The 71617-nt window shown below is 45.8% G+C and overlaps 3 protein-coding genes and 1 long non-coding RNA gene across 8 annotated transcripts; 1 reads left to right on the forward strand and 3 right to left on the reverse strand.

Moving 5' to 3' along the window:
- Positions 1-10609: 10609 nt before the first annotated feature.
- Positions 10610-12910, reverse strand: LOC311307524. The gene is made up of 4 exons (XR_014630371.1): positions 12449-12910; positions 11165-11333; positions 10907-11006; positions 10610-10748 (listed from the first exon to the last, which is right to left on the reverse strand). It is a non-coding gene; the product is annotated as an uncharacterized lncRNA (long non-coding RNA).
- Positions 12911-13580: 670 nt separating this feature from the next.
- LOC311307523 (nicotinamide/nicotinic acid mononucleotide adenylyltransferase 1-like) lies at positions 13581-25434 on the reverse strand. The gene is made up of 4 exons (XM_084436339.1): positions 25298-25434; positions 24924-25107; positions 15360-15484; positions 13581-14373 (listed from the first exon to the last, which is right to left on the reverse strand). The coding sequence occupies exons 1-4, from the start codon at positions 25410-25412 to the stop codon at positions 13970-13972; spliced, it is 828 nt and encodes a 275-aa protein (XP_084292465.1). The 5' UTR covers positions 25413-25434; the 3' UTR covers positions 13581-13969.
- An 899-nt stretch (positions 25435-26333) lies between these two features.
- On the forward strand, positions 26334-31958 carry lzic (leucine zipper and CTNNBIP1 domain containing). Of its 4 annotated transcripts, none has more exons than XM_084435875.1 (7): positions 26334-26364; positions 26803-26914; positions 29669-29804; positions 29943-30041; positions 30171-30266; positions 31110-31191; positions 31300-31958. In XM_084435875.1, the coding sequence occupies exons 2-7, from the start codon at positions 26814-26816 to the stop codon at positions 31353-31355; spliced, it is 570 nt and encodes a 189-aa protein (XP_084292001.1). In that variant the 5' UTR covers positions 26334-26364; positions 26803-26813; the 3' UTR covers positions 31356-31958. The 4 variants fall into 4 exon arrangements, with proteins under 4 accessions (XP_084292001.1, XP_084292003.1, XP_084292002.1 ...); XM_084435877.1 differs by lacking the exon at positions 26334-26364 and adding an exon at positions 26371-26499 and having other exon boundaries at positions 26807-26914; XM_084435876.1 differs by lacking the exon at positions 26334-26364 and adding an exon at positions 26386-26499.
- Positions 31959-35483: 3525 nt separating this feature from the next.
- On the reverse strand, positions 35484-64510 carry clstn1 (calsyntenin 1; the record flags this gene model as incomplete). 2 transcript variants are annotated; one of them, XM_084461602.1, is made up of 19 exons in its annotated part: positions 35484-35681; positions 36374-36558; positions 38712-38847; positions 38999-39144; positions 39468-39638; positions 41454-41698; positions 42004-42152; positions 42522-42679; positions 43780-43830; positions 44235-44397; positions 45096-45217; positions 45934-46182; positions 46428-46613; positions 46983-47132; positions 47474-47682; positions 48315-48510; positions 49985-50014; positions 52955-53077; positions 64429-64510. In XM_084461602.1, 19 exons carry the CDS (start codon positions 64508-64510, stop codon positions 35484-35486), a joined length of 2949 nt encoding a protein of 982 aa, XP_084317728.1. The 2 variants fall into 2 exon arrangements, with proteins under 2 accessions (XP_084317728.1, XP_084317729.1); XM_084461603.1 differs by lacking the exons at positions 43780-43830; positions 49985-50014.
- Between the last annotated feature and the right edge of the window lie 7107 nt (positions 64511-71617).

Here is a 71617-nt window from a genome sequence, read left to right on the forward strand (position 1 = left end):
AATGCCTGAGGAACAGCTTCGGCCGGTTTGGATTACCAGAGATGCTGGTCTCTGACAACGGGACTTGCTTTACTAGTAGAGACTTTCAGGAATTCATGGTGCGGAATGGTATCCAGCATGTCACCACCGCCCCCTGGCATCCAGCTTCCAACGGCCTGGCTGAGAGGGGGGTGCAGACACTGAAGGCCCTCTTGAAGAAGAGTGCAGGGGGGTCGGTTGAGACAAAGCTGTCACATGCCTTGTTCAGTTACAGGATTACGCCTCAGTCCACCACCGGCAAATCTCCTGCAGAGCTGCTGCTTGGCAGGAAACTGCGGTCAACTCTGGATCTTCTGCACCCAGATCTTCAGTCGCGGGTGCAACACAAACAGCTGAAGCAGAAGGAACAGCACGATCAGCACGCCAGAGCAAGGAGTCTCCAGGAGGGGGCTCCAGTCTACACCAAGAACTTCAGTTCTGGGCCCACCTGGATACCCGGCACTGTAGAGTGCGTGACTGGTCCGGTGTCATGCACAGTGCTGCTGGGTAGTGGTCAGCGGGTCAGACGACATGTGGACCACGTACGGCATCGTCCAGTTTCCCCATCACCTACCAACGGGGAAGGGGGCTCATGCCTAGACACTCCCAGGGAACTTCCCCGGGCTCGGTGTCTGTCTGCCGTCCCTGAAATGGACATAACAGAGCCCCTCCCAGTTCCCTCTGTAGTGGGGTACGGCCTACCTGAGCTGGGGGTCAACAGAGATGTGTCCCAGCCTTCCCTGCCGACCTCCCCTGTGACTTTGTCTACTCCACCAGCACTGAGGAGGTCTACCAGGGAGACCCGACCGCCAGATTACTTTAGACCGTAGGATATGTTGGACTTTGTTCTCAGGGTTCTGTTCAATGCTGTTTTCAGACTGTCTTTATCAGGGGGGGGAAGGGTGTAATATCCTGGCTGGTTTGACTTGTAATGTATTTACCTGTCCACTAGATGGAGACACTAGGGTTCATCTGTACACTATATATAGGTGCTTCCTGTTTCATAGGGGGCGCTCTGAGCAGCCATGTTGGTGGTGCCACAGTCAATTGTTTGGTGTGCTCTACTCCTGTGGAAGTAAACAGTCAACTCGCCTTATTGGTCTCTGCGTGTTCCTTGGATAACTCGGCTATTACACTCTGGATACCCTCAACAATAATATCCTGACAGAGAGAGAGGGGGGGGGGGGGGGGAGTGAGAGAGAGATGAGACATGATCAATGATCATTTTTAAATTATAAATGATTAAATGACAGATTCTGGAAAATATAAAAACATAGTTGCATGTATTGTATACTTACTTAGTGGAAAAGGCTGCATGGCCCTCTGAATACCCTCATCAACAATGGACAATGAACCACACAAGTTAGGGCCGGGCATCCTTTGAGAGACAGGGGAGGGGGGGTAATAATGAGTCACATGATCACACTATCTTCAGTCTAAAAAGCTGCTACATTATTATGAATGATTTTATAATAATAACAACAATTTCATATCAACTTACTATAAGTTTCCTCAGTAGCTCACTCTTCTCTGACACTTTGTCAATGACAGTGTCTGTGTCCAAAGCAACAAGGACGTCTTTTTCAGTGGCCATCAACATGAAGGCTTCCAATTTGCTGGCAGACAGGCTGCTCCTCTGCTTTTGATATATTTCAGTGTTGAGAATGACTTTTTTAACCTAGCCCCTTAGTAACAGTCCTGAAAGGAGCTAGGCTTACCAGTCAACTGGCTGGTAAATTATCCATTACCAATAGATTTTTAGCAGCTAGCCATTGGCTAGTAAATGGCTAGGGTTAATTTTGGACCATGGCCACACACAGCTCACGTTAGCCTGCTCCTCTTTTTCTTCGAAGATATAACGTTAAGTAGCCCAGCAGCAGCAACACTGCTAGGCTAGGCCAGAATAGATAACGTTAGTAATAGCGCTAGTGCTAATTGCCAAGCTAACGTGCTAATGTTAGCACTTCTAGTACTGACGTTATCTGGCTGGCCTAGACAAACAGTGTTAACGCTAGCTAGCTCAAACGTAGCTAGCTACAACCCGATTAGCTTGGCAGGGAGGTGGGTAGCTAGATAATGCTAGCTAGCTGTACCTAGCTAATGCTAGCTGGCGCTAGCCAGCAGATAGCCGTCACCCATATTCATATTTAGCTATAGCTTTTTTAGCTTTCAGCTATATTTCCTTACCGTTTCAACTACACACTCCTCCTGCTCACTCTGTCCTTCCTCGGCTTCCCTGTCCTGCTCTCGGCCACCATGGCCACCAGCCACCTCTCCTTCAAGTTCGTGTTCAACATGGTGTTGCTGCACAACGTCGGCTGTAGACGTTGAAGCAGCCCCTGGCGCAAACATATCAGTCATTTTTGCACATGTTGCAGCATCCGCCTCAATACTTCTTTCTCCATCCACTGACTTTTGGCTCTCTAACGGCCCACGCAAATGACACCTGAAACTAACAGAGGGAGGGGTGGGGCCTACATATGATTGGGCCAGCCCAGTGTCAGTATAGAAAATGGACCATTGGGCCGCTGTCCCTGCTCTATGGGCCGTTCGTTAGCCCCCAAAGAAAAAAATATATATATATTTTTTTAGATCGGCCCACAAGTAGGTCCGGCCCACCGGGCATTTGCCCGGTACGCCACATGGCCAGTCCAGCCCTGCCAGTCATGCATAGTCAGCACGAACGGTGCTTTTGTTTCAGACTCCCTGACTATAAAAAACACCTTCCTCATATTATCTTCACTGAGACTGAGACCATATCAGCGCATTCATCTCTAGCTGCAAATCCTTCAGTTAATTTTGTCAGTTTGTTTTGATTGTCTCGTTATGTTGAGTGTGTGCAGGTGTAGTACACCAGATGTAGCAGGCACAGTTTGGATGTAGCATGCTGCATCTGGCGTAGCCTACTGAAAAGAACCAGAACCACCCAACAGAGGGAGGAGCTGGTTTCTGGGTTCAATAGCGAATTGCGCTGCCACCACCTTTTTTTAACCGGTGGGGTCCGGCGTCAGAACACACACACACACACACACACACCACACAGGCGTTAGAAAAAGAACATGGCTATATTAATCATTTCATTTCAAATGCACACCAGCATGGCTCGGGACGCTCCCCAAACCCCCTATAGCTGCCCGCCCCCCCAGACGCTCCAGGCTTAAATTATAACACTGCACTCTCACTGCAAAATAATGTAAACTGCACTGCAAAAGAGTATAACTGCACTCTCACTGCAAACGAAACATGCACGTGTAAAACCAAAACTCCAAAACAACCGGCCTGCCACATCGTCTGAGATCGGGACACATGACTTTCCCTCTCCGAAAGCTTAGCTTCAGTTAATATAAGATGCATTCATTAACAATGGTTATGGTAAGCCATAGTTTGTGACAGGCTGTTGACATGCGACAGCCCTGAAAATGATGTTGAAGGGAATTCCAAACGAGCGTTATTTTGACACTCTACTCCCCATGCCCATTTTACAGCATTGCCACCCATTGGATATAATCGGAATTACACACTCTATTCAAGGAGGGGAATCAGGACAAAATGAGTTTGTTGCCTTAGTCATATTAATTTTGTTATTTTTATTAAATTTTTGCACAGGCCATAATAATAAACTTATTTAACCTAACTATATAAATAATTAATACTTCTTCCTTGACTTGAGTCAGTCATGGCAATTCTAGAATTAGAAGTTTGGCCATACTGTAACAGATTGTCTCACAATGATATGACATCATATTTGAACACAATGATGTCACAGTATGACTATGACAGCCACATTCTAGTTCATAGTTAAATTTTTCTCTGTCAGTGGTCAGTGACATTTTGAAGTGGTTGGTGTATGCAATGCAATCCAGTGCTCCTAACTTCTCCATGGCCTCCCTGCACATTGGGGATCTGCACCCCGACGTGACAGAGGCCATGCTGTATGATTTATTTAGCCCCATGGGGACACTCCATTCTATCCGGGTCTGTAGAGACAGGATCACCAGGCGCTCCTCAAGATACGCATATGTCAACTTCCAGCAGCCAGCTGACGCCAAACGCGCTCTTGACACCTTGAGCTATGAAACAGTCATGGGCCGACAGCTCCGGATCACGTGGTCTCAACGCGACCGCACCCTGAGGGACAACGGAATTGGGAACATCTTCCTGAAGGGTTTGGAGAAGTCCATCGACAGCCAGGCCCTGTATGACACCTTCTCCGCCTTCGGCACCATCCTCTCCTGTAAAGTGGAGAGTGACGAGAACGGCTCCAAGGGCTACGGCTTTGTGCACTTTGAGGCTCCGGAGGACGCTGAGAGGGCCATCAAGAGGATCAATGGCATGCTCCTCAACGGTAAAAAGGTGTTTGCTGGCCCTTTCAAATCCAGAAATGTACGAGAGGCCGAGCTGGGCGACCAAATCAAACAGTGTACCGGCATCAGTCTCTACATAAAGAACTTGAAGGAAGAGATTGATGAGATGCGACTGAGGAAGGAGTTCTCTCCCTTTGGTACCATCATTAGTGCCAAAGTCGTGATGGAGCGCGGCCGCAGCAAGGGCTTTGGGTTTGTGTGTCTGTCCTCCCCTGAGGAGGCCTCCCGGGCCATTGCAGCGCTGAACGGACGCATCCTGGCCACCAAGCCCCTGTATGTGGCCCTGGCCCGGCCCAAGAAACAGCCACGGGTGTATCTAACCAACAGATACAGGCAGCGAATGGCCGTCAGGCGTGCCATGCCCAGCATGGAGATCAAACTGCCTGCACAGCCCTCTGGATCCTCCATGGCTGCCATCCCTCACACGTCCATCCAGTGTGTCTCCGCCCAGACCATGGGCCCTCGTCCAACCTCGGCTCCTACAGCTCCTGCGCGTCCTGCTGTCTACCCGCTGGGCATTCGGGAGCGTGCGAGAGAATGGAGGTCTCGGACGACCTCCATTCTGGCTGCCACTCCACCACAGCAGCGGAAGCAGATGCTGGGTGAGTGTAGTGGTCTGGTTGACTGTTCACTGTTAATTGTCTGGTTCACTGCCAATTGCCTGACCCACACTTAAAGCCCTTGTAAAGCCTGTGCCCCCAGTTAATTTAAATTAACCGTCCAATTTTCCCCTCAAGAACACAACATGGAGCCTTGGTCCACGTCCATCCAGTGTGTCTCCGCCCAGACCATGGGCCCTCGTCCAACCTCGGCTCCTACAGCTCCTGCGCGTCCTGCTGTCTACCCGCTGGGCATTCGGGAGCGTGCGAGAGAATGGAGGTCTCGGACGACCTCCATTCTGGCTGCCACTCCACCACAGCAGCGGAAGCAGATGCTGGGTGAGTGTAGTGGTCTGGTTGACTGTTCACTGTTAATTGTCTGGTTCACTGCCAATTGCCTGACCCACACTTAAAGCCCTTGTAAAGCCTGTGCCCCCAGTTAATTTAAATTAACCGTCCAATTTTCCCCTCAAGAACACAACATGGAGCCTTGGTCCAGCCCACACGGGACCATGTCGGGTTACCAAAAGGTAAGTAACCCCCCTAAAGGTTTATATTTCATATACCATGTAAGCATGGTCAGTCAACTTTATCTGGTTTTGTACAGTCCTGGACCTAGACCCACTCTCTATTGAGACCAGACAACTCTTTAATGCCAGGCCACTATAAAGGTTCTCAGGATCTTGTCATTTCTCAATATCCATACTCAATTTCTATAGCTGAGCTTAAGAGGGAGAACCTCAAGCTCAGGATTTACTTACATACCATGAGCAATGAGCAAATAAATTATTGGATTAGCTTCAGTGACTTTCTTTTCATTGAAACAGAAAACTCCACCTCAGTTGATCTCTACAACAATTGAGGATGAGGTCAACGACCTAGCGCTGCAGCTGGAGGCCAAGCTGAGCCCCCCTCGCCCAAGGGAGAGTGGGAAGATGGGATTTTGGCCTTGTGTTGCCCCTGCACCAACTCCACCTACTGGCCTGGCACTAGAGGCAGAGGGCAGGCCTCTGAGGAAGGACAGAGAGACAGGGCACTCCTGCTCCTACATCCGTGCTCCTGTGAGTGCCTTTAAGCTTGCTCCCCCTGTGATGGCCTCTCCAACACTCGAGGAGGTGGTCAACGACTTGGCACTTCAGCTGGAGGCCAAGCTGAGCCCCCCTCGCCTCAGGGAGAGTGGGAAGACAGCTTTTTGGCCTTGTGTTGCCCCTACATCCACTGCAACAATTGGCCTGGCACTAGAGGCAGAGGGCAGGCCTCTGAGGAAGGACAGACAGACAGGGCACTCCTGCTCCTACATCCGTGCTCCTGTGAGTGCCCTTAAGCCCGCTTCACCTGTGATGGCCTCTCCAACACTCGAGGCTGAAGTCGACTTGACACCTCAGCTGGAGACCAAGCTTGTGTTGAGCCGCCCTCTTGTCAGGGAGCAAGCTGGAGCTAACCCTCTGGTCAGGGAGCAGGCTGGGGCTAACCCTCCTCCTGCCAGTGGACCTGCCAGCACAACGCTTCACACCATTGGTGCCAGTAAACCCACTCCACCTCTGATGGCCTCCCTAACAATCGAGGAGGAGGTCAACGACCTAGCGCTGCAGCTGGAGGCCAAGCTGAGCCTCTCTCACCTCAGGGAGAGTGTCGCCCCAGCTGCCTCAACTCCACCGATGGGCCTGGCGCTGAAGGAGGAGGACAAGCCTCTGAGGTCGGAGAGACAGACACGACACTCCTGCTCCTCCACCCGTGCTCTGAAAGGCTTGGGACGACCTACTCGTAGACAGGAATGGGGTGAGGTCAAAACAGCCTGGACAGCCATTTGTTTTTTGATGCTCTCCATTTTGCAGGTTAAACAATATTAATTTTGTGATTTCAGATCTGACGGACATTAACGTCCAGCTGAACCCTGCATCAGTGAGCTCGAGCTTCACTATTGTGATTTCAGGTCTGAAGGACATCAACGTCCTTATTAACGAGAAAAAGCTGGTAAAGTCTATCTATCTATATATCTATCTATCTATCTGTCTATCTATCTGTCTGTCTGTCTGTCTGTCTGTCTGTCTGTCTGTCTGTCTATCGATCTATCAATTTATCTATCTGATATATATGTTCTGGGCTGAATTACACTGTCAGTGAGGATAATGCACTGAAAATCTTACTATTGTCTGTTTTGACAGATTTGACAGATCCAGTTTTGGATGTTCGCCTGCCTGTGCGGACAGTGCACACACACACACACACACACACACACACACACACACACACAGAACTACACACACACACACAGAACTACACACACACACACACACACACACACACACACACACACAACTGCACCCCCCCCCCCTCCACAGACACACACACACACACACACAGAACAACAACATACACGTGCACACATACACACACACACATACAAACATTTGTATTCTCATGTTAGCTTTGACACTAGACATTTCTAACATAGCCCATTTAGATCAAGGTTCAAGTCAAATTACCTGAGGTCATTATTTTGCTAGTACACTGCGCTACCAAGTGTGCTTCATGTTCTGCTGGAATGTTACCCGAGTTGGTGGAATGTTTTCCAGAGCTCCAGACTTCTGTGTGGAGAGCTGTCCTTCTGGTTCCTGGTTGAAAGTAGGTTCTCAAGGGTTCTAGACTTCTGTGTGAAGGGCTCTTCTTCTGGTTCCTGTTTGAAGGTAGGTTCTCCAGGGTTCTAAACTACTGTGTGGAGAGCTGTTCTCCTGGCATCATTCACGTCCGTCCTACTCTCTGGTTGGGTCGTACATCAGCACCACTAATCTCTCCAGCAGTAACATTGACCCTCCACTGTCCACTGGGCATGTAGAAGAGTCCACTGAAAGCAGTGTTGACCTCTGAGGAACACGTCCACGTTGTCCAGGCGTCCTGTCAGACAGTGTAGATGTGTCCCAGCCTGTGAAAGGACTGGGTGGCTCAGACACTGGGTGGCATTCATAGTGGTAAAACATTTGGTGAACAGTTATGTACCGCGGGTGTATGTCTTTTTATTATGGCTTCATTCAGCATACGGCTCCTGATGTAGGTGTCGGCCTCTGGTGTCGGCTCAAACTTTTGGTACAGAGCTGTTCAACAAATGTTTTCTGAGTCTCCCAGTCCTTTCACAGGCTGGGAAACGTCTGCACTGTCTGACAGAGGAAACAGGACACCTGGGGAATGTGGACGTGTTTCTCAGAGGTCAACGCTGCTTGAAAGGACAATGCTCGTTTTTGACAACCTGGATCTTATTTACGACATATACGTTTGACTCACCGAGATCACTTTGGTGTAGTTCGGAGGCATGTAGAAGAAATTTAAAATCCAGCGCGAGCCAAGTATATCCATGTAATGTCGGTGGTCGGGGCACTTAGAATGCAGTTTCTAAAAATCTATTTCCTGCCGCGAAGCGGTTGTTTTCATCAATCTGTCTTCATGAATCGCTAGTTGTGCTTACATAGAGCATAATCATGTGGTGGTTTTTCACATGCCTCTGTAATTTGATCTTTAGAAACGTCTTTCGAAACGAAATAGCTTCCTCACTTGCTCCAGCACGCATGCGCACAGCGTGCTGGAGCAACGATTGCGCGCTGTGCGAGGAAGCTATTTCGTTTCGAAAGACGTTTCTAAAGATCATATTACAGAGGGTTGTCAGGTTGTCAAAAACTAGCATTATCCTTTAATTGATCTCCTCAGCATGTCCAGTGAGGTCAGTAGAGGGTCAATGTTACTGCTGGAGAGATTAGAGGTGCCGATGTACGACCCAACCAGAGAGTAGCACGGATGTGAACGATGACAGGAGAACAGCTCTCCACACAGAAGTCTAGAACCCTGGAGAATCTACTTTCAACCAGGATCCAGAAGATCAGCTCTTTACACAGAAGTCTAGAACCCTTTAGAACCTTCCTTCAACCAGGAACCAGAAGGACAGCTCTACACACAGAGGTCTCGAACTCTGGAAAACATCCCACCATCCTGGGTAACACTCCAGCAGAACATGAAGCACACTTGCTGGCACAACGTACTAGCAAAATAATGACCTCAGGTTTTAAAGTAATTTGACCTGGACCTTGATCTAAATGTGCTAGGCTTTTCTCATACATTCCTTTACATTACTACACACTGCATTTGTTGTACTGAAATAAATATTTTCAACAATATAGCCTACATTTGTCTATGTGTTTTTGTGCGTGGCTGTAAGCCAGCGTTAGTATAGTATAGCATTTGTCCGGTTATCACTCCCTCCCTCCGTCACTCTGGACAATGTTGGCCTGCAGTTCTCTGTTGGCACCACAAGAGGCAGTAGTCCCAGCACACCAAAATCAAGAAGGACAACCTTGTCAAAAAACATGTCAACACCAGAAAGTAATTTATACCAGCATCGCCGTTGTAAGCTTACCTCGTCGGCACTCAATTCTTCCATTATTTTTCCTTTATTTCCAACTGGCTAAACAACAACTGTGCCAGCCAGCCAGCTAGCTAGCAGCAGCTATTTCTAATAGAACCAAATATTCATGGTCTAGCTAACTCGTTAAGCAAATAACTGTTTGGCTTGATTGTCTTAAAGTTAAATAAAGAAAAATAAAGAGGCAGAACAGACTATTTTCCTCCCTAAATGGATTGATCCACACGATTTCTACCAAGAATGAAACAAACACAAAAGTATGTCAAAACACGAAGGAGGCCATTCTGGATAGTGTATCACGTGACCACGGGAGAAGGGTGGGATTTGAGTCTGATCGCTGGATTCGGCCATCTGTGTTACATTTAATCATATTTGATATTCTACTGTTGTTTTAGTAGCCTAGAGTAATATCGATGTAACAGAGCCATAACTATCAATTCTAGGTTCTTGCCCCCTCTGATAATGCATATTTGTTTGAGTGATTTGGATTGCTTCTCAGGCCTGACATCATTTGTTTGGCACACTTAGGCTATGCCTGATCGTGGCTGTGGCTCGGGGATAGGCAATGTGGAGAAGGTCATGGGGCCAAGGGCAAGCATCTGAGAGCTAGGCTAATTTTCCATTGCACATCCACCTGTGCAAGCAGGTGATTATTCACTCAAGAGACGTTATGATACATATGTACATCTTTTATTTTACATTGTGTAGCATATAGTACAAAAAATACACAGACATTCTCAGTATAAAGTTGGGCGCAGACACATAACCTATATAGAATATTTTGGCAAAAAAAGATTAACTACCATGGGGACACAACTGTGGACAGTATACGCATTAGGTAAGGGTGCAATTGATGTGTCCTATATTATGCTCAACTCCACACCATGACTTATTATCAGACAGCTAGGGCACTGCAGATGCAGTCTTATGCAATAGATATATGGGTCCTGTGCAATAATAAGAGACTGGCAGTTCAGCTCAGATGCTATTTTTCTTTGAGGTTCTCTAAACCAGTGCAATGTGAAACTCATTTTTCAAAGCTTCGGTTTACCATCCAAGAGATGTGCAGGAAACAGTGGTTTTCCATCCATGATCAGAGGGACTTTACCAGACCATCTGATAACAATAATCAAATGGTGCCCTCTAGTGGCCGGACAACGTCACCACCACCATTCCCACATTTGTACTTCTCGTTTGTATTGCATAATGAGCAGTTAAGTCCAAGAACAAAACAAAACAGAAAATGTATTTAACAAGGCTCTCCCTATCATTTAGGGTCCAGACAATTCATCTTCAACATTTATTCACTATGCTCTTTTTGAAAACTTGCTTGCAGACTTGACCTTCACAGTACAGCTCCTAAGCACAGAGAAAAGATACATGTTAGGTGAATAAGAGTTAGCCTATTCACACGCACATTGACAGGCAGAAGTGATAAACAACCCCCCCCCCCCCCCCCCGCCAACCACTTCGCTTTTGCGATTGCGAAGTTTTTGTCTTCAGTTCAAACTTCTTACCAAATGCAGTTGATCATCCTCAATCCAGTGTGCCCAGCCTCTGTTCCGCAGAGCCACCAGCCTCAGCCACCAGCCTGGCACCCTCCCATGTCACCACTGACTGAAAGACACACACACACACACACACACACACACACACACGGAATATAATTTGTGCACGTTTACAAAATGATACCATTTGTCAATAATGTACAAAAACATCATCATATAACATGGAACATTCAACATTTTCTCAACTTGACTGAGCCTGACAAGTACCTTGCAGTGTCGGTCATCCAGTCCCTTGGTGAACTCCTCAAACTCCCGTCCCAGTGTGAAGGAAAAGGTGTAGTTTCGTAAGGGGCTGAGGGTCTTAATCACGTACAGGTCTCGATCACCTTCCTCAGATTCAACCTCAGGGCAATCTTACGTGTGATAGCACTGATACCTGCGGAGGGACAGGGAGCTTATAAGCCTGTGTGTGTGTGTGTGTGTGTGTGTGAGCGTGCTGATCCCATTATCCTACTCACTTTTTATTCATGATTGCACTGCCAAATTCCAAAATAATTCTATTGTTAAATTTTAAGAATATACAACAGTAACTGTGTTTATTGTGAATGATGATGAAGTAAATTATAGAGAATCATTTAGTCAGCTGGTGTGCTAATAATAATCACATTTTAATGTAGGCACAACTAAAGAAGTCATTGTTGATTTCAGAAGGAAAAATGTAGCCTACAGCACAATTCTATATGGAGAAGTAGAAATGCTTATTCAAATTCCTTGGTCTACAGCCACCAGAAGATCTGTCTCCAAGCCATTATAAAGAAGGCACATAAGCGACTTTATTTTCTATGAACAAGAAATTCAAAATGAGCACTGGCCTGTAATCAATCTGTGCCAATTCTACTGCCAGCATTCTAACTGGTTCCATCAATGTTTGGTTTGGCAACTTGACTTCTCAAAATCATAAACCTCTAGAAAGAATTGTCTGTATAGCTCATCACAATTGGTGCTGATCTTCCATCTTTAAAGAACATTTACACAAGCAGGGTTCTTAACAGAGCTAAGAACATAGTCAAGGATCCCAGACAGCTGGGATTGTGCTCTTCTCATATGGCAGCATATTCCAATGTAGCCTATAGCCTATATCGACAAATAGGCCTACTTGAACTTGTGTCTCATTTTCACACACAATATCAGTGAAATTGATAACATTTGACTGATTCAACAAGCGTAAGTAATATTTGCATAGTCAACAAATGGATGGATCAATGGTAAGTACAAGGAGCGAGCAGAAACACACGCCCTGAGCCTGACGCGCCAGTTGGTTTGTTACAGTCTCGCCCATCCAGCTGCCCGGCAAGGTAAACGTGTCAAACCAAGTCTCTTAATACCACCAATGATCGGTTATCAAATGATCAAGACACTAAAAAACTCAACTCTGGTCCTGAAAACCGTGCATACTGTAGCATCATCATAATGACCTAAATTCAATGAAGAAAATATGGAGATGACCAGGCGTTCACTTTAGATATTACATTTTTACAATTTAGAACTTACCAAGTGCAATCATATAATCCTCCATGTTGACATTGCTGAGCATGTCCCACGTCCCACAGAAGCCCACTGGCATTTTCAGACAGGGTGCTCAAGCTGCAATACGAAGGTGGAGGAAAAACTGTCACCTGTAGACAGAACAGGATGTTGGCTATGGCAGGGACTCGCTTATGAGGGATAGAGGGAGGTGTGCCTTCTGTTCATTCGCTGTCACCTGAGGGCTAAGGATGGGGTTGGTGCTCCTCTAAGATATGGGATGGGAACAAGACATGTCATACTTTTCTCTGCGTGCAGCTTGTATGACAATCCTCTTCTCCCCCGGGGAGCACAGACAATTATTAAAGTATTTGACCTACTGTAGAACATAAGTAGGTGACAAAGTAGTAGCCTACTTTCTCTTCATCTCACTTGAAGACGAGGCCATTTTTCAATTCGCCCATACATCACTTCAACTTGGAAAATGAACATAGTTGAATCTCTCTCTAGCTCCTCTCTCTAGCTCTCCAAATGAGAAACTGAAAGACAAACTAAACTATCGACACTATTCAGAAAACAGGCGGAATGCAGAAGTCAGGGGTGTTTTCCTGCCAAGGCTATTGAAGTAGAAAAAAACCCCTTGTGTGGCCATTTGACATTGCCAAAAACACCAAGATGAATGTGACTATGAAGATGAATGCATTTCATTTGTTCCTTGCTGATACAGTATATATCAAATACAGTAGTAATGTGCTTATGCTTAGATTCAATTCTGTTTGAGTGCCACTGTTAACAACTTGAGGTGTTGAGGTGTTGAATGGAAGTTGTTTGTTTGTACCGTCTCCGTTATCCCTTTTACATTCCACCATCACTGTCAGGTTCCATGCATCTTTTAGCACCGTTCTGTATGAGAACAGTAAAACACACCCATTAAAAACAGTCAGTTGCTCTCACACCAGTATTCAAAAACAGACAGACTAGGTTACTAGGTTGGAGTGGTGTCTCATTTCCATGTAAAACATGTTTGATCTTAAACAAGGTAGGCTATTCTAATTTCTTCACACTAGAATCAGTAAATGCCCTGTCTCGACCAAGGTTGCGCTATGCAATTTCACTAATACACAACACATCAAGGGCAACCCTTGCTGCTGTCTGTATCGGCACTAATGTGAACATTATTGCGTATGACACTCTAGTGTCAGCTGATTGGATTATAACTATGCTATACTTCGACCTACAAATCACAAGGCGCTTTCACAGCATTTAGCAAACGTTCTGTCCCGTCTCTGTTCCACCTCTGTCCTGTGAAGAGAAGACCTCAAGAAAAGATGCTCTACTGAAACAGAGCAAACTAAATCTTCCTTATCAGAAAAGTCACGCGTTTTTGACGAGGCACTGGCGGACGGACGTGGACTACTTCAGAGTCAAAAACCAACGGAAACAAAAAGCGACAATAATCAGTCCAGCCACAAAACCTATCCCCGCCCCCGCTAGAGGAGAGGTGGTCCTGGGGGAGGCTGTGAGGCAGCGGGTGATGGGGAGGCTAGCTCAGCTGGAGGAGGCGGAGCCTGTGTATCTCTGCAAAGGGGCCAGGACGACGTCAGCGTTTTTCTGCTCGCTCTCCGCGCTGTACAGGCTCTGCTCCCGGATGTAGCGCACCACGGGGTCAGGCAGCAGGTACCGGACGCTCCGGCCGCGGCGCAGCGCCCGCCTCACGTGAGTGGCCGAGATCTCGTTGGTCACCCACTCGCGGACCACGTGGATGTTCTGCCGGTGCCTCCAGAGGGCATCCGTCTGGTGGATGAACTTGTGGGCGTCGCTGCCGCTGCGGGTGATGCAGACGAGGCCGTAGCGGCCCGCGATCTCGGAGATGTCCTCCGGCTTCCAGAGGTTGGGGACGGCGAAGGATTCCAGCACGTCGGCGCCGCACAGCAACTTCAGCTGAGGGCCGTCTGACGGGGAGCGAAGAGAGAGGGAGAGATAGAGAGATAGAAAGAGAGAGAGGGAGGGAGGGAGAGAGAGAGGGAGAGAGAGAGAGGGAGAGAGAGATAGAAAGAGGGGGAGAGAGAGAGAGAGAGAGGGAGAGATAGAAAGAGAGAGAGGGATAGAGAGAGAGAGAGAGGGAGAGAGAGAAAGAGAATGGGGTGAAACTAAGTCACTGTTAAAATCATCACAAGCACTGAAAATCCCGTTTACACAATGACTACCCTGAATAGTGGGATTTATGATTTGGGGATGCTTTGGAATGTTAAACCACTTTCAACTGCTTTTTGATTTGAGAATCCTTAAGTTAATTTAGAATACCTGAATTCAAAAATAAATGGGAAAATTTTGCATTAGGAAAATGAACAAAAGGCAATAGCTGAAATGGGTGCGTTTCTGGTCAAATGAGATAAAACGATTTAGGGAGGTATAATACATGACATACTTCGCCTACGTAGCCCATGTAACATCAAAGGTTTACATGGGTTAATCGGCTTCATGCATGTGTGAGGAATGTTGCCAGACGAGGTTGGAAGGCTGGATCACGATGTTCCGAGATGCTGCAGACAATGGAGTCTTCAGCACCGTTTGTTCTTGTTTTACCTTTTCACCTCTGGGCAGATCACCTGCTGTCTCACCTTACCTTTCTCCTTCAGTTGGTGTGACGGGGTGTTGCCACTCTACCATACATTCACACCCTCTGTCTCTGGGTGTAGAACAACTGTAGCAAGGTCTTTCTACTTTTCAAAACTCATCGCCGTCAATATCACTACTGTAGTTTGAAAGACCAGACCTCTTCCATACAGATGGCAGACTATCAGACTATTAATAGATATATAGATAATATATTTAAAGATATAAATATGTAAGCTCCCTTGAACAGTGTTTGGCCGTAGTAGTTTGCTATACACACTTCTTTTGTCTTTGACTTGAGTACGCTAGTTTTCGAATATACCTCTTGCGTGATAGGAGGCTGGGCATTCAGGAGCGTGCTCCTCCATCCTCCTCCTCTTGGAATGCTTGACAGTGTCCACTTCGTCATTGTTCTGATCTGCGGCCACCACCTCTCCATAGTGGTGTCTAGGTAACAGAGACAAGATGGGACATGTTCCGAATGAGACCGTACTTAGTAACATGGGATGCGTATGGCTCCAAAACATTTCACACAATGGGGTGGCTTTTGGCACCGGGGTGACAGTTGAAGTTCAGCCAGTTAATGAGACATCAATGAAAACCAGTCATGCATAGTCAGCACGAACGGTGCTTTTGTTTCAGACTCCCTGACTATAAAAAACACCTTCCTCATATTATCTTCACTGAGACTGAGACCATATCAGCGCATTCATCTCTAGCTGCAAATCCTTCAGTTAATTTTGTCAGTTTGTTTTGATTGTCTCGTTATGTTGAGTGTGTGCAGGTGTAGTACACCAGATGTAGCAGGCACAGTTTGGATGTAGCATGCTGCATCTGGCGTAGCCTACTGAAAAGAACCAGAACCACCCAACAGAGGGAGGAGCTGGTTTCTGGGTTCAATAGCGAATTGCGCTGCCACCACCTTTTTTTAACCGGTGGGGTCCGGCGTCAGAACACACACACACACACACACCACACAGGCGTTAGAAAAAGGACATGGCTATATTAATCATTTCATTTCAAATGCACACCAGCATGGCTCGGGACGCTCCCCAAACCCCCTATAGCTGCCCGCCCCCCAGACGCTCCAGGCTTAAATTATAACACTGCACTCTCACTGCAAAATAATGTAAACTGCACTGCAAAAGAATAACTGCACTCTCACTGCAAACGAAACATGCACGTGTAAAACCAAAACTCCAAAACAACCTGCCTGCCACATCGTCTGAGATCGGGACACATGACTTTCCCTCTCCGAAAGCTTAGCTTCAGTTAATATAAGATTCATTCATTAACAATGGTTATGGTAAGCCATAGTTTGTGACAGGCTGTTGACATGCGACAGCCCTGAAAATGATGTTGAAGGGAATTCCAAACGAGCGTTATTTTGACACTCTACTCCCCATGCCCATTTTACAGCATTGCCACCCAGTGGATATAATCGGAATTACACACTCTATTCAAGGAGGGGAATCAGGACAAAATGAGTTTGTTGCCTTAGTCATATTAATTTTGTTATTTTTATTAAATTTTTGCACAGGCCATAATAATAAACTTATTTAACCTAACTATATAAATAATTAATACTTCTTCCTTGACTTGAGTCAGTCATGGCAATTCTAGAATTAGAAGTTTGGCCATACTGTAACAGATTGTCTCACAATGATATGACATCATATTTGAACACAATGATGTCACAGTATGACTATGACAGCCACATTCTAGTTCATAGTTAAATTTTTCTCTGTCAGTGGTCAGTGACATTTTGAAGTGGTTGGTGTATGCAATGCAATCCAGTGCTCCTAACTTCTCCATGGCCTCCCTGCACATTGGGGATCTGCACCCCGACGTGACAGAGGCCATGCTGTATGATTTATTTAGCCCCATGGGGACACTCCATTCTATCCGGGTCTGTAGAGACAGGATCACCAGGCGCTCCTCAAGATACGCATATGTCAACTTCCAGCAGCCAGCTGACGCCAAACGCGCTCTTGACACCTTGAGCTATGAAACAGTCATGGGCCGACAGCTCCGGATCACGTGGTCTCAACGCGACCGCACCCTGAGGGACAACGGAATTGGGAACATCTTCCTGAAGGGTTTGGAGAAGTCCATCGACAGCCAGGCCCTGTATGACACCTTCTCCGCCTTCGGCACCATCCTCTCCTGTAAAGTGGAGAGTGACGAGAACGGCTCCAAGGGCTACGGCTTTGTGCACTTTGAGGCTCCGGAGGACGCTGAGAGGGCCATCAAGAGGATCAATGGCATGCTCCTCAACGGTAAAAAGGTGTTTGCTGGCCCTTTCAAATCCAGAAATGTACGAGAGGCCGAGCTGGGCGACCAAATCAAACAGTGTACCGGCATCAGTCTCTACATAAAGAACTTGAAGGAAGAGATTGATGAGATGCGACTGAGGAAGGAGTTCTCTCCCTTTGGTACCATCATTAGTGCCAAAGTCGTGATGGAGCGCGGCCGCAGCAAGGGCTTTGGGTTTGTGTGTCTGTCCTCCCCTGAGGAGGCCTCCCGGGCCATTGCAGCGCTGAACGGACGCATCCTGGCCACCAAGCCCCTGTATGTGGCCCTGGCCCGGCCCAAGAAACAGCCACGGGTGTATCTAACCAACAGATACAGGCAGCAAATGGCCGTCAGGCGTGCCATGCCCAGCATGGAGATCAAACTGCCTGCACAGCCCTCTGGATCCTCCATGGCTGCCATCCCTCACACGTCCATCCAGTGTGTCTCCGCCCAGACCATGGGCCCTCGTCCAACCTCGGCTCCTACAGCTCCTGCGCGTCCTGCTGTCTACCCGCTGGGCATTCGGGAGCGTGCAAGAGAATGGAGGTCTCGGACGACCTCCATTCTGGCTGCCACTCCACCACAGCAGCGGAAGCAGATGCTGGGTGAGTGTAGTGGTCTGGTTGACTGTTCACTGTTAATTGTCTGGTTCACTGCCAATTGCCTGACCCACACTTAAAGCCCTTGTAAAGCCTGTGCCCCCAGTTAATTTAAATTAACCGTCCAATTTTCCCCTCAAGAACACAACATGGAGCCTTGGTCCACGTCCATCCAGTGTGTCTCCGCCCAGACCATGGGCCCTCGTCCAACCTCGGCTCCTACAGCTCCTGCGCATCCTGCTGTCTACCCGCTGGGCATTCGGGAGCGTGCGAGAGAATGGAGGTCTCGGACGACCTCCATTCTGGCTGCCACTCCACCACAGCAGCGGAAGCAGATGCTGGGTGAGTGTAGTGGTCTGGTTGACTGTTCACTGTTAATTGTCTGGTTCACTGCCAATTGCCTGACCCACACTTAAAGCCCTTGTAAAGCCTGTGCCCCCAGTTAATTTAAATTAACCGTCCAATTTTCCCCTCAAGAACACAACATGGAGCCTTGGTCCAGCCCACACGGGACCATGTCGGGTTACCAAAAGGTAAGTAACCCCCCTAAAGGTTTATATTTCATATACCATGTAAGCATGGTCAGTCAACTTTATCTGGTTTTGTACAGTCCTGGACCTAGACCCACTCTCTATTGAGACCAGACAACTCTTTAATGCCAGGCCACTATAAAGGTTCTCAGGATCTTGTCATTTCTCAATATCCATACTCAATTTCTATAGCTGAGCTTAAGAGGGAGAACCTCAAGCTCAGGATTTACTTACATACCATGAGCAATGAGCAAATAAATTATTGGATTAGCTTCAGTGACTTTCTTTTCATTGAAACAGAAAACTCCACCTCAGTTGATCTCTACAACAATTGAGGATGAGGTCAACGACCTAGCGCTGCAGCTGGAGGCCAAGCTGAGCCCCCCTCGCCCAAGGGAGAGTGGGAAGATGGGATTTTGGCCTTGTGTTGCCCCTGCACCAACTCCACCTACTGGCCTGGCACTAGAGGCAGAGGGCAGGCCTCTGAGGAAGGACAGAGAGACAGGGCACTCCTGCTCCTACATCCGTGCTCCTGTGAGTGCCTTTAAGCTTGCTCCCCCTGTGATGGCCTCTCCAACACTCGAGGAGGTGGTCAACGACTTGGCACTTCAGCTGGAGGCCAAGCTGAGCCCCCCTCGCCTCAGGGAGAGTGGGAAGACAGGTTTTTGGCCTTGTGTTGCCCCTACATCCACTGCAACAATTGGCCTGGCACTAGAGGCAGAGGGCAGGCCTCTGAGGAAGGACAGACAGACAGGGCACTCCTGCTCCTACATCCGTGCTCCTGTGAGTGCCCTTAAGCCCGCTTCACCTGTGATGGCCTCTCCAACACTCGAGGCTGAAGTCGACTTGACACCTCAGCTGGAGACCAAGCTTGTGTTGAGCCGCCCTCTTGTCAGGGAGCAAGCTGGAGCTAACCCTCTGGTCAGGGAGCAGGCTGGGGCTAACCCTCCTCCTGCCAGTGGACCTGCCAGCACAACGCTTCACACCATTGGTGCCAGTAAACCCACTCCACCTCTGATGGCCTCCCTAACAATCGAGGAGGAGGTCAACGACCTAGCGCTGCAGCTGGAGGCCAAGCTGAGCCTCTCTCACCTCAGGGAGAGTGTCGCCCCAGCTGCCTCAACTCCACCGATGGGCCTGGCGCTGAAGGAGGAGGACAAGCCTCTGAGGTCGGAGAGACAGACACGACACTCCTGCTCCTCCACCCGTGCTCTGAAAGGCTCGGGACGACCTACTCGTAGACAGGAATGGGGTGAGGTCAAAACAGCCTGGACAGCCATTTGTTTTTTGATGCTCTCCATTTTGCAGGTTAAACAATATTAATTTTGTGATTTCAGATCTGACGGACATTAACGTCCAGCTGAACCCTGCATCAGTGAGCTCGAGCTTCACTATTGTGATTTCAGGTCTGAAGGACATCAACGTCCTTATTAACGAGAAAAAGCTGGTAAAGTCTATCTATCTATATATCTATCTATCTATCTGTCTGTCTGTCTATCTGTCTGTCTATCTGTCTGTCTGTCTGTCTGTCTGTCTGTCTGTCTGTCTGTCTGTCTGTCTATCGATCTATCAATTTATCTATCTGATATATATGTTCTGGGCTGAATTACACTGTCAGTGAGGATAATGCACTGAAAATCTTACTATTGTCTGTTTTGACAGATTTGACAGATCCAGTTTTGGATGTTCGCCTGCCTGTGCGGACAGTGCACACACACACACACACACACACACACACACAGAACTACACACACACACACAGAACTACACACACACACACACACACACAGAACAACTGCACCCCCCCCCCCCCACAGACACACACACACACAGAACAACAACATACACGTGCACACATACACACACACACATACAAACATTTGTATTCTCATGTTAGCTTTGACACTAGACATTTCTAACATAGCACATTTAGATCAAGGTTCAAGTCAAATTACCTGAGGTCATTATTTTGCTAGTACACTGCGCTACCAAGTGTGCTTCATGTTCTGCTGGAATGTTACCCGAGTTGGTGGAATGTTTTCCAGAGCTCCAGACTTCTGTGTGGAGAGCTGTCCTTCTGGTTCCTGGTTGAAAGTAGGTTCTCAAGGGTTCTAGACTTCTGTGTGAAGGGCTCTTCTTCTGGTTCCTGTTTGAAGGTAGGTTCTCCAGGGTTCTAAACTACTGTGTGGAGAGCTGTTCTCCTGGCATCATTCACGTCCGTCCTACTCTCTGGTTGGGTCGTACATCAGCACCACTAATCTCTCCAGCAGTAACATTGACCCTCCACTGTCCACTGGGCATGTAGAAGAGTCCACTGAAAGCAGTGTTGACCTCTGAGGAACACTTGACCTCTGAGGAACACGTCCACGTTGTCCAGGCGTCCTGTCAGACAGTGTAGATGTGTCCCAGCCTGTGAAAGGACTGGGTGGCTCAGACACTGGGTGGCATTCATAGTGGTAAAACATTTGGTGAACAGTTATGTACCGCGGGTGTATGTCTTTTTATTATGGCTTCATTCAGCATACGGCTCCTGATGTAGGTGTCGGCCTCTGGTGTCGGCTCAAACTTTTGGTACAGAGCTGTTCAACAAATGTTTTCTGAGTCTCCCAGTCCTTTCACAGGCTGGGAAACGTCTGCACTGTCTGACAGAGGAAACAGGACACCTGGGGAATGTGGACGTGTTTCTCAGAGGTCAACGCTGCTTTAAAGGACAATGCTCGTTTTTGACAACCTGGACCTTATTTACGACATATTATAAGACGTTTGACTCACCGAGATCACATTGGTGTAGTTCGGAGGCATGTAGAAGAAATTTAAAATCCAGCGCGAGCCAAGTATATCCATGTAATGTCGGTGGTCGGGGCACTTAGAAGGCAGTTTCTAAAAATCTATTTCCTGCCGCGAAGCGGTTGTTTTCATCAATCTGTCTTCATGAATCGCTAGTTGTGCTTACATAGAGCATAATCATGTGGTGGTTTTTCACATGCCTCTGTAATTTGATCTTTAGAAACGTCTTTCGAAACGAAATAGCTTCCTCACTTGCTCCAGCACGCATGCGCACAGCGTGCTGGAGCAACGATTGCGCGCTGTGCGAGGAAGCTATTTCGTTTCGAAAGACGTTTCTAAAGATCATATTACAGAGGGTTGTCAGGTTGTCAAAAACGAGCATTGTCCTTTAATTGATCTCCTCAGCATGTCCAGTGAGGTCAGTAGAGGGTCAATGTTACTGCTGGAGAGATTAGAGGTGCTGATGTACGACCCAACCAGAGAGTAGCACGGATGTGAACGATGACAGGAGAACAGCTCTCCACACAGAAGTCTAGAACCCTGGAGAACCTACTTTCAACCAGGATCCAGAAGATCAGCTCTTTACACAGAAGTCTAGAACCCTTGAGAACCTTCCTTCAACCAGGAACCAGAAGGACAGCTCTCCACACAGAGGTCTCGAACTCTGGAAAACATCCCACCATCCTGGGTAACACTCCAGCAGAACATGAAGCACACTTGCTAGCACAACGTACTAGCAAAAGAATGACCTCAGGTTTTAAAGTAATTTGACCTGGACCTTGATCTAAATGTGCTAGGCTTTTCTCATACATTCCTTTACATTACTACACACTGCATTTGTTGTACTGAAATAAATATTTTCAACAATATAGCCTACATTTGTCTATGTGTTTTTGTGCGTGGCTGTAAGCCAGCGTTAGTATAGTATAGCATTTGTCCGGTTATCACTCCCACCCTCTGTCACTCTGGACAATGTTGGCCTGCAGTTCTCTGTTGACACCACAAGAGGCAGTAGTCCCAGCACACCAAAATCAAGAAGGACACCAAAACCACCACCAATCTCCACTGCACAAATAGAGTAGTGGTGAGAGTATTGGACTCCCACCTGGGAGACTGGGGTTCAAGACCCGGTGGGGATGACTTTATGGGACTATACCCCCCAAACCTCCACATGTTCATCCTTTCACTCCAACCTTTACCCCTTGCCTTATAGGTCAGATTCTGTCCCAACCCCAACCCTTATTCTAACCCATTACATTACAGTCATTTAGCAGACGCTTTTATCCAAAGCGACTAACAATAATTGCATTTAACGTAGGAAGAGCCAATGTACTACTACTTGCCAGAACTCACAAGTGCATCTTCTCTCTAAAACAAGTGACTAAGAGCATAATCTAGTGCTGAAGGCAAAGTGCAATTATCGCAATCTAAAGTACAGTGCAATATAATATAATACAATAAGTGCTTAGGTGGGAGGATTGTTGTAGTACTTCTTGAAGAGATGAGTTTTGAGCCTGCGACGAAAGATGGGCAGCGACTCTGCTGTCCTGACATCAGTGGGCAGTTCATTCCACCACTGCGGGGCCAGGACAGAGAAGAGCCGTGACCGTGTCGATCGACTGCAGGAGCCTTGGAGTGACGGGGCAACCAGTCGTCCTGAGGTAGCAGAGCGTAGCGGTCGGGAGGGGGTGTAGGGTTTGACCATGGCCTGGAGGTAGGAGGGGGCTGTTCCTTTCATTGCCCTGTAGGTTAGCGCCAGAGTTTTAAACTGGATGCGAGCCGCTACAGGGAGCCAGTGTAGGGAACGGAGGAGGGAAGTTGTGTGGGAGAATTTGGGGTGGTTGAACACCAGGCGAGCAGCAGCTTTCTGGACAAGTTCAAGAGGTTTAATGGCAGACGCCGGTGCCCCAGCGAGGACGGAGTTGCAGTAGTCCAGGCGGGAGATGACCAGGGCCTGGATGAGTACCTGCGCCGTTTCATTAGTGAGGAAAGGGCGAATCCTCCTGATGTTGTAGAGCATGAATGAATCTGCAGGAACGTGTGACGGATGTGACAACCCCAACCCACACTAGGGACTGGAAGAACAACACCAAAACCAATTCGTTGATCTCCACTGCACAAGTAGAGTAGTGGTCAGAGCATTGGACTCCCACCTGGGAGACCGGGGTTCAAGACCTGGTGGGGATGACTTTATGTTATCATCAATGTAACTGCTTTAGCCACTGACCGCTACCATTAATGTTATGGAAGCTTCTGTTCGTTGTTGTGAGCTCATGAGCTAACTATCCCGCTCTTATTGTGCTGGATTAGAATTGGAAGCATTGGAACTGATGTGTCCAGGCGACAAGACCTATCTTCATTTATCAGACATTATTTCATGTAATTTCAATTCACAGCTATTTCAGTGACATGGCTAGCTTCCATCCTACCAGTCCTGAACAGAAACAAGCCAGCCACGCACATAAACCAGGCTGGACCTGGTTTGGGTAATTTTGGGAATAGGTAGTGTATACTGTAGGGCACACCCTTTAATTGCCTGCACCTGTTTATTCCCTGTAATCAAGGCTTCAAGTGTTTGGGAGTGGTACATTTGAACTGGTTAAGGAGAGATATGCTGTACCTTTGTACAAGTATACATTTCTAAGCATAAACTTCTAAACATAAAACAAAGTTTGGAAATTTGTGCTTGGTAGATTTTTACTCTGTTGTAACAATGCTTCTTGGCAATACATTTTATACCATTGGAAAGCCAGTTTATTTCCCCTTAAATTGTGCCCCACTTGTAAGGAACATGGCTCGTTTGGTGGATTGGATGATTGAAGTCTATCAGTAACAAGGACAACAGTCTGGGACCGAACTCCATCCTCTAAGATGACAATGCTTGCCCCCACGGAGTGGGGTTTATTAGAGACTACCTCCAGAATTTGAGAATAGAGAGAAAGGAATAAAGAGAGTGGAATAGCCTGCCAACAGTCCCAACTGAACACTTGTGGGATCAGCTCGGGCATGCTGTAAGTGCTAAAGTGACCAAAACAACCCCGCTGGCTAACCTGCAACAAATCCTGGTTGAGGAATGGGATGCCATCCCACAGCCATGTGTGACCAGGCCGGTGACCAGCATGGGGAGGAGGTGCCAGGCTGTTGTGGCTGCATATGGTTCTTCCACACACTCCTGAGGCTTCTGACTGTATATTAAATGAATAAATTGTAAATTAAAATTGCCAATATGTCTACTTTCTTCCTTGATACTTCAATCATCCAATCCACCAAACAAGAATTAATAGCAACAGCAGAATAAGCTGTTTGGCATTGGCAGAGAAGATTTGACATTTTTCATGCGGGGCACCCCAAATACTCAGCTGTGCTGCTCATCCCACAAATGCATGTTCCTTACAAATGGGGCACCATTTAAAAGGGAAATAAACAGGCGTTCCAGCAGTATAAAAGTATAGTAACAACAGAGTAAAAATCTACCAAACACAAATTTCCAAACTTTTTGTTTTATGTTTATTAAGCATGGCTGTGTTTTATGGTATGCAGTGTGTTTTTGAAACTTTGTCTAGCAGCTAGATTCTAGCTGACTGTAGTTCTGCAACCTCAAACTGCAGGAAGTGTTAGCCAACTTCCTCACACTCAAATGAGTACGGAATCACCACGTGACCAGGTTGTACTCACCGCACAACTTTGGCCGTCTCCACCCACTCAGGCTGTTGGCTCTCCCAGGAGTCCACTCTGATCCAGTCAGAGCTGTCAGTGGCCAGCCTGGCCATCTCCACACGGTGACAGGCCTCAATCAGACCTTTCTTCTTATAGCCGTCTCCCACTGGTGAGATGATGCCCTTCACTACCCTGTACTGGCCTTAAGAGTACACGCAAGTTAGGCTAGGCTCAAAAGTGTTGAAAGTAAATAAGCAGCCGTTGTTCTCTACGGAAATAAATTGATTTGATTTGTAAGTAAATGTAATATAGGTGAAATACATTGTTAAATTAAAATAATCATAGTAACACTTAAATCTGTAACCAGTGAAGGACAGCTACTGATAGCCCACCTGTGTCCTCGAGGTAATCCCGGGCCAGTTCAAACATTCGCAGGTGCATGTTAGTTATGGGGTTGAAGGACCCACATGCCAGCAGGACCACTTTGGTTGGCTCCTTAAGCTCCATTCCTCACGTCAGAATCAATGCTGTACCCACAATAATATTATCAGCACTGAAGAGAGAGAGAGGACTACAGTATAATGATACAATGAAAATAGGCCTGTGATCAAATTGCCTTGTGTATAATCAGGTCAGGTGACTTCAGAACATAAAACCAGGGCATACTTTAGGGTATAATACGGTAGCAGCACTACAACACTTGTATTTTACAATAACAATTATAATCAGACCTACGAAGTGTGTGCTACGCTATTAATGTGACATCATGACAGCTTCTATCTAGCTAGCATTTATCAGCTAGACTAAACGTCTGGCATTACGGTGGCATATAATAATAAGTGCAGTCCATTTACTCACAACAGGAAATATTTAATTAAATCCTGTTGCCTTGTGTATAATCAGGTCAGGTGACTTCGGAACATGGCTAGGGTTGCACCGTTCCTCCGTAAACATAATACGGTAGCAGCACTACAACACATGTATTTTACAATTACAATCAGACCTATGAAGTGCGTGTTACACTATTTATGTGACATCATGGCAGCCTCTATTTAGCTAGCCTTTATCTGCTAGACTAAACGTCTGGCACTACGGTGACAGCTGTGGCAAACAGTTACTCACGATAGGAAATATTTAAATCAACCCTCGACTACGGGCGAAGCTAATAAATCAAAACAGTTATATTTATTAGGGAAGGAAAATAGAGGCTTACACTCACTGTGAAACCGTCAGAAATAAAGGTTTGCCCATTAAAATGAAAGTAGTAGGCTACCTGGATCCTTGGTTGGACATTGGTTGCATGGCTGGGGTTTGACCGGATAAAAATACAGACATCTGATTGGAGAGGACTAACCGGAAACAGAGGGGCCGCACCCACGGAACACGAGCTATGTTCACAACCACAGCGAACACGGTTTAGAAACGCTGGAAATATTCGGCAGCGTTTAGTAATTGATAAGTATGTTTTCGCACTGTTATAATATATGAATATTAGTTATGTATTTGGTTTATTGTCAATGAGATGCCCTTCACGACCATAAGCTGATCAGCGCATTGAAAAGACTGCATACAGTGAATTGAAAAGGCAAGGCAGGTATCGGTGAGATTGTTTCTTTTAAGCTAGCTAACCTTAGTTTATTATGGTAGCTAGCACTAGCTAACGTTAGCTTGATCGACAGGAGCTGAATATGTAGCTAGATAGTTCTCTTTATATTGTCACGATGTTTTAACTAGCTGACGTTCAGCCCAGTCGACAACCCAGTCGACAAACAACCGATCCTCCCTAAACGAGTAGCTAACTATCCCCATCCCTCTCACACTTTCTTCAACTGACAGCTTCTCGTTGTGGTCAACAGCTTTTTTTTCTCCCCCAACTAAGTCGTGATTTTCTTTCCAGAGAGTGTAAGCATGGCTTCTCGTGGGAAATCAGAAACTGGGAAACTGAAACAAAACATGGAAGAACAATTGGACAGGTTGATGCAACAGCTGCAGGACCTGGAAGAGTGCAGGTAACGTACAGTAGCTAGCCAACCGTCACACCGATCAGGTTAAAACCACCTACCTAGTGTGGTGTCGGTCCCTCCCGTGCCCCCCAAACAGCTCTGACCCGTGCATGGACTCCACCTCTGAAGGTGTCCTCTGGTATATTTGGATTTATGTATATTTAGATCTATTGTAATTCCCCCCCGGGGATCAATGAAGTAGGCTACATTACTACTACTACTACTACCATTACTACTACTACTATTACCACGACCACTACTACTACTACTATAGTATACTACTAGGCCTACTACCTATTACATTATTGGTTTTATTACATACAAAAATTTAAATACATTCCATTATTGGGAGTTATTACACTATTAGTACATTATTTGTTGCTAAAAATCTAAGATATTGTTAGGGTGAATTATTTCCACGTTTTTAAAACAGTGGTGTAATTTCAGCAACAGGCAAGGAAGGGGATGGTAAGGTTGGGTGAAGGGGTATCCCCCCATGGGGGCAGATGTACTAACTAGTGATGGGTGAAAATTGAGCGACTCTTTTTAGTGTCCGATGCGTACCGAACAGTCAGTCGAACGTCCGAGTACTACTACCCACCCCCTCCCTCCCTTGACGTACAGGTCAGCCACACAGCAGTTCCAGCTTTGACAGAATTGACACAAACGGTAGTGTAGGTTGCTGTGGGATCAGCTGCTGTGTAGTGTGTGTGGTGCAGTCCCATGAATGCATATGTATGAGTAGGAAAGTGCAACTTGCCCTTCTGTGGGCCTGCGCCAGGCAGAATGTGGTTTGACCCATGTGCGGTCTGTTCCTACATGCCATATGTTGTCAGGCGCACGGTGAGATGGAATAACGACAAAAACGGGTGCTAACATGTTAGTACATCGGCCCCTTGGTGGGGAACTTTTGTGAAATCAGTTGTGCAATAGTCAATTTTGGGGAGCTGTTTCTATACAGTTCACTTATATTACATTTAGGTACAGTAATATGAACAAAGAAGACAGCAGGCTATGTAACAGACAAGTATAATAACCACTCTACTGCTGTAGTTGCAACTAAACTTAGTTTATCAGAGCCAGTTATCCTTGGTTAAGGTCTTGATGATGAACTATATTCCTTTTCTTGCCATTGAGTCAATTTTCATTAGGTAGGCTATGGTTTTAGGGTGTGTGTTCAACAGAATGTGGTATCATAAATACTTTCTATACAAAAAGTAAGTTATTGAATGCTGAACCACACTGTTATAGCCTAATCACTAATCTATTGAAAGACCTCACACCTGTGTCCCTGTATGTCTCTGCTGCCCTCCCTGACGTCTGTATGTCCATTTTCCTACCATATTTGAGTTGATCACCTAGAATAGACAGTTTATTCGCCCTGTGTACCGGTAGAGGTACTTTGGAATTCTTATAATCGCTTGATTATCAGTGCTAATCAGTTCCTCATTCCAGTCCTAGGTACGCAGCTAGACATTTCGTTTCCACACCCTTCGTCTAGCAGTCTATCATCCTCATCTACTTATCCCATCTGACCATGGATGACTGTGTCTGTGTCCATGATGGAGGCAGTGTAATAAACGATTATAGAATGGGCAAAATCACTGATAACCGATATACAGCCGATATAGTGAATTTTTGAGCTGGAATGAAAACTGGCCTTTTTCTATGTGGATTGTGCAAAGATTTTGCACCGATATGATTATGCAAAGGTACAGTCCCAGTGACAGTAGTACAGAGACAGATGCTTTCTTAAACCTTAAATCTTCTTAAATGACTTTAAGTTTATTCAAAACTTAAGAAAAGGAGTCGTGGAAGTAGAGTGACACAGACACAACAATATCAGCACCATTGGCATCACAGTTTGGCATATAAACAAAAATAAAATAAATATTGTAGCAGGCTAGCAGCTAAATAGTACTGTAAGTAGTGTGAAATAAAGCATTACACTAGGGTTTAACAGACCCAAGACATGTACTTTTTGCATACATTTTATTTTTCCTATTGGCGTGTATCGGAAGACATTTTACCGATACCGATATGACCTGAAATGGCCAAATGAGGCCATATCGGGTACCGATATATCGGTGACCGATAATCGGTCAGCCTCTTATTGAAATATCAAAACACGATTGCACACAATTTATTCACACACAAGTAGTGTTACTGTCCCCAGCTTGTTAGCTTCACAATCACGTTTTTTTCACTAAAATAATATAGAACATGTTCATAGTGACACAACATGACACAGACTTGTTCATGAATATGTATTTGAATCAACAGTATTATGACGTCTTTACAGTTTGTTTAACCCACCTTGATTAATGAGAATGACAGATGAGGTTTTAATGTTAACATCTGTGGCTTGAGGAACTGCAGACTTCTGTCTCCCGTTCATCTGGGGCTCAACTACAGAGCCGGAGAGTTACCTTTGTGGAGTGGATAAAATCACACCAAAAGACAAAACGTATTTCATTTTGATTTCAAATTAAAATTGTGTCTAGAAGTAAAGGTATGGCAAGCGCCATACCTCGCCACTCCAAAACGACACCTATGTTTTAAAAGCTCAGATCTGTTTCGGCAGCACGGTGGGGGGCTAAACAATATTACGCAGGTGGTTTTAATGTTGTGGTTGTTCGGTGTATCTTGCTGATTATTATTGCTGATTATTTTTGGTTCGATTTGATTGTGGATCAAACTGAGAGCATAATTTTGAAAGGATAGTGTCCAGTGATTGTGCCTCCCCCCCATCTCCCTTAGGGAAGACCTGGAGGAGGAAGAGTATGAGGAGACCAAAAAAGAAACCTTGGAGCAGCTGACTGAGTTCCACGAGTCACTGAAGAAGATAATGACTGGTGACATGACTCTTGTGGATGAGCTTAGCGGAATGCAACTGGTGGGGAATTTGGATAATGTGTCATAACTAATACTGTCATATAACTGACATTGCATTTCAAATAGTCTAATGACGTTGCACATTGCTGTCATGATGCACGGCGTATTAAAACCTCTCTGATATCCCCCTCTTCCTCAGGCCATCCAAGCGGCCATTAGCCAGGCGTTCAAGACCCCAGAAGTTATCCGACTCTTCGCCAGGAAGCAGCCAGGCCAATTGCGCATCAGACTAGCTGAGGTTTGTCTGAAAAGTCTGTTTTTTTAATACTCGTGATGCGGTTCAAGGACAAGAGTGAGATTCGCTTTTCAGACCGTGTGCCATGGTGGTGGCATAACTTCTCACCGCTCGTTGTGTGAAACTGCGTAGATGGACCGCGACGTGATGGTGGGGAAGCTCTCGCAAGACGTTTACACTCAGCAGAAGGTGGAGATCCTCACGGCCTTGAGGAAGCTGGGCGAGAAGGTGAGACACGTCAGCGCCAGGCGATCCACTGTCAATCAATCAATCAATCAATCAAAGTTTTATTTGTATAGCGCATTTCATACCCAGAGGCAACACAATGCGCTTTACAGAGAACAAGGGAGGTGGGCATACGACCCACTCTCTACATATTCCAGAGGGAAGCAAAAAAACAGTAATCACCCGGGGGCCAGATAAGTGAGCTGTAAAAATTCTTCCCTGACCCCTCTCAGCAAGGCAATCGAGCAAGCTCCAGGAGTATGTTTGTCTACCGGCTAAGAACATTTATAAAGCAATACATTACATTAAATTACATTTCAGAGAGGCTAAAAAAGCATCATAGGAGAGAGGACATCCTACGGACATGCTACGACATCCACAGCAGACACGGGGGTATCTATCGGACTCCGGGAGGTCTGCTGGTGACAGTGGGGCATCCACTGGACCTGGCTAGAAGATAGGAGGGAGAGAGAGAGGCACTAGGGAGAACTATGTCCATGCACATAGTTCCATTATCAGGATGAGATGCATGTGTGTGATACATATTCCATAACGTGGTATTCACACTGCCACAGTCTGGTATTCACACTGCCACACACAAGACCTGAGATCAAGACTAGAAGTGGTGAGGACTTTGAAAGTGATGACATCAGAATGAGATATTATTATTGCTTTACTGTGTTCAAGTTCACTGAATCAGGTTAGTAATTTAAGCCATGTTATAACAGTGTCGATAAATAAGGAAACGACAATTTCAGCCATGCTGTAAGAGTCTTGTGACTGTGGTGTAGACCTATGTTCCTTTTTCTCATTTTTGACATTTTCCTTGTGAAAATCTTCCTCCAGCTTACACCAGAAGATGAGACTTTTCTGTCTGAAAATGCTACTGCTACTCTCAGTCAGTTTGAAAAGGTCACAGCAAGCCTAGGTGAGGCTTTTTCACTGACCCTCATTCAATCAAATTATTTTACTTGAGTATTCAATGAACTATGCTGATATCAATACCTTTACTAACCAGAATTTCCACCATTTACAGGGTCAGCAGACAAGATTCTGGCTTTAGCCAGCTCTGGTGTAAAACCCAATACATAGCAGTCAAGAGTACAACTGTGTGAATTAAATCAGTGTTTCTGCTACCCATATGAAACATCATCATCATCATCATCATCATCATACAGTTCAAGTGGATTACTTTTAAACTTTTTATAACCCTCCCTTTAAAAAAGGTCTTCTCAAGAAGATTGTAAACATCATTAGGTACTATAAGTTAGTATGACAATGAACATGAACAAGTTAGTTGGATATGGACATCGTGTGAAGTGTTGTAAAGTTTCTTACATATTTAAAGAGTTTTAATTAATGCTGATGTTTATTCTAATAGATGTCCTCATGACTACAACTGATCGATTATTGGGGTGTCATTTAAATCAGACTGCTATGTCTTACCTAGTATAGGCCTATTACTAGAGAATGTCAAACTGTGTTGAAATTAACCACTGCAGTGTTAAATATCAATCCTGTATTGCATTACATATCAACTTGACCGTTGCTTCTAATGCTGGCTCCAATCTCTGAAGAACACACACCTGCAGCTGGAATGGTTTACAGTATAAATGTTAATCTTTTAGATTAACATTGTGTATTTTGCTTTACCTTTGTATATGAATATTTCTAATGTGAATTTTCTGTATTTAATCGTGAGTGGTATTTAAGTTTGAGCTTTTTATGATTTTTGTATTCCTGATATAAACATCCAATTCTCACCCAAATGATTTTGTATTTTGGTCTTTGAGCCTGGCCTCGCTATAAGGGTCATAGGAAATTGTACATAATAATAGTGCACCCCAATTACATCTGGGCGAGTAGGCTATGTTTGCCAGCTCTTGTAGCAGGTGAGCAAAATATCTCCTCTTCAAACACCAGGGGGCACTGTTGCACTATCGTCACCATATTCCCCTATAGACTCCTTCCACCATCCATCATCACTGTAAAGCCTAAACACTTAAGCAATACTGTGACTCCCTAAAAGTGAATTCACTGATAAGAGAACAGAAACCAAACAAGACACACTTTTGTACCCATCTCTTAGTCCTTTATTTTGTTTATGAGCAAGCATCAACTTCACTACAATTTGCCTGTCAATTGGTAGAAAAGTGAAAGCAGCCCCAACAAGCACAAAGGAAGCATTCAACAGTTCTGAAATCAGTGTCCCCTGTCCATTTTGAGCAAAGATAAAATAAACCAAACATGTTTGAGTGGTGTGGATTTGTGAAACAGACAATCTGAGACATTAGTTTGTCTCCCACTCCAGTCTCACATCTCCACTTGTAATACACACTATTTCTTCTGTTGGAAGTGATTCATGCAAAGTAAAAGCCCCTTTGTGTTTCAATGTTATGTGTATGCATTACAATTTACAGGGCAGTGGCATTTGATTGGATCAGATTATCCAAGGGGTTGATCAAAGAGTATAATCCAGAAAATAACTGGCAATTCCAAGTCTTAAAAATGATGTGCATTCAATAGTAACCATTTCCTTTGTACTTTTTGCATCTTTTTAATAATAAAATGGAGGATGAAATGTTGCGATAAAACAGTTGGCAATGAACTTTGACATGATGACTTGTGAGAAATTTGGAGGGAATATGATTATAATCTGGTTCTTGTGAATTTCATGCTGCCCTCAGAAACGTCAGCCATTCAGGCAATAATACATGGTTCAAACCAACTTCCACCATACACAAAGGTCAATTTATACCCACCTATGCTGCCTAAAGCATTGGCATAATGTACATCTTTTTAGAAGTGGATTCCGTCAATATGATTTAGTACAATATAGAAGATACAATATGAATCTAGTTCCTCTACACATCAACATGGACACATGACACCTATGCAAAACATTCACTTTTAATAAAACTAGCAGTGGACTATTGTTACAACAAAATGAAGTAAAATCACAAACCCAGCTCTTTAAGAAATCTAGCATTAAATAATTACAAAAAGAAAAGTTGCCACAGCTAAAAGAACATGGGTGAGTGTTTTGTTAGTTGTGTTAATTGATACGCTGTGATTGGCAAAGGCACTCCCAACTTGGCCGTCTCAAACTGGACCCCTTTAGTGGGCCCAAGTCATCAAGAAGGGGAGACTGTTCACCACGTTACCCTCAAATATGACCTGGTACTGTCTCAAAAAAGCACCCTTCATATGTTATTACGAGCCATTTGGATTTGGCCTCTACAAATAGATTAGCATGAAAAGTATAAGAACTTTTACAGCCAACCTGTCAAACCAATATTTCCAAACTTAGTACTGATTCACTTTTTTATTTACTTTGACTAAAATGCCCCCCTCTTAATTTATGCAAGTTTGCAGAATGTACTTGGATCCAGAAAACATGAGAATGAATGTCTACTTATTTGAGGGGTAAAATCCTCTACTGTCTGGTTTATTAAAGCTATACAACAGTGATGAACAACAGCCATTCTGAGAGGAGATTAAAGGTTAACATCTGACACATCTTTCAAATTAACTGTATAAGTTTTATACTAATACCAGAAGGAAAACAAGTTTACCAAATGTAAACAAATATCTTAGAACAACTCTACAGTACAGTTCCATGTACAATAAAATCTAGTGGTCTACTGCCAAAAAATATTTCATTTCGAGATTCAAAGAAAAACAGAAAAGATTCATTTTCTAAGAGTTTTCAAACCATAACAATGTACCAGTCTTCCCTTTCAACCACAAGTAAATCACCTATTAATAGTATTATTCTTACATACAGGAAGAAAGAGACTGGCCTTGTTTTCTGATAAGAAATCCCTTTAAAATGTATCTGATATATTATCATTTCAGGTTAAATAGTCGCGGCATGAAATAAAATCATTTGAAAAATATTTTTTGCAATGAATCAGCCTGAAATGCTCTCAAAGAACGTCAGTAGCCGCACTATTCAACAGCGCTCCGCTAAAGCTAAAACTATCCACACCATCTCTCTGAAGTTTGAAGTTAATTTGTGTTGGTTTCCTTCCCTCAAAGTTGTGACACCATGGCAGGACTGGAATATGGAAGGAGGGCATTTTTAAGCTACAGATGGAATATTATCTTTACTGGTTCAAATGCGTTAGCACAAATATTAGTAGCGACATTTAAGGATGTATCTACAGCGCTATCTGGCCTGCTCTTTCCGAAACCAATCTGTGTTCAGCAATCTGACTGATTCTCCTGAAAATAAACAGCAACTTCTGTACAATAGTGAATATAGGGAATGAAATACATTGACACCTTGAGTACAGCATTGCCACCTGTGCAAGCCAAGCGAAGCGTGTGAAAAACAAAAAGCGTCTACCAGTCCTGCCTCCGAAAAGCAAAATAAACAACTTCCTCCTTGCAAAAAGAAAGGACAAAACCTCTGCTCACAGTCCTGGGTTCCTCCTCTTGAAGCAAACACTTTTGTACAAGCATGACGGAAGAGCTCAGCCAAATTTTGCAACATGCTATAACCTTTGTGACACAAATATTCTACATTACGTACTGCGTCATCTTAGATATTGGACCCCTTTGTTTAGGCCTTCACTAACACATTGACTAATTACATGGTTTCTTGATATTTACAAAATATTAAAAAGCAATTTATTCCTCTACACATACAACTTTTCAAATATCCTCATGCACTAAAAGGAGAAAGGTGAAACTAGGTGGTCTAGGTGTTTCCAAGCATCATCTTGTTTCACTCCCCAGACTACAACTCAAGCACACAAAGAAAACCCAAGTCAAAGCTTCTCGTTTTGGCGGCAAACAAATCTAGAACCAATGTGCAAGGAATATACATTTAAAAATCATTCTCCATTTGAAAGCCTTACATCTGAGAAGAAAACACAAAGTTCAAGGTTGGCTCCTCACATAGTTCAAAACAAATGCAAACGTAGGCCAAGTTTTCCCGGGAATAAAACATAATAAATAAAATAAAAAACAGTAAAAATCGGTGACTCGGTGATTACTACAGTATACTACACTGAGAGTACTACCACTAAGATGACAACAGGGAAATCTTGACCACATATAGGTTTACGGGATTTTTGTTCTGTTTTTTATACATCATGGCTCCTTGAAAAGGAATTCGTAAGGGTGTGTGTGCCCCACTGTGTACTAGCGGTCGTGAGATTGTGTGTAGGTGAGTGTGAGTAGTACGTGTGTGTGTGTGTGAGTGTGTGTGTCCTAGTAGGGGAGTGTGGAGTCGTCCCACTCCAGCTGCGGCTGTCTGCTGACGCTGCCTTGCTGGTCCTCAGCCTCGCCGGCCTCCTCGTCCTCGCTGCTCTCTGACTCGGCACTCGTGATGTCATCTTCCTCCTCCCCGTCCTCACTCTCCTCCTCTTCCTCCTCCTCCTCCTCGCTGCTGTGCTGATCCTCATAGGTCTACCAGAGAGAGAGAGAGAGAGAGAGAGAGAGAGAGAGAGAGGGTGTGTGTGTGAGAGAGAGAGAGAGAGAGAGAGTGTGTGTGTGTGAGAGAGAGAGAGAGAGAGAGAGAGGGTGTGTGTGTGAGAGAGAGAGAGAGAGAGAGAGAGAGAGAGAGTGTGTGTGTGTGAGAGAGAGAGAGAGAGAGAGAGAGAGAGAGAGAGAGGGTGTGTGTGTGAGAGAGAGAGAGAGAGAGGGTGTGAGAGATCATCAGTCATGTCTTTGAGGTGAAAGGGGCGGTGTGTCTCGGGTGTGATTATGTGATTATGATCATTTGGATATTGAATAATGTGCAGAGGCCATTGGGCCAAACTGGGTTAACGATTTGTATATATCCAGAATGAACCTTGCCCAGTTTATAATAGCCTCACAATAGCCTACTGTATGAGAGAAGCATATCTTCCATCCATACCTGTAGCTAGACAGTCTATACAGGGTTTTTTATTTTATTTTAGAAGTTGGCAGGATCCTCCTCTTTTATTCCTTCTGGCCTCACCACTTGTGTGAGAGACAGGGGACGTGTTTGTTTACCTCCATGGGGTTAACGGCAACGGTGTTTATTTGTTTGTTTACCTCCATGGGGTTGACGGCAGCGGTGTTTGTTTGTTTGTTTACCTCCATGGGGTTGACGGCAACGGTGTTTGTTTGTTTACCTCCATGGGGTTGACGGTGATGGTGAGCGCCGAGTCATCCCAGTCCATCTCGTTCTCCTTGCCGTTCTCCTGGTCGCTCACGGTGCGCTGGTGTGCGGCGCGGATGCGGAACACGCCCAGGATGATCATGAACACCAGGAAGCTGACACACACCACGATCACCACGGTGGCGGCGCTGGGGACCACTGGAAACACACACACACACACACACACACACAGGCAGGGTTACGTTAGCGGGAGGAGCTTATCAGGTAGTTTTATTTACTTTTCTTTGACTATGCTTGTGAAAAAATAATAATTTAAGATATTTGGATCAGGTGAATTACGGGGACAACAGGGGTTCCACAAGGGTCTGTCCTGGGTCCTCTCCTGTTTTCCCTCTACACTACATCTCTGGGCTCTTTCATTCGCTCGCATGGCTTCTCCTATCACTGCTATGCCGATGACACCCAACTGGTCCTGTCATTTCCCCCTTCTGATACACGAGTGGAGACACGCATAGCTGGGTGCTTGGCTGACATCTCAGAGTGGATGGCGACACATCACCTCAAGCTCAACCTGGAAAAGAATGAGCTGCTGTTCCTCCCGGGAAAGGGTTGCCCGCACCGGGACCTGGCCATTGACGACACAGCCGACCTGGACGGCGAGAAATCTGGGTGTGACCCTGCACGACCGACCGTTTTTCTCCGCACATATCACATCCGTCACACACTCCTGCGGATTCCTGCTCTACAATATCAGGAGGATTTGCCCTTTCCTCACTGACGAAACGGCACAGGTGCTCATCCAGGCCCTTGTAATCTCCCACCTAGACTACTGCAACTCCTTCTTCGCTGGGGCCCCGGCGTCAGCCATTAAACCCCTGGAATTTGTCCAGAAAGCTGCTGCTCGCCTGGTGTTCAACCACCCTACGTTCTCCCTCACAACCTCCCTTCTCCGTTCCCCACACTGGCTCCCTGTAGCAGCTCGCATCCAGTTTAAAACTCTGGTACTAGCTTATAGGGCAATGAAAGGAACAGCCCCCTCCTACCTCCAGAGTCGCTGCCCATCTTTCGTTGCAGGCTCAAAACTTATCTCTTCAAGAAGTATCACCATGATCCTCCCTCTTAAACCCCTATTGTATTTTAGATTGCTATTCTTGCACTTTGCCTTCAGCACTAGATGATGCTCTTAGTCACTTGTTTTAGAAAGGAGATGCACTTGTGAGTTCTGGCAAGTACAGTAGTAGTACACTGGCTTTTCCTACATTAAATTAAATTAAACGCTTTGGATAAAAGCGTCAGCTAAATGACTGTAATATAATGTTAATTCTTACTGTCTGTACAGTATCACAGGCAGCACAGTCAGTCTAGGTGTGTGTTACCTTACTTTAAATAGACTGTGTCCTCTACTAACCTGCTCTACTTAGTATGGACGTGCGTGTGTGTGTGTGTGTGTATGAGTGTGTGCGCCTGTGCGTGCTTTGTGTACGTTTGAGCCAGGCCCTGCGCTATAGATGGCTTACTAAGCCCGTCAGCCATGGAGATTACTGACGCTGTACAAGAGGTCATGTCCAGAGAACCGGCCATGCAGATGTCCAGATGTTGTGGAAAACTACATTCTAATCCTAACTTGCACCATTAAAAACCAGTTCATATTTTATGTGCCCTACTTCTGCTCACCGACGTTAATCCACAGGAAGAACCAGATTGGTTATAGAAACCCAATCTATTGGTAGTTATAATTGTTTTAATTGATCGTCATACTATGAACTATTACTGATTTTGCACTTTGGTGTTGCAGTTGTTTTGCTGTGTTGCTGTTTTTTGTTGTCATTGTGTATCGTAACCTTTGTTTAGTTGTGTATCGTAACCTTTGTCTTTTTTTCAGGAAACTGTGTTGCTGCCTTTCTTGGCCAGGATTCTCTTGTAAAAGAGATTTTAATCTCAATGAGTCTTTAACCTGGTTAAATCAAGGTATAATAAAAAATTTAAAAAAAGATATTTCAGATGAAAAAATTAAGATTAGTCGTTTGATTATAGGGTTGAGATGACATTTAACGAGAAACTAGTAAAAGAATCTAGCGCAAGTATTGTGTAGGGAGAAAAGTGTCATAGAATGGTATGGTTTAATCTAGGTGTAATCTAGGAGGAGAGTTTTGATGGGAAAAAAAAAGAGAAAATAAAGAAGTAATCCTGAGGTTCCGTTTGGGTAAAAAAATATAAAATAAAAAAACCTTTACAAAAAATGATCTCAACTGGATTAGAAATCAACCACTTTTGACCGGTAGGCATCGTTTTAGCCCGCTCGGTACTCTGACAGATGTTGCAGGTTTGGCTGAAGAGCTGGGGGCGTGTACCTGAGGCCTGGTGGGCGTTGACCAGGTTGTGACCTGACAGGTCCACAGAGGCGTGGTGCGCTGGGTTGATGAACTGGGGCTGCACCATGGCGTTGTTGACGTGGTCCATGGGGTTGGCAGTGTGGATCACGTTCACCTGAGGAGGGAGGGGGGGGGGGGGGGCAATGCTGTGACTGTTTTCCATGCCTCTCTATGTAACATTAGATAGTTTAGATATTAGTATAAGAATGGTCAATGGTAAATGACCGGTGCTATGGACGAGCTGGACAGTAAACGCTCTGTCATACCTCCACTTTGAAGTCATTGCTGATGTAGCGGCCGTTGAGCTCGGAGCAGACCAGCTTGAACTTCCTGTCGAACAGAGCCTCTGTGTGCCAGTTCTTGTAGCGGATCAGGTGTAGGACCTGCTCGTAGTTGGCCATGGTGTTGACACCTGAGACAGAGAGAGGGTCAACGTCAACGCCAGCAACCCAGGAACACAGTCACAAACTATAGTTACTGTCCCCTCCTAGTGTGTGTGAGTGAGTGTCTTCCAAAGAGAACACAACTTGCTTGCAAGCGTTTGCATGTATGTTATTCGCAAAGCGCACATGATTCTCTGGGCGCAAACAGTACTATACAAAGTGAATACTTCTTCATGCGTCGGTGTAGCTATGGCTACAGTTCTCCTTGATCTATGGACTCTAGCCCGGCCTATCTTAGCCTAGCTCGGCTCGGCCTAGCCTAGCTCAGCTTATGTTAGCGGGAGAGGCAGACCTGTGATGACGAGGCCCAGGTTGGAGGAGGTCATCTCCAGGCCGCGCTGCTGGACCTGGGCGGCGTCCACCTCCAGGCTCTCGTGCTCGCCGTCCAGCTCGTCGCCGACCGCCGACACCTCGCAGGTGTCCAGGTTGTGCACGATCTCCTCCGACACTACTGTCTCTTGGACTGGAAGGGGAAGGGGGGGGGGGGGGGGGGTTGACACCAGAGGACAAAAAGACTCAGGAAACGGTGCAGGAGTCACACATTTTTACCGCGTCGTCATGGATACCTAGGACGAGGTACGAGGGTGTGTTTGCGGCCTTATCTGTGCTGGTATTCAAACGTTATTATACAACGGTATAGATCCGGTCCAGATTGGTCAGTTTGCATTCCAGCCAGGGCGATAACCACGATATCCCCACGCTAAAATGGAACGTTCGCACATCTTTTAATATCAATCCACCTCTTATTAGTAGCCGTGGCAGTGTCCAGATCAATGTTTACAAAGATGTGCTGTAGCATTGTCGTTGCCTGGCGACATTCCCTTTTTCAGCGGAAGTATCCGCAAATGATTAACAAATAGTTCCATTAAAAATGCATTTTAAAGTTCGTATTGTCTGTCTTTTTGAAATATTGACGGATAAATGTGGCAACCGTTGTATAAAAGCATTATGGAACTCGAAGCCGTGGGATGTCACGGATACCAATTTTCTTTGAAAAGCAACAGGCACAATGGACAGAGTGAACGTGATTAAGCAGGAATCCCAGCCCTCCGTGACGTCTTGTCCATTAGAGATTAGGAGAGTGGGCAGTGGTGCACCGTGGGTACTATAATAGCCACAAATCTCTAATCCCTCCGGTCCCATATGGCCTGGTCCAATGGGCACTTTGACTCACCCCATCTGTATAGCTCTACACCCCTCCCTTTATATTCTCTCCAGCCTTCCGCCGCTCTCTTGCTCTACCCTGTATCACTCATTTTTCTCCCCTCCTCTCTCTCCCTCTCTCTATATCCGCCTCCTCCCTGTGTCTCTGTATCTACTTCCTCTCTCTCTCTCTCTCTCTCTCTATCCCTCTCTATATCCACCTCCTCTCTGTGTCTCTATCTACTTCCTATCTCTCGATCTCAGCCCAGATAGAGTCCTAACAGATGGCCTGGCCGTTCAGATGTCCCCTCCCTTAAAGCCTGTAGTAAACAACTCCTCCCTCTCTCGGTCTCTCTCTCTCCCTCTCTCTGTCTCTCTCCCTCTCTCCTCCTCCAATCCCTTCCTCAGACTGCCTGTGGAGGCCTAATCCTCTGCTGTGGAGCCTGAATCTACCGAGACAAACGCACGCTACTGCCCGTAACTGCCCACTCCATGTCAAGACACAGGCTGAGACACAATACATGTGTGCACAGATACAACAGCCCATGGACTGTTCCTTCCGGCCTCTGACTGGGCAGCAAGGATGAAAGCCAACCATTGTTCTTATCCTCTGTTGCAGCGTCTAATTTCTGCATCATCACCGTCAGCCCATTTACGAAGGTGGAGGGTTTATTGAATTCTGCTGAACTATGCCAAGAAAACAGCCCGACACGCTCTGAATTTCCATTCTGTTTCATTATTCAGCTTGAAAGTGCTGCCATTGCAGTCGTTTCCCGAGATGGGCGTGGCCGAAGAGGGAGTCCTCAGCGATTAGTTCATCCCCTAACAAATCACAGTAGGCAAAAACCAACACAGGACGCTGATTGGCCTGGTTGGAATCCCAACCGAGAAATAAATCAATCTGGACGGATGCCTTTCCAGATCCAGAGTCGCATTTCGAGAAATTAAAGGGTCTGGAGACAGGCTACCGTGAAAATTGAGGGCTGGAAATTCCCGCCCTCTTGTTACAGAATGAATTGGCCCATCCCATCTCTACTGCAGTACTCCCTGAATACTATCCAGTGGTATCTCCCGTGCGTGGAGGTGTGTGTGTTTGTGTGTGTGTGTGGGGGCGCGGGTTACAGCAGATCCGTACCTGTGGGGTCGTCCTCGGCCCCCTCGGCGCCCTCGGGCTCGGCGTCCGCCTCCACCTCGCGGGTGACGGTGCTGACGACGCGCAGCTCGGGGAACAGCGTCACGCCCTCGGGGCTCTCGAACTCCACGGCGCTGCGGGCGAAGTGGTCGACGCCGCTCAGGCTGATCTTGGGCTCCTCGGGCTGCAGCACCATGACGTATCCCTCCGCGTCGGGCACCGAGATGCACGTCTCCTCGTTGAAGCACCTGCGGGAGCGGGAAAGGGGGCGGTTCGGTCGGTCAAACGCGTCGGGCATGGCGCACGGCGGCAAAGTACGCGGGCGTTGTGGCTCTAAAAGCTAAAGAACGCTGAGCAAATACTGTTTTATTCTCTTCAGCTACATTTTACCTCACACATATTGACCTTTCAATGTACAATTACCTTCGCAAGAAAAAAAACTGAAAACAAAAAACAAAACCAGAACCCTATAATCTCTTTTCTACCTTTCATCTCTCTTAGCTTCTTACATTTTGGTGAATCAAGTACGCTATTCCCAGAACGGGCCACTCACTTGACGGTGGTGGAGACGCGGAGGTGTCTGATGCCCGGGGTGGGGAACTGCCTGGAGTTCAGGTAGGAGATGTGCTGCATGACCTTGTCGAAGGCCTCGATGTCGTCGCCCTCCACGGTCAGAGTGGACTGGTTGGGGTTGAACTCCACCTGAGGGGGACATGACAGAATGAGTGCGGCCGTTGGGTGCAGCAGCCCAAGTTATGTCTCGTCTCGACTTCCCGCAACGCGTTCGTGTTGTGCTCCCGTTTCGGTACCGTATCGACGTTGTGATTTTAGAGCTGCTTAGTATTCAGTATGTGCACATACTCAATTTCAATTGTGACCAATTTAAAAGTACCTACGTAGCTTACCTTCTGGTCAGCATAACATTATATTTAAAGCCACTTTGAATAACCTCAAATAAACCAAATGCCGACGCAAAAGATCATTTTCATTTCAATGACTCTTTGCTAATTCGGTCCAGTGTGTGTGTGTGTGTGTGTTCCAGGGTCCTGGCGGGTGTCTGTGCCCTCTGACCTTGACGGCGGAGGCCACCTCCTCTGGCAGCTGAACGTCCAGGCCTTCCTTGCAGGTGTACAGGCAGTCGATCACCTTCTTGTTCTCCAGCTTCCCAGAGCGGATCATCAGGCCGGCCAGGTTCCCTCGGAAGAACTGGGACATGCGGGCGTTGCCGCCTGGACGCAAACACACACACACACACACACACACACACACACACACACAGTGAGTCAGCCAGGTGTACGTGTCCGCAGACCGGCCTTCCCTGGGCCGGCGAAACAAGCATGCGGTCTCAGCGCACAAAGCCTGGTGACGAGGCGCTCATGCAAGTTAGTAGATGTGCCCTTAGAAGGCCCGGGGAGGCCTGCTGGGAGACGGTGATGGATGAGCTGATGCAAGCCTCCCGCCACATGCAGCATCTGCCTCCATAAACATGGAGGACGAGGTGGTCACTGAGAATGAATGAACCGAATGAACCCAGAAACAATGAAACTGAACAAACAATGAAAGTGCCAGGGGGATGGATAACGTGAGGGTGGGCCGTGCCGATGTACGGGTATATTCCTTTGGATTCATCTCAACTATTCTATTAAGGTACAACTAATACCACTGTATTTATTATTCAAATGTGTCCGAAAGCTACATCTAAGCGGCTGTGATTCCTGATATTTCTAAATTCTAAACGTCCCTTCAGCGAGGAACGGGAGTGGGTGCGGCTGAGGTGAGGGCCGTGCGGGGACTTGATGCCAGCCCCTTGCGTCTCAAGGTCAACGGTGTTCACCCTGTCCCCGTCACGCGGTCGCAACCGCAGAGGCAGCACAATCGCTGGCCTGGTCAGTCACCGGACACCGGAGGGGGGGGGGGGGGGGGTGGGGCGCTCCTGACTCCCAAGGTCAAACACGCTGAAACCGGAGACATCGGCAAATACACCGCGCCTAGGCAGTTTTGGTTGGTCTGTTGGGTAATTAAGAATATCACCCGGTGGCTGTTTTGAGAAAATACTGCACTGGTGTCCCCGGTATGAAGGATAAAAGGTAGAACATGAATAAAAGCATGGAGGGGGAGGTGGAAATGACGCAGGCGGGGAGAACGTAACAGCAGTCGTATCCAAACCGATTCATGCCATAAATAGTTTGAGAAAATGTGAGGCGTTTTTGCGCAGCTAGAATGGTGATGTCATTCTAGTCGAATGATGGGGTTTGCGGGTGTCAACGAGCCGGACGTCACAGACAAAATGCACATCACTGAAGAGTAAAGAGGGAAAGACTTGAGCAACCTGGCTGAGCCTCAGAAACGGTCTCAGTGTCATTGTCATGTCCTGAGTTGTCTGTAGAGGCGAGAGAAGAGAGCAGGGAAAGACAAGGAGGGTTGAGGATTTAAGGGAGGGGTCGGCGTTCTGATGTCACACATGAGGTCACAGTGCATCATCTCAGAGGCTAGGAGAGAGTTATTACTGTACTGTGTCTATTAACATGTTACAGGTATATGAAGATTTCCCCAGTGGGAACAGTAAAGGTTTTCAATCACTCAATCAATCAATCAATCTGTAGACGCTGACACATGCACTACTGATGCCTGGCAATGGAAATAATTATACGATAAAAAGAGAAAGTCTAGACATGAAAACAGTATTGTAATATCATTGGACTAAATAAGATTATAAATGATCAAGGCAACTTGAAAGTAGATGGATAGATGTGAACCCTGCAAACGGATGGATTTGGGCGTTACCTTGCCAGCAGGCCCCGATGGTGAGCTGGGTGTCGATCTTGGAGGAGTGTAGGGGGTAGTCCTCCGTGACCAGGAAGGGCTCGAAGGTGGCGCCGTCGACGAACAGGGACACGGAGGGGAACTCCACGTTCGCCACGTAGTGATGCCACTCTTTGTCACACACCTGGGGGCGGCAGGTTAATTCAGAGGGATGGAGAGACACGAGACCAAACTGACCTCCCTTCCTACCTGCAATAAGCTTTTATTCAGTGGTTCTCATACTCTGTTGGGACTGTAAGGGAATTTTCTAATTGCGCTAATGAGTAAAATAAGTGATTTTTGCTATGATATTTGGAGGGTGGCTGAAACGTCACTCTTGTGATTAATCCTGGGGTATCCTCATCAATTGCAAGGCTGCCGCAGGGGTGTAGATGTTTCTAGATCGAAAACATGCTTGCTGAAATTAAGTTAATCTATCATATTTGAATCTTTAAAAAAGTTGTTTTCTATCAGCATTCACAGCATGTCCTGAGAAATATGTGGCCTTGATGAATGTACCCGTCGTTATCTACACTGCGCTGCTGGATACATGTAATCGCTCACTCCCTACCCTGCTGTATCTACGTAGGTAATCTGAATAGCTAACTCTTCAGAGATCTACACTTTTGATAGCTTGCACCTGCTACCACGTTCGTGCTGCTCTATAAATGTATTCTGAAGGTCTTCCTCAGAGAGATTCTGCATTGACTCTGTGTACGTCTCTCTCCAACATGCATGTTGAATAAAGACAGTTTCATACACAGAGCCACACAGACCGAAGACTGAGTTGTCTTCCACACGCGGTCATCTGCGGTATGTTGGAGGTGTGAAAGGGTGACCGACCTGGTCAAGCTTCCAGTGGAACTCGGACGGCTTGTAGTTCTCGGACTCGGTGGGATCCTGGCGGAGCAGGAGGATGAGGCGGCAGTTGTGGACGTAGAGAGAGTAATGGTGCCTGTTCATGTCTGCGGGAGCACGAGAAGGTGTTCAACGTTCATGGACTGGCTTCAATCGGGATTAGAGGACCAGGTGAACATCTTGAGCGTTAGAGGACTGTGACTGTTAACATGCAGTATGCAGCCAGAATAGTGAAGCAAGTAGCTCTATCATGAGTAGTGCACAAATGTATACATATACAACTGTACATAGGTATTACATTATGTAATAGATAAGATATAAGATAAGCCACATGATATCAAATATTCCATTTATGCTTGGAGAACGTAATTGTATAACAGTGAGTGTACATGGTGGAATGTTGCTTTTGTTTTCCTCTGGAACAGTCCTGCTGTATGGAGCTCATTAATCTTCCTAACCATAGGCTGTGTGGAAGCTTCCGGTACAGGGAGCAGCCACCCTGATATAATCCTGCTTATATAAGCAGTTTGTGACCATCTGATGAAACACTAGCTCCTCACATGCAGGAGATCAGGATTATAGTCTCACACACGCACACACACACACACACATGCACGCACACACACACAAACACACACAAACACAAACAGGCCTCGGTGGACTTAGTCAAAACAAGTGTTGAACTTGGCACGTTGCTATGGTCTTGAATGTCACAGCTATACATAAGATGCCTTGGTGTAACACAGCAGAACGTGACTTGTGGGAACCCTGTGTGTCTACGGGGAGTGTAACCTAGCATACGGTGCCTTCTGGGGGACTATACCCGTCTTGTCGGAGTTGCAGAGGATGGTCTCCTTCTCGCGAGACCCGGGGCCGTGCCTCATCCACACGGAGATGGTGAAGGGCTCCTTCAGGCTGGTGCTGACCACGCCCTCGGGCACCTTGATGGCCTGGGTGCCGTTGAACTCGAACACCTGGTCGCTGTCGTGACCGTTGTCCGTGGGCAGGCCCACCGTCCAGTTGGCCGAGCTGCTGGGGGCGGGTAGCAGCTCCACCGTGCCGGTGCTGGCCCCTGAGGAGGGTTCGGCCAAAAAAAACACAGGACGGCGCGTTTAAACCGTGGCTGAGGAGAAAGATTATTTTGTTTTTCTTGGCTAATAGTTTGAACACTTAAGACAAATCAAATCACTTTATCTTTATTAACGAGTGAACGTTTTTGCGATAATTAGGAGGAATTCGACTTGGTGCGCTGATTATTCTGGCAAGTATATTGTAAAGGCTCTTATATCATTCCGCTCGCTGAAGGCGGTTTCTCACCGCACAGCTTGTGCAGGGACTTCTCAGAGTAGGTGTCTCTATCACAGCCCTTCCCGATGTGATTGGTCTCCAGCTCGATGCTGGCTTGGATGGAGGTGATTGGCTCCTCGCAGGTCTCCAAATGCATGCTGGGGAAAAGGGCCAGGCTCCCGGTGCCAGGCTCATACTCAATCCTCTTGTTGAATCCTGACAGAGAGAGAGAGAGAGCAACGTTGACATTACATTACGGTCATTTATCTCACGCTTCTATCCAAAACGAATTAGAATAATTGCATTTAACATAGGCAAAGCCAATGTACTACTACTTGGCAGAACTTGCAAGTGCATCTCCTTTCTAAAACAAGTGACATTCACATTCCCTCAAAATCCACCAGTGCTGTTTTAGCTACCTCAGCAATGCTACAAAGTTTGAGGGTTAAATTACCTCTTTACAAAGGGCAAGTATTTAGCGCTAGCATAGCTAAGTGTCTCTATCGTCTTCAGAGACACACCCAAACAGTAAACAGTAAAGGTTGAGGCAACACAGAGAAAGGGAGGGGGGGGGTGCTTTGATACCTTGCCAGCCAGGCTTGCACGTGGGCTTGATGTTGATCTTGACCAGGACGTCCTCAGACGCACGGTTCTTCCCGCAGTCGTACGCGGTCACGGTCAGCTTGTACATGCGCTCCTTACTGTAGTTCAGCTTCTCTGTGTTCTTGACGAAGCCTGAACAGAAAAGGGAAAAACGGGGGGGTGAGCTGCCGGTCTTGACCTTGTTGAGAAGCTACAGGACGGCTAAGTGGTAAAGAGCGCGCAGTCAGACAGAGCGGTCTTCTGCGAGGCGAGCGGGCGGGTGTAACGGTACAGGGACAGGAAGCGGCTGGTGACACGTCGAGGTAAAACGCACGCCGGTGGGTCAGATGTGAGGTGCTGTGGGGAATTACAAACGACAGCTTTACGGCTCCGCTGTTTGCACAGATCAATTGAACACGGGGCCTAAGTCAATAAGATCCCAACCCTGCGGTCTATATCTAAGCCCTTCAGCGGCTGCAGGCGGTGGCCCTCACCATCCTTGTCGATGGTGAAGGGCACGTCGGGGGTGACGATCTCGTAGCTGCAGATCTGGCTGAACTGGAACGAGCAGTCGGCGTCCACCGCCTCCACTTTCAGGATGCTGTCGTACTTCTTCCCCTCGATGACGGTAGCTTTGTAGGACTTCTCCTTGAACACGGGCGAGTACTCGTTGATGTCGTTTACTTGGATGTGGACGGTGGCCCTGAGGGAGTTAAACGGCAAGCGGTCAAAAACGGATTGGCTGCGTTAAAACCCGCTCTCGCATTACACTGTGCATACGCTATGTTACGCTATATTAGGCATTTCAAATCAATTCCCTTTTGCATTTGTTTCAGAAGTTCAATTACAATCACAAAGTACAATTTATTACTACAAGATCAAGGTACTCTCTAGTCTGTGTGAAATTCTTCTATTATGAGGGGGATGTTTAATTGTGCAGCTAATAAGATCAATAGAATTATAAAAGGACTGCTAGTAAAAGGGTTTCAATCGAGCAAAATGCAGTCAATGGGAAAATAAATTGCACATGCAGTACCACTCAAGTGCACACAAAAAGAAAATGGTAAATGAACTGCACTTATATAGCGCTTTTATCCAAAGCGTTTTACAATGAAGCCCTCTCATTCACCCATTCACACACAAACACCAATGGCGGCAGCTGCCATGCAAGGTGCTAGCCTGCTCATTGGGAGCAATTTGGTGTTCAGTGTCTAGCCCAAGGACACTTCGACATGTCGTCAGGAGGAACCGGGATTCGAACCGCCGACCCTGCGATCATTGGACGACCCGCTCTACCTCCTGAGCCACAGCCGCCCGAGAGGAGAGCGGACGTACTTGTGGGATTTCTTCATGTTGGCTCCGTCTGGGCCGTCTCCGCAGTCGTAGGCCTGGATAGTGAAGGTGTGTTCCTTCTGGAGCTCGCAGTCCAGTTTGTCCTTGGCCCGGATGACCCCCTCGCCAGTGGACTTGTCCAGGACCACTGCCTCGAAGGGGACATTCTGTCCGTGGATCCTGAAGCCGCAAATCTCACCTAAACGTATCGAGAATCAAGAGAGTGTTGAGAATGATCAGGAGAGGCGGACCAGTTCGCTCTTAAAGCCAAAGGGTTATGTTAACGATAAAAACCATGAATTCACACAAACAACAAATAAGATCAGCCAGGGTTTTGTACATTAGGGTGGGGGTGGGGTTTGGGGGCGGGGTCTGTGGAGGAAGCTAAAAGCATTGTTGTATGGGTGAGTAGTTGGAGGGGGTGGGGTAGGGGGGGGGGTGGTCACTTATACTGGGCTGAGTGTCTTGTCCAAGCCACTTGATCACATCGCATCCAGTCATGCAGGTAGAAATCGAAAAAAGATGTGGACAGGCATTTCACAGGAGTACTTGTTATCAGTCATCAAACTAATCACACCCAAGCAAACATGGAGTGCAAGTGCAATATTCGTGTAAATCTGTGCACTTAACAGGCCCATCTCTGAAGAACAGAACAGAAAAACAGAATAAGGGGGAAAGAAAACGAAAACGGAGGTGTAATATGTTTATAGTAGAAGTTAAATATAAAAGCATTATCATAAAATTGGACCGGCACCAATTCAGAGTCAGTCATCGAAACCTACTGTAACACTGTGAAGGAAAAGAAACAGAACAAAAGCGTTCTCCTGGAACACTGTCTCCATTTAAGATTCAATTTAGATGGGAAGTCTTCCTGTGCAATTTTGCCTCTCGCCCCAAACTATTCAGAAATGAAATACAAAATCAAATCAAACCGGTACATTAGCAGTAGTCAAACGAAAGGACTGGATGAGAACTGGGGTTAGAAATATCGACTTGCTTGACATCCACATCAAATGACGACTGCAGCCATGCTATGGTAGATATTAGTGGTGAGGAATTACCAAAAGATTCCCACTGAGACAACAGAAAACTTACAGCAGGGAGAGTTTGCATTTGTTAACAATCTCAGCGACTTGGCTTAGAAGACTCTAGAAAAGCCACTAGAAGACCCCAGAATTGCCAGTGATAAAAAAAAAATGACAAAAGGAGTCATCAAACCTGCATAATTCTGGTGGTTTAGCTCTTTTAGGAGAGGACCCAATGATAGTCAATGTTTTATAATTAAATGTATATCCGTGTCAAAGATAGCGTCAGGAAAGCGCTACCTCTTAGTGACTTAAACAATGCTAGTGTCTATGACGTTAAATGCTAATTGATTTTCGAGACTTTTCCCTCTTCCCTGAATGGCTGAAGCACTGTTAGGGTCTGCAAACTACAATGGATGTCTCATGCACAGATATTTCTAAGTACACCTGCCCCACATCACACGTTTCATCCAGTTGTTGTACTTTTCAGGAATTTGGGGTGAGAAAAACTTAAAAGTTGGAAAACCAAATGGGAAGGATATTAAAGAGCATGGCAGGAGTTTCTGTGTAAAGTGCGGATGCTATTTTGCGTTAGTGGGTTAATAAAAGAAAATTGAGCACAAAGCAGGAGAAAGAGTCCATCATCACCTTCTTTGGTGAAGGTCACCTCAAAACTCTCTACAAGAGGGGGAAGAGAAGATAACCCGTCAGTCGAGGAAAGGTTGAAGTTCAGAGGTTAAACAGAAAGGACAGGATACAGGTATAGGCCAAACATGAGAACACATTCACATTGAAGAGCGTTTAGATTCAAACCAGTAAGACAAAAGCCTCTACAGTCAAACAATTTGCTCACTCAAAACTCAGGGAAGCAAGTACCACAATAGATTTATCATTTTCCTTGCAAAAGCCAAAGACAAATTAACCTTTGATGGTACCATATTTCTGTCAATACATCTTAATTTCAACTTTTCATTAATATTCCTCACTTATGTACACTACAGTGCCACGCAGCATACAGCATAACACAATTTTAACATATTTTACATTAAAATACAACAAAGGACAGCAAACTAGTGCCTACGATTGGTTGGTTCTGCTTGGTTGACTATGTAGAGCCTGATTCTGGCCTCTTGTGGGTTGAGCTGTCCATTTTGTTTTGGCCGAGACAATTAGAAATGGATTTCCCATTAGAGCCTGGTGTTCTGGGCCAGTCATGCAATGGGAGCCGTGCCCCCCCCTGTTCTCCCTCCAGCTCTAATGACCACCTCACACTCACAGGGCTCCAGGAATCCCACAGCAGAGTGCTGGTCTGGGCTCTCATACTACAAACCTCCTGTTATTCCAGCGAACAGCACAATGCCTAAATGATTCCAGACCCTTTGGCCTGCAATGCTAGACGACCACACCGAATCAAAATCAAATCAAAATCAAAGAATGTTCAATATCTTTGAGAACAGATTGATCTTTCGATGTAGTATATCTCGTCTAAGGTTAAGCATCCAGAGGCCTCTCCCACTGCACTGCTGTTTGAATGCCCTTCCTTGAAAATGACCCTTCCAGATTTCATGGAGCAAGGCTAGGCTATGGCCTGTTTGTCCAGGTCAGCTGTCTCTATAAGGGAATAAGAAACCCTGAACTTGTTACTATCTTGTTAGATTGTTCCTTGTTTGTGTCCTTCACCTCTAGTTCTGGGACACAGTCACACACTGCTCCTGTCCCAGTGAAGCACCCCCACCACACACACACACACACACACACACAGAGAGAGAGAGAGAGAGAGACACACACACACACACACACACACAGACACACACACAGACACAGACACAGACACAGACACACACACACACACACACACACACACACACACACACACACACACACACACACAGACACAGGTATACATTCAGACACTTGTACACCCAATCACAGATCCACACTTAAGCACACACACACACACACACACACACTCCCACATACATAGAACCAATCCATGCACAGTGAGCGCTCACATCAAAGCCTTTGATCAAGCTTCTGTAGCCTCATTGGTCGGCTTCGCCATGAGCCTTGTTTGTACACAGAGAGGGATTGGCTGGGAGTAAGGGTCCATGTTCATCCCTACTGCCACGCCAAACCAGACTGTGGGCGTTCAGGAGGGCCAGTTTGCTGGGACACATTGTCCACTTCCACCGCCCTGCTCATCAAAACGGAGCCCCACACAAAAACAGAAAGAGTGCAAAGCTCTCTATTGAACTCCAATTTAAAGCGAGAGGGCCCCGATAGCACGCGATGAATGGGAATAGTGTTTGGATTCCGCTTCCTCTCACGTTGGGAGTTCCCTGTCGGGCTGACCCGTCACGATGCGTAGCTGACATTTAAAATCAAACGCAGGAACCATCCAGATCATCGTGGCCAAAATGCGCTACCTCATGACTGTTTAGGGAGAACAGATCTGGGAGCCCTGTTGGTTCCTGGTCTCTGCTGATTAAGTACAAACAGTTGAGGTGAGGGTGGATGGGAGGCAGGGGAAAGCAGGGCGGTAGGACAGAAGACATGGGGATGGTGGTGGAGGGAAGCCATTCCCAAAGCCATGGTGCTTTGAACCCCGGCCAAAGTCAAGTCTTTGGAAGTCTCAACGCCAGACCCATGGGAGTTCTTTCGCTGATACGCTTTGTAAGCTACGCTAATTACGTTACCGCATGGTGCAGATCTCTCTATGGGTCTGGGACACTTCATGCAAAAAATCTGGTGTTCAAATCCTGGCAATTCGTCTATCGATTTTGATCCATCGATACACCTTCAGAATACCAGCTTGGGCGGTGAAGTGGCACAGACTCTATTATGTAGTATGTGGAGCACAGCGATTCAACGTAATATTTGAGTCTGGAGAGAGACCAAGTCTTTGGAGTCTTATGTGATTAATGAAAGTCTGGGCCTAATGCCGCTTTGGCACTCCCTCCCTTGGAGATAAACATTAAAAGAGAACTTCCGATTGATCTGGATATGAAAGGGGCCTTATGGTAAATATGGGGACCAGCTGTAATATATTACCATTGGAAAACATCTAATATGCTGATGACATTGATTTGCTTAGACTCCCAGTACAAAATGATCATTCAATGCATATTATATGCTGTGAAACTTGAGCCTGAATCTTACAAGTTTGACTTTTTGTGTTAAATGAATGGAACAACAAGAAAAAGAAATGGAATTACTGGTCTCAAACTAAGTTGTTTTCTTTAGTGCAAATGTACGCCACTCCACAGGAACACAAACCCTCAATTCCCTTTTATTGCAACCATCCGCTAACAATGTTTATCCACACATTCCCCCTAAAATGAAATCTCTAGCAAACGCTATAAAAACTACATTGGCATCATTAATACCGTAGACTTGGATGATCAGGACTCCAATTACCATCAGTCAACTAGAAGTTGTTTTTCGACTGGCAAAGAAGTGTCGGTATAATAAAGACTTCATCTTCTTGAAATCTAGGTACGGTGTGTGCATCTTCATCTCATAGCACATAAGGAATAGAATAAAACAGAGTGAATGAAAAAAGTTAAGAGGAGGAAAACCAGCAGGGGAACAGAGATGGCGTCAGGTGTCCTCTCTCACCTGCATAGCGCAGTGGGGCGTCCTTGTCCAGGGCAATTAGTGGCGGGTCCAGGAGTACTTTGTCATCATTTTCTGTTACGATCCCATGGTACGTTGTCTCAATCCATGGTTTGTGCTTATTAACTGGAAAAGAGAGAAGAAAATGTCAGTGTTTGTAATAGCAGTTCAAAGTCTACTCTTTGCATGCAAGGCGAGACATTTCAGGATTTTTGACAACCGCCTATCAAGGTTTGATCCAGGACTCCACAGACAGACAGACTGCTAATACCAAAACACTCCCATTTCCACTGACTTGAGTGAAATACTTGGTTGAGGCTAGGTGATAGTGTCAGCTAGACCAGGGTATGGTTGGGGAAGCAGGCACAGCCATAACTATGTAGCCTAAGTGGATAAGGTCTGACAGCCGTATCGCCCGGCCAATCACTGCTCCCCCCTAGCACACAAATCCTGTGGAGCAGCAGTTCGGTTCATTAGAGCCTTGTGCTCCGTTGAGCCAGGAAACGGCCCAGCTGCAGACAGGATTCTGTTTTAGCTGGCAGCTGCAGAAAAAAAGATGCAGCCAGTGACACATTTGGGCTGGATTGGAAAACGATGTCGATGCGCGGGAGGCCGAGCTCTCCGACAATAAATATGCGCCCGATCCAGGCTCAGTAGACAAACAAGCTGTGACAGCCTGTGTGCCGACAGGTGAGAGTACAGTACATGGAGCTGGCAGGAAGCAGGGTTTGCTGGGAAGAAGTGTAGGCTGACCAGAAATATGTCTCCTGAGAGGCTACTGTATGGTGGCTTGGATGTGTTCCGGGCGCTGAGATGGCGACAAATGAATAGAATAATGGTCAATTTAAGTTAGTGATCTGACCTCTACATGACCCTTTTTGACTGGGTTTTATATAGTCAGACACTATCATTGAAGACTCAAGTAATAGTGTCTCATAACTACTGTAATAAGGAGACACTTTTAAGGCTTCCATATCCACAAATGTTAATTCATTTCGCACCGTAGCCTCAAAAGACTTTCCCACTCTTAGATCTACCACAATCTATTATAGCCTTCAGCATATTCTTCTTGACAATGAGTTAATGACTCAATTCAGCCTAAGGAAACCATTTCTATTGTATTAAAATGACTTCCTTGTACAGTATGATACTATTTGGCCTCCATCTTAAGGCATAAATGTAATACACTCAGAATATCCACTTTCATGCCACTGGTGCTTCCTGAAAGTTCCAACGGTAACTTATTCTCTTCATTGTATTACATCGTCCAAGATAATCAATTCTAGAGCTACATTTTCATGCAGCAGGCTATTCAATTTCATTTTACTTCATCACGTTTTACCACTGGAGAAAAATCTTGTTCACCGATACTCTATGCCTTCATGTACCGTCTTGTTCAAAAGAACTTAACCCCAGGTCACTTAAAAATGCAAACAGTACAAATATCTAATGAATCTGAGTCACGTGTTTAAAAATGTGGAATGACATGACATAAAAGAGTATTCCTTCATCAACACATCATCATGATATAGTCTATTATAATTTTAGGCCTTGTATATCTCATGTTTAACTCTTTGCATGTCAGTTCTGAGGAGGTTCAGGGCTCAGGGCTTTGATTATCTTGCCTTGAATTGGTCAAGCTCATATATCCCTTCACCGGTGGGTCTCACATGACCTCAAGTGTGGTGGTTGTCTTTAGACGGAATGACGGAGCAGACTACACAATAATCTGCTTTAGTCACCACACAATCTTTACCCCTCAGGGGAGCAGCTGGGTCACATGGGGGTCTCCAGCTTCGTCAGTGCTACACTAGGCTACGCTGCTCTGGCCAGCTGGGCTCAGCACAGCTCAGTACAGCTAGGCTACACGATGCTCTGGCCAGCTGGGCTCAGTACAGCTAGGCTACATGATGCTCTGGCCAGCTGGGCTCAGTACAGCTAGGCTACACGATGCTCTGGCCAGCTGGGCTCAGTACAGCTAGGCTACACGATGCTCTGGCCAGCTGGGCTCAGTACAGCTCATGCTGACTACATGCTCCCTGCACTGCATTACAATCACTTACACCTACTAGCTTGATGACAGCGGCCTTGGAAGATTAGATTGGGGAAAAAAAAGTTCATTCAAAACTTTTTAAAATAATTTAGCCTACATTATCTGTGATACATTCATGTAAATCCTGCATGTACATCTACTGAATAGAAAATGAAGATTAATTAGTGTTGCTAAGGAGACCATGGAAATCATTCAGCTAACCCAGCATGCATTCCACCAAATGAGGATGGATATCACTGCGCGGCCCTGTTTGCCAACCCACCTGTGGCTCAGGCAGAAGAATGCTCGAGCTACAGCACCATCTAATACAGTCAGTTATCCTGGTGCCAGCTGCCAAGCTGCTTGGTAGATTGAGTCCCGCCTCCAGAAGAGGCTGTGGTGAATATGGTGAGACCTGTACTTCAAAAAATAGCAAAGCTATGCTCCACAGCAGTCAGACAGACCACCTGGCACAAGGAGGCACTTTGAGTTCTATAAATTCACTTAGCAAGTTTGATTTATTATAATTATCATTATTATTATTGTTGTTGTTATTATTCACTTTGTGCAAACAGATGGAATCCCCATGAGATAGCAGTACCCTCCTTGACTTCACTTCTTACACACACACACACACACACACACACACACAGATTCTAGGAAATGTACATAAGCAAAAATGATTGAATGTGAAGTGTGAAATCCACATCATTTAGTATAAATTGTGTGAAATTGACAGCAAGCCCTCCAAGATAAGACAGCTTTATCACCCTCTCCCTGACAGAATAAATGTGTGTAACATCTGCCGTGCAGCGGCTGCCTAGACAAACGGCATGTCGCTGAAAACGACAAGAGAGCCCTAATTTGCAGAAACGCATGAACAATCTTTCTTCCTGATGTTGCTAATTGGACAATTTAGAACCACTTGTGTTTTCAGCCCAGCGCTAATCCTATGTTATTATCATTATTAAGGGTGTGGTCTGTGGTGTAGTCTTCAAAGAGACGGGAAGCTGTTGGGTTGAGATGGGAATGAGATTAGGGAAGGCACTTTGAAGTGGTTATGATTTTTAGGAGGGCCCCCCGGCCTGGCAGAGTTTAGATTTTAGGGTGGCAAAGTGCCAGTCCCTTCCATCAACTTTGTGAGGGAAGCCATCCATCCTATGCAGTGTAAGGACTGCTGTTTCAATTACAACTAGCTCTCCATCCAGCCAGCTCCCACATGGAAGCACTTGCAGATGAAGAAAAAGAAAATTATACTTTTAGATAGCAGGCTTCAGGCTGATCCCAAGACCGATCTTACAATAGATAAGGCAGTCTGACATTTTAAATAGGTGATACAAAGCCATTTTCACAGTCTACATGTTTTCTTCACGTGGCAGATAAAGCACTGACACGTTAGTACACGTTAATACAGATTAAGTATCACCTATTGTATAGCAGATGTGAAAACCATGCAGGTCAAAGTTACATAAGTGAAATGTTCTACCTTCACAAATGTGCTCATCTCATACTCGCGTCGCGTCACACTGATCTTAACCTACAGATTAAATGCACACAATCTACGCTACAAAATATCTCCTGGCTTCAGTTGCTTTGATGCCCAATAACATGCAAAACACTCATTTAGTTAGAAATGCAATTAACAATGAGGCCCGCCTTTTAATTTGAATAATTCAACATTACTACTTAGTAGTACATTAGTACTACACAAGCACCACAACGTCGCTGAAGGCTAATTAAGACCATTGATCAATGTGGCTAATCACTGGGCTGATAAGAAAACACTGACTTAAGGGGGTAAGAAGACATGGATGGCTTAGCATGTTTTAGATTGCCTGTGATTGTGTTTGTCTGTACTGTAGAGGGGTTAATAGCTTTCTTAGCCAGGAGACATCCAGAACTCGAGTGACCTATGCGCCGGTGGCTAACTATGTCTAACACACTTACTGTAGTTTTCACATCCCAGTACGCACACAGAAGCAGCGAGTACAGAAATCGCCTGGCCCTACCAGGAAAGCCACTGACCAGACGGCAGTCCACTGACCTTTGAGCCTCGGAGCGAACGAGGCCTTACACAGGCTGACTGAGGAGCCGTATGACAAAGCCCTTTCAAAACACAACACCGCTGATTCACCTGTTATGACAGTGAGCGGCTGTTGAAAGCAGCAGGGGACATACAGTGTACCTCAGCAGCATGTGCTGAGCACAGATGGTGGGCCAGCTCATGGCCCAGACACACTGTACCTGGCATGCAATCCTGTTACCCATCATGTAAACCTATCTAATCCTGTAATGGGATGCTCCTGTTTCATTGACTTTGGGAGGGCGCGGACAAGGGATATTTAAACAAAACACTGGAGGCTTTGCCTGCAGACTAAAGACAAACAAGTACCCGCGTCATGAAAATGCAGCTGTGAAAAATGCCCCCTTGTGAGCACCGCACTATACAATGCTGCCCCACGGTCATCGTTATGACAATGCTTCAGCGCGGTGTAATTTATATGCCGAGTGTCTGGGTATATTTTGCAGTTGGTACAGTCGTTTGCTGGATTTGAAACACGTAGTGCGCCCGTGGACCCGTCGTGGGAATGTGTTCTACACCCAGAATTGCGCCATGAAATGAAACCATTTGGTTTTGTCAGCATTTGGCTTAACTGGGAACCAATTGAATCTCACGCTTTGTGTGAAGAAAGTGAGGTGCGCGCCAGGTGCCGTAGAATCGCACTCAACGCTGGTGGAGATCTGCTCAAATGCACTCGCCATTGGTGGCTAGGCCCGGTTTTCGAGGGCAAATCATACCCACCGTAACTGGACCCTGCCCTACGGTTTCTGGAATTAGTATATGTATATATAGATACAGTGGATAGATGCCTGTCCTCAATTTGTCTCTTCACCAGCAAGCAAACGAACCAACAGACCAACCAATCAGGTCATAGCTAATAAACACTGACGAAAGATCCTCTCCACTTAACTCTTCTTCTGAAATGTCATCCTCACCTTGGAGAAGTAATCTCCAGTTTTATGACTTGCTTTGAAAGGTTTCTTTGAGGGTTGTTGGTGATAGATTCAGTCAAAAACATCACTGCAAAATTGAAATTCATGACTCTCATCAAAGGAGAAGGAACTGACCGAGTCGTTTTCATCCTGTAGGCTCTAACATGCCAATCATCCTCCATGTTTATGAGATGATGACTATATAAAACCCTGCAAGGTGGTAGGATATTTGCCAACCAGAACTGATCATCTTTTTTTCTTTTCTTAAAAAAAAATTCAAAAGAGAGTTTGTTTATCAGCATGACAGTAAAATGGTGCTAGTCTTGTGTCTTCTGGTAAGACGGCATGCCCCTGCACTTGCCAACCAAATCGCATGCCCCTGCACTTGCCAACCAAATTCCAAACAGAGAGCAATAAAACATAATCTTAGCAGCAGCAAAACACGGCCCAAATATTCTCTCTTCCCTGGAAGCTACCAGTACTGGTTGACCGATGTAGCCTGCTTCCTGTGGGAATTACTTCCTGTGGGAATTACAGGGCCACAATAGGTCCTGGTAACACCGCGCTGCAAGGGGACGGCCACACAGTACACGCTGCGTCCCCGCGCCAGCTATCGATGTGACGTCTCTAAGGAGACATAAGGAGAAACATGGGAGCGAAGCCCCATCTGCTCTGCCCCTCGGCATGTGTCCGTCCTCTGTCTGGCTGTCCACCCATCAGCTCTGACATGGATGAGATAACGCAGGCTGTTCACAGGCCACTGGGGCAACAGGAGAATTCCATCTGGGTGCAGCAGACTGGGGACGCGTCAAGGCTATTACACCTCTGTGATAATCTGATGAACTTTGATGATAATACTGGGGACCCTCTCTGGGGTTGCTGGGTAATAACCAGCCAGGAGTTCAGGTCTGTAATACCAAGCTCTGTTTCTGCCTCAATTCATTAGTTCAAAAATGATTTAATGTGCATTTTTGCAATATTTCAACGATCTGCTTCTTTTAGTTCCACAGCACAGCACCTCAACTTCACTCCATGGCCCCTCGAATCCAGTGTTTAAAGCCCCTCAGTCTCTTCACACCAAGCAGGATTTGAAGTCCTTTAGATTACATTGCTTGAGTCTGCCTGTTAGGTGGGTGGGCGTTTCATTTTTTCAGAACAGCCTGATTGGTTCCAAGTTGCGCCAGACAAACACAATCAAGCACAGATGTGTGATTCAAATTATTTCAAATAGTATTTCGACCCAGGTCTGAGTGAGATATGCCTGGGAGAAAGATCTCCTGGAAACACAAGCCAGACAAGGATGGTAAATTGTGAAGGAATCTGATGAGAAGATCAAAGTGGAGGGAGGGCTTCCATTAAGCTGCTGATGAGTGGACTTATAAACTCCACTGACCAGGAGGCAATCAATGGACTCAATCTGCCGGCCGTCTCAAACATTAGAGCACACTTCTGTGTTTGCCCTACTCGAGAGTGTCCCTTGCTTATTGACGCAAGCCCTCCCCACCACAGAGCGATGACTGTTCTGGGGGAGGTCCTGGAGGCCCTTAAGGCGAGCCCAGGCCGTAAGGCCCCACTCCCTAAACATCGTGCTCACACAGGGGCGCCTCTCAAGTCGGCCTACCGAGCAAAGGCATTTGTTTGTCCACTGCGCAATCACAACCAACCCCCTGACAACAGGGCCGGGCCTGCTACTCTGAGGAGGAAGGGGGGGGGGCGTGGGGGGGGTGGGGTGTGACGGGGGGCTTGAATGAGGCTCAATCACCTCTCTGTGAGAGGCACAATGGCTCAGTGAGAATCAGGAGCTCTGGACGGGGGCTCAGTGTGTGTGACCTGTGGCTGTGGGACTGCAGGCTAGCGTGTTCTCTAGTTACCTGTTTCTCAGGGAGCGTCCTGGTATTAATGTGTTCAGACACAAAGCTCCACAGGGCCACATTTCTCCCTGTGACAATGAAGCCAGAGGGAGGGGATGTCGTACCTGATCAACTGTACATTTGCCTTATGGTTTGATTTAAAACCCTAAACCTGGGCTTGTATTTCAGTGCCTTAGTAAAATACCACAATGAAGGATTCTTAAGGAGGTTTTAAAAGTATTAGGTTATCACACATTAGAACGGAACCTGACATAAGATCAGGATTCAGGAGGCAGAGGTATTTTTCCTTTTCAGAAATGTAAATTGCTATCCAATGCTGAAGGCTTTCTATTATTCAGCATGCAATGCATCTATTGATTGGATTCTAGCACAGGTTCAATTGTAGCTTACGTAAACTTGTTTCACAAATTCTTCATGAATCCTGTGTGGGATTGCCTTAGCACTAGTTGTGGGTTGTGCGAATATGCAATGACAAGTCTTAACATAGCGTCATTAATGTTCCAAGAGTGCCAATTCCCCTGAGAAATATGATCTAGCCTATAATGCAAGAGCTGTTCTTCTGGATCCTGCAGAGTTAGCCTATACTATAGACTTTTGTCTATCAACTGCTCGACACAACTACTCAGCCAGCTGACGGAGTGAGAAGAACGACTTAATATTCACCATTGAATGACCCCTTTTTGACAGGTCACTGATTCAATTCAGCTTCCAAAGGGGCCAGTCGGTGAAAGGAAATTCACCACCAACCCCAATTTAAAGTCAGTTGTCTTGAAGGCCTCTATTTCTCCAGCAACAAATTCACAGAAAATGAAACTGAAATGTTTCTAGTATAATTGTGCACTTTCTGAGGATTATCTCATATGCATTCTTGGGGGTCTTGAGTCTTGGGCCCTGTAACAGTGACTGCATTGTGACGTTCCCATTCCTGGGCCAAAAAGCTCTTTGTTCAAGTGTGAATTCTATGAATAGTTAACTTTGAGACACAGGACCTCAGTGTAGGGCAAGAAAACTGTTTTGAGGACAAGGAAGAGTAATATGTTCAGGGATATGAAGATATGATACATGAACATACTCCTACACAGACAAACACGACCATATCTGAATGCAACAGGGCTTGATCCAGCAAAGTAGTTTCAGTAAGACCATAGTTTTGGGGATTTGTGTGCGTCACTATGAACACTGATGTTCAAGAAAAACCCCTCAAATGTAATGTCAAAGCTAACATCAATCAAAACCACGCTGAGTGGCACCCTGAAGATGGCTGACATTTTACTCATCATTTCTCAGCTGGAAAGCACTACAGCAAACTGAAACATAGCCTAGTAACAGAACACGGACAATTAGGCTATATGGTGTCTTCCATCATATTTCTGTCCTAGGTCACGCCATCAATACCCCCTTAGGTTATTTGCTGGGAAGACAAGCCTGTAAACTGACCCCGGTATCACATCTGAATGATGACATGCTACTAAATAGAACATAATGTCAGAGGAGAAACAATGCAGCTATTGTAACCCTTTCGTGCACATAGTTTTGGTTTGGTCACATTCTGTGCATCATCCTGGTATGTCATGCAAGCTCTTGCAGTTTCAAGCATACTGCATGATGTGAAGAGAAATGAATGGGCTATCGTGTTACACAGATCACGTTGTCCTCATTCAAGAATATGGGCTTACAAATCCTTACTGGCCAGTCTACCATGTCACCTGTCAACTTGTTTAACAGTGAACACTGAAAGATTGCAGTTTGTTAAAGTGGCTTCTGTCTTCAATGTATCAATGCTGAAAAAAACCCAACATGTGTATATGTCTAATGGATGGAATGCCAAGCAACAGGACTACACGACAAAACTCAAGATGCACGCCCCTGACAAATGATCTATGATGTGTACTCAACTGGGACTTGCGGATTCAATGATGAATGGACGACTGAGACATCCAGGCAGCCGGCCTCCTTTGTTCGAGTGTTTCCAGAGGAAAGGCTCATGAGTCTTGTGAGCTACAGGTCTGACTGGGGAGGATATTGGGAGATACAGCTGCTGCTATAGGCTGCGAGAGTGACAAATGAGGCCATTATCAATCATAACCAGAGTAAAACATAAAGGGAGATCTTATATGTGTGAGCTAGGGCATTCATACATTGTGAATTGAGCTAACAAGTTGCAGGCCTACCCTTTTGTACCCTGCATTTCCCAAGCATGAATCAGCAAAGACCAGATTCACAATGTCTGCTTCAGATGATTGGTGTGTGACTGAGAGGCAGTAGAGAGGCAGGTGTTGCCCTTAAACTAGTCAGACTGGCGATGATAGGGAGGGTTACAGTGTGGGTGGACCAGAAATGTGAATAGTTCAGGAAATTGCTTAGCTAAAAGTTGACCTTTATGTTCCCAATTCATGGAGTGCCTACTTGTTGGGTGATGATGGTGCATGTGAATATGTGCTTGTGAATATGTGATGTTCAGGGGAGCACAGGCAACACTTCACATCCTATTTATTCAAATGTGCCTGGCCTCCACCTTCAACCACTGGCACCAGAGATACTAAGGCTATGTAAACGTGGGTAGTGATAAGAGGTACTGGCAATTGATAACACTGTAGCATGATGTTAATGCATTATAAATGGAGGCAGTGATAAAAAAAGTCATCTACAGGGTTCGATTTTAATGTACTGTCAAAACACTTATGCAATTGATTTAAAGACTGAGTAGAATTGCTTCATGGTATGCCACAATGTGGTTCAAAAATGTGTCCTCAGAGAGGCAATTTGTGTTGCGGCGTATAGCATTTAAGAGCAGGTACACAGAAGCAAGAACAAGCAGGTCACGAACACACAAGCATGATCAACAGAGCCCACTGGAGCAGAGCAACTGACCTTTAGACAATCAAGATAAGCCATTCACGCCAAGATGGGAGTTTCACAGGTCAATTTCCAGATAAGAGCAGGGAAGAGAGCAGGTGCATTAGCACTACCCAAACAACCACTTGGCCAGCAGCCACACACTGGCTGGAAACAGGGTCCATATATTCCCCTTTATGTGACCAAACATTTGGCCGTGCCTAAACCATGAAAATATTATTCAGGAATGTAGGCGGATTCCAGTTTAGGTTCTTTTGATTATACCATGGAAGTGAGAACCCTCTCTAATAGGCACCAGCAGCATCTGCTCACTGTATGGATAATTGGTGTAAGTCTGATTCTAATTAATGAAATCAAGTTATTGCCTTCCCAATTGTGGCATCTGGTCATGCATTCTCAGCTGGGCGACATGGCAACACACAAGCTGGGAGTCCACATACCGCTATCTGGTTAGACCATTTTTAACAACCAACCCTACCTTACAAAGAACTGATACAACTGATTCTGCATAGCACTTTCCTCAGAGCTCTTCGTTTTGAGCATGAAAATGGGTGTGCCATCCATGATCCGTGAAGAAAATTACCTTTCTATCTACAGCGTTGCGCGTAACTGTAAAAGCTGTGCACTCGCGAGCACATGCACCTGCCTTTAATTAAATGTAGTGAACTCAATTTGAATGGTTCACATTGGGGAGGTCAACGTGCCGACGACAATAAAGGCGAGAAATTAATGCCGAGCGACTTATAATATTGAACTGTTGACGCGGGATGGACTGCCCTGCAGCAGACGGTCCATTGTGGGAAGGCATTTCTCCGCAGTATTCATAATAGCTCACAGTTTCAGTTCGGCCCACAGTTGAACCTGCAGCACTTCATCGTGAGCGTTAACTGATTTTTCACAACACATTAATTTTTAAATCCAGAGACAAACCGAGCTCATAAGGAGGATCTGCAATGCGTAGCCAACGAGATCAGACATAACGCGCTCGCGGCGGAGCCAATCTATAATAAGCATAGACCCGAAATAACAGCTCTCATTATCAGTGTTTACACAAAATGAAATATGTCAATGACAACTTAATTAAGCTTTATCATAACATTAACTAGAATGACAGCGCTGCGATGGGCTATTGGCCTATGTTATAGGCTATGGCATTCTGGCACTAGCTAAAGCACCCACCCTCAAACAATAAAACGGGTGTATGAAATCATCATATTAAATAATAGCCTAGGCCTACACACGCTTTTCAGTCTTGCTGATGGGCTACCTAGATAGTTCGTGATTGTAGGCTACAACAAAAATTGTTTTTAACAGAATGCGATCAGTGATTTAGCCACTCCATAGCTTTGGCCCTGATACAATTTAATAATAGGCCTACAAATTAGTTAAACTCAACAAAATAAGATCAATGTAAATGCAAAATTGAATTAGCAATTAGTTTGATATCAAATTTTAAATCAGATTTCTCTAATGTTGCGTGGTGCTATGACAGAGACTGATACGCGCATCCATCCGCCTACGAAACGGGCCATCCCTTATGGGGCAGGTTGCACTGATAGCCTATGCATCCCTCGCGGATGTCATACCGCCTCGGGTTTCATGATGAAAGCAAAGATAAGTATTATATTTCACCTAGTCTTCATGTTCATTATAGATAGCCTAATGTTTGTTCAAGAAGAGACAGAGACGACAATTCAGCGAGATAAACCCTATCAAGAGCTTACCTTTAGCCGCTTCCACCGCACATAATAGTCCGAGGACCACTCCGACAACGGATGCAAATTGTGTATTCCTTCGGAAATGCATCCCGAATTCGAACTCAACACGGAAATTTGAAACAACCCACTTCTATCCTCCTCGTTGGTTTAATAAAATAAATCCAGAAGATGTATTTAGGTACCGTGATAGTTCTAAGATGGCCGACGCCACCGCCGCTCTGCGATTCCCTTCAATCACCGTTCTCTCTCGCAGTTTTGCAGCTGTATCCAACGGGACCGATGGCTAGTGACGTCAGAGCTGTTATTGTGGGAGTGCATGCAGCTAGTTTAGCACAGACGGCTGAACTCAGACCGAGGGAGGGGGGCAAATGCCTTGTGTTGGTGGGGTGGCTCACAGGGGCCAATGGTGTAAGATGTGGTATAGACCATAATTTGAAGTGGATGTCTTTGTAAAGATTAAGACAATCTCTCTCTCTCTCTCTCTCTCTCTCTCTCTCTCTCTCACACACACACACACACACACACACACACACATTATTCTTCCCCAACACCCTTTCCCTGCAAACCTTTGATATTCTATCCGCTCTTGAGGACGGACGAGTACAAAGATCTATCAGCAGATGCCATGTTGTCCATATTAATGAAACCTAGTTACTCTGAGGCTTCTGCTATATTTGACTCTAGATGTACATGCACAAGTACACACACTCGTGTGCACACACACACACGCAGAGGGATGGGGGGTTATTCAGTACACTGCACAACCTTCATCAAAGATGCAACATTGATCCAACCAGGAGTTAGGCATCTCATCTCTCTCCCTACCCAGTCCTTACTACCTCACCCCACATGACTGGTGCAGACTTTTAATTATAACCCACATGACATGGTGTGAGAATAGCAAGGTTCAGCATTGGGTTGGGGTGGTTATTTAATCAACACTCCTCAGCTGAGAGTAACATCCTATCGATAAACTGGGTGAGTTGCAGAATCAGACACGGACTATGTTCCTGCTGCATATTAGTGCATACATCTCAATAAAGTGATAATTAAAAGTGATAGGTTATGGCTTGTTATGAATTGTCAAACGTACAGGTGATCGTGGCATGCATCAGCCATTTAAGTTCTTTCAAAAACTGCAATCAGCTGAGCAGAAATCAACAGACTGGCCGTTGTTCTGAGGAGTGACAATTAACTGATGGGTATATAAGCGGGCCCCGTCTATAGCCAGCAGCAGAAGCACAGTACAATGGCCATTTGTTTTCCCTTGGCAAGACATGAACTGACGGGGAGACAGTAGATGGCCACAGATGTCTTCCTCTCCAGGGAGAGGGATAGAGGGCCAGTATAGCCATTGTGAATGCCCAGGGGACAATAGAAGGCAATAGTGGGGCTTGGTGGCTACGTGTGAGACAGCAGTGAGGCAGGCATCACAAAGGTGCCACTTCCTCCCTATAGACCCTCTACTATGGCCGACTGCTATAATGTTTCTATTCAGAGACCAGCGAGCTGGTTGGTGAGGTTTTGATGGTCCCTTTGATTTTCATTTGGGAGTTCCTTTCCCTTGTCACAAATATTGCTGTTTGATACACAACAAATAGTATGTCACATTAAACCTCCATGTTCTTTTCAAGCAGTGTTTTTTGGCTCATGCTTCATTGATTTTTAAATGCCCCCTTAAGTCATGAGACACAGCTATAGGCCTATACAGTAGGCTACTTAAGATTTGCATGTGTAAAGGTGCTATAGAACTCTTTGAGACACACATCTCTTCTGGAGGCCACATAGGCTAAAGTGATTAGGGTGACCAAAAGGTTGTGTAAGCCCCATGGCTGTTCCAATTATTCAGCATAATAATGTAATGTCCTACCACCTCAGTCTGTCACGTGTCCTCTCTGCTTCAATTTTCAACACTCAGCCCAAAGCCAATATGTCTGACGGAAAGATCATTTCCAGATAGCAAGCGGATCTGGGCCATATATGGGCCGGAACTAAGCCACAAGGGCCAGATCTGGCCTGTATATGGCCCAGATCCGCTTGCTATCTGGGTTAGAACTGTGAAGAAGAGATGGAGAGTCAGTCAGTCAGTCAGTCAGTCAGTCAGTCAGTCAGTTCGCCTCTATGGTGGTCGTGTGTCAGAGGTCTTCTATTACTGGACAGCAGAATGACCATGGTTGGTTGTTAATGAGGCCCTGCTTATTGGAGACCTTACCACAGGCCAGGCAGTAGTTGTAGCTGGCTGGGAGCAGACAGAGCATGAAACACTCTGTGTTATCAAAGGAATCAAAGCGCTTGTGACCATTAAGCACCATTGCTTCTCGTTCTTGATATTTTCTCCTCAGGGCTAGCTGTATCTTGTGTTGTCATCTACAGACAACAACCTAGATTGATGTTTTTCACTGAGTGTGGGAACCTAATTATTTGTTATTTGTTATATGAGAGCTTTTTGTTTTTCTATGATTGTTAGGATATTCTTCGAAGATAATATCACTTGAGTCGTATCTAGGAGACCCTACTCTGTGAAATACTATTTGATGAAATATTACTGATAGTATTGAGGTTGAGTTGACAATTTGTTTTCCAGCATCTTTGCTCAGATGCATATCATATTTTGGAGCAATAAATGAGTAGCATAAGGAATGCTCATGACAGTTATGTAATATATAATGTATATATTCATTTATTTTAATTACTTCCCATTACTTCTATGAGTAATGAGTCTATGTGCAATTTATCTCTCACTTGGTTGTATTGATTTTTCATTGCTGTGCTGTATATCTCTAATTCCAAGGACTCAGAAACTCATGTTTATGCAAGGATATCATAAATCTCTTTCTACTGTATATGAATACATTTTCTAAAATATTTGGCAAGAGACAATTACTGTATACTCCACTGAAGAAGTTCTGGATGTTATTAATTTGCCTCCGAGGAATGATTTAAGTTGCTGAGTTAAACACAGGAGTCTGGAAACATTTCAAACAGCTTGTTGAAGCCAAGCTGCACCTTTCAGCTACCCATAGCTTTGCCAGCAGTCTGATTAATGCATTCTCTACAGGAAATATTTAAAACGTATCCTTTATAACTGGCTTATTTTTTCTAAGCCCTCATCTATCTTTCACTCACTTGCACTTTAGAGGCATTTGAAAGAGCCTTCAGTATTTCTGAGCAAAGCTTGAGGACTTGACAAAGACCAGGTGAGTCCAAAGTTTGTTCAGGAGTGTGTCATAAAATGGGAAATTAATTATTCAGAAATATCATCAGATGCAAAAAACTCTATTGATAGTGAGCAGTGTTTTTTATAATATAGGGATTGTACTGTATAAAGCATTTGTGTGTTACATGACATAATATCATACCCACTTGACCTACCACTGAGAAAGAGTGGACCGTTTCTTCTTAGTAACATTGTGTTGAAAAGCTGTTCCTTTGCAGAGAGAAGACATCCTTGTATGGAGCCTGGATCAATTCAATAGCAACCCACTCTTCTCGGCAGCATCCTGGTCCTCTTACTCCTTGCACTGGAGGAACAAAGCACTAGAACACAGGGCAGGAATGGTAAATTGACAGATGCGGTTGGCTAGATAACCTTGCAGTCTTTCATTCTCTCTGCACCTGTCTTCCTGTAGCCTCAAGGACTCTCAACCTCAAGTGATGGTTTTCAATCCTGTCAAGACCTCCATCTGGATGCATATTCATGAGGGAAACGTTTTGATTTAAGTTGTCATGCTGGCTTGATTTGGTCTCTTGGCTCTACATGTTAGAGTACAAACTTTATGGATTAATCATGTTGATGTACAGTATATGGGTTTGGCAAGAATTTGTATTTTTCTCCCAGTAGCACTAAATGGAAATTCCTCCATAAGGGTATCATGTTGCGTGGGTGTTTGGGAGCTGTGTGTCGGTACCATGTTCTTCAGGCTCCTGTTTTAAAGGCCTTGACCTCTGACCTTCACACAGAAGGTGTTCTCTGACACAGCGAGGGAAGAGTTCACACAGGGCCCTAACAGGGGTCAAACTCACCCCTCCCTGGCTTTGTTCCCGAAGGCGTGGGGGTGGGGATTCGGACATGTCTGTCACATTTCCTCCCATCATTCAGGTGTGATAGACCTGGCCTTTTAGGACTTAGGAGTTTCTTTCAACCCTTTTGAGATCAGGGTCCTGGAGCTCTTTATGAGCAGGTTGTGAAACCAAGACACAGCAGTACATAGACACACATCATTGTACAGGCACACAACTGACTCAGGAATACACACACACACGCACACACGCACGCACGCACACACACACACACACACACACACACACACACACACACACACACACACACACACACACACACACACACACACACACACACAGAACACCCACACACCAGGCAGGACAATTAATACTGCAAAAAAGTTCCCTAGATGTGGCCACCCAAAGCAAGTCCCCAAGTTTCATTAGTCTGTGATTGAAATCTGCATCCCAGGAGTTGTGAGGCATGAGAAAACTGCTGTCCAGACAATGGAAGAGAGCAATCTGCTCCCTCATTACTCCTCAAAGCAAGCCCATATGGTGAGTGGGCGATAATAAAAATGTTTTGGAACTGGGCCAGCTTCCCCCTGGTTCCTTCCTGGTGAGCGGTGGGTGGTAGGAGAGCGGGCCAGACTCCGGAGCGGAGCAGAGACGCAGAGGAAGGGAGAGATCCGATTCTGGGGTTTCCTCAGTCAGTCAACCAGGTCCCCCTGGCTTAGTCCCATTACTGGCTAGTCTACGTCCACTCACCCGGTCAGTATAGCTGTAAGACCGGGACAGACGGTTATATCAGGGCCAGGTCAGCACATACAGTGCAGTCAAAGAGACTGGACCGCCTGTGGTCCAACTCATAGTCAGCCGTCGATCGACCCGATCAATATGTGGTTACGTAACTGACGATGACTCAGCGAACGCTACATCTAAACTATGGTGTGATGTGTCATGTTATTTCGTCATATATCCACAGGAGCAAACTTTGCACATTTTTTTCTAATCATAACTATCTAGGTATTTGCATAATAGCTCTCATTCTTGTGATCCTAGAATATTGTGTATGAGTCAGGGCCGGCTAGGTTTAGGGGGACCCAATCAGGAATTACTGTACGCCGGTGCTAGAATAGTGTAGGGAATATACTGTTGTTTATCCAACATTTTCAATATTTAGATACAGGTTTTGTGTTAATAAAAGCTCAGAGTGCATGGACATTGTTGTAATACCCACAACAGTTCACAGGAGATTTGGACAGGAGCATTGTAGTGACAGATTAAGGGGTTAGAGGGTTGGAGTGCCCTCTGTGTGTTAGTTTGCCAAAGGCTGTAAGGACAGCATCCCACCACGCCCCTGAATCTCTCCCTCTGACCTTTTAATTATTGATCCCCCGAGCGAGCGGTCGCCCTGTCCAACCCTACGCCCCGTCTGTCTGTCTCTCCCTCCTCCCTTACCTCGGTATCTCTCTGTCTCATCTGTATCTCTACTCTCTAACTTCTCACTCTCTCGCTCTCTCTCTCTCTCTCTCTCTCACACACACACACACACACACACACAAACACACACACACACACACACACAAACACATATACAATCACACACACACATACAATCACACACACACACACACACACACACACACAATCACACACAATCACACACACACACTGAGGCACTAAGACGCATTACTCCCTCTCTCTCTCTCTCGCTCACGCCCCCACCCCCGTGTCTGACGGTCTGCATATTAAGTTCCTGGCCCAGCCGGTGTCAGCGGGGTGAGGAGGGTGATAATTCATACGAGGCTGTCAGGGAGGCTGGAGGTGAAGGAATGTTTCGCTCCCCGCAGGGGACACAGAGAGACGAGCCCAGAGGAGGAGCGGAGTGTATGTTCATCAACAACCAGAGCACTTCAACCACCAGAGCTCTTCTTCTTCTTCTTCTTCTTCTTCTTCTTCTTCTTCTTCTTCTCCTTCTTCTTCTTCTTCTTCTTCTTCTTCTTCTTCTTCTTCTTCTTCTTCTTCTTCTTCTTCTTCTTCTTCTTCTTCTTTCCGTGAACACAACCTCACACTTTCTCATTAAAACATCTGATGACAGTCAGTGAAAGCTCCTCACTCAATATTCATGTCATATTCAGACGGTTGGAAACTAGATCAAGATGAACGCGGGTGATGCACTGCTGTGTACGTTAAATTATGTCAACTACGGGAGGAGTGGGAGGCAGAATTGTGCTACAGAGGCTGTTTGTAGGGAGCCCATGTCACTCTCACACCCACGGGGGCTGACTGAGAGAGAGTGTGTGTGTGTGTGTGTGTGAATGTGTGTTTTCCATGCAGTCCAAGGAGGCTGTAAATAGGCTGCTTGTTCAGGGCTGTCATAACTCTCTCTCTGTGTCAGGGGACCTAGGAGTAACGACACACACACACATGCACTCACACACACATACACACACACGTACACGCACACACAAACACACATGCAGCCACATGTGCAGGCAGGTCACTGTGCCCAGTGACTGGGCTACTCACAGTTGAAAATAGCCATTTAGTTGCTTCCAAAAATGCTTCCAGCTCCATTCCTCTTCTCTGCCTTGCCCCCAAGATAATTCTGTCCGGGTATTTTAGGAATCTGTTTCAGGATAAGATAATCCTGAGACAGCTGCTCTCTTATTTTAAGTGGAAGGACTGGTGATATATGGCTGTTGTTTAGGGAGATCCAGGCGATAAGTTGGTACAAAAAAGTACAGCAAAGTTGGATCATGTTGTAAAGCATACTAATCACACTTTTTGTAACCCTGTGTTCTGCCAAGGCCAAGCCTCCTGTAAGAAAGAAAACAGACGACGACAACTTCATCCCCTGTTGCTATAGCAACAGGACTTAGACTTGCAGAGAGAGGAGAGGACAATGGTGACAATTCGGTGTGCGTGCGCTTGTGTATATTTGTGCGCTTGTGTATATTTGTGTATGTATGTGTGTATATGTTTGTGTGTGTGTGTGTGTGTGTGCATACAGTACATATGTGTACACAACACATAAGTGTGATAGATGATCCCAATCAGAATTGCTATATACACTATTTTACCTGTTTGAGTTCTGTTTAACGGCTCTTCAAATAGTCATGAGCGTCTGGTAATGAACCAACATGTAAAAATATGAGCCAGCATGAGTCACACTCTCCTAACACTATAC

The sequence above is a fragment of the Borostomias antarcticus genome, assembly GCF_949987555.1.
Source record: "Borostomias antarcticus genome assembly, chromosome: 3".
In the NCBI taxonomy this organism is placed as follows: domain Eukaryota; kingdom Metazoa; phylum Chordata; class Actinopteri; order Stomiiformes; family Stomiidae; genus Borostomias; species Borostomias antarcticus.

What these genes read in the sequence shown, in the direction of transcription:
- LOC311307523 (XM_084436339.1), bottom strand. Translation starts at nt 25,412, where the DNA reads ATGGAGCTTAAGGAGCCAACCAAAGTGGTCCTGCTGGCATGTGGGTCC. An exon ending in GAGACGGCCAAAGTTGTGCG is followed by an intron (nt 15,485 to 24,923) that starts GTGAGTACAACC and finishes TCTGTTACCTAG; the next exon opens with ACACCACTATGGAGAGGTGG. An exon ending in AGCCTCCTATCACGCAAGAG is followed by an intron (nt 14,374 to 15,359) that starts GTATATTCGAAA and finishes GCTCCCCGTCAG; the next exon opens with ACGGCCCTCAGCTGAAGTTG.
- lzic (XM_084435875.1), top strand. Translation starts at nt 26,814, where the DNA reads ATGGCTTCTCGTGGGAAATCAGAAACTGGGAAACTGAAACAAAACATG. An exon ending in AGCTTAGCGGAATGCAACTG is followed by an intron (nt 29,805 to 29,942) that starts GTGGGGAATTTG and finishes CCTCTTCCTCAG; the next exon opens with GCCATCCAAGCGGCCATTAG. An exon ending in AAAGGTCACAGCAAGCCTAG is followed by an intron (nt 31,192 to 31,299) that starts GTGAGGCTTTTT and finishes CACCATTTACAG; the next exon opens with GGTCAGCAGACAAGATTCTG.